At 31.8% G+C, this 72,089-nt stretch overlaps 3 protein-coding genes across 8 annotated transcripts; all 3 read right to left on the bottom strand.

Annotated features, from left to right (window-relative positions):
- Nucleotides 1-9,814: 9,814 nt before the first annotated feature.
- Nucleotides 9,815-11,377, bottom strand: LOC7462924 (dehydration-responsive element-binding protein 3). Its single transcript, XM_002324763.3, has one exon. It carries the CDS (start codon nucleotides 10,835-10,837, stop codon nucleotides 10,085-10,087), a length of 753 nt encoding a protein of 250 aa, XP_002324799.1. The 5' UTR covers nucleotides 10,838-11,377; the 3' UTR covers nucleotides 9,815-10,084.
- Nucleotides 11,378-46,761: 35,384 nt separating this feature from the next.
- LOC7476703 (uncharacterized) lies at nucleotides 46,762-51,776 on the bottom strand. 3 transcript variants are annotated; one of them, XM_052449214.1, is made up of 5 exons: nucleotides 51,404-51,776; nucleotides 50,849-50,965; nucleotides 50,666-50,736; nucleotides 48,794-49,036; nucleotides 46,762-46,948 (listed from the first exon to the last, which is right to left on the bottom strand). In XM_052449214.1, exons 1-5 carry the CDS (start codon nucleotides 51,584-51,586, stop codon nucleotides 46,777-46,779), a joined length of 786 nt encoding a protein of 261 aa, XP_052305174.1. In that variant the 5' UTR covers nucleotides 51,587-51,776; the 3' UTR covers nucleotides 46,762-46,776. The 3 variants fall into 3 exon arrangements, with proteins under 3 accessions (XP_052305174.1, XP_024445413.1, XP_002324800.2); XM_024589645.2 differs by lacking the exon at nucleotides 46,762-46,948 and adding an exon at nucleotides 47,504-48,559 and having other exon boundaries at nucleotides 51,404-51,775; XM_002324764.4 differs by lacking the exon at nucleotides 46,762-46,948 and adding an exon at nucleotides 47,504-48,503 and having other exon boundaries at nucleotides 51,404-51,774.
- A 12,935-nt stretch (nucleotides 51,777-64,711) lies between these two features.
- On the bottom strand, nucleotides 64,712-69,151 carry LOC7476705 (probable glycosyltransferase At5g03795). 4 transcript variants are annotated; one of them, XM_024590531.2, is made up of 6 exons: nucleotides 68,986-69,141; nucleotides 68,679-68,844; nucleotides 66,842-67,867; nucleotides 66,616-66,746; nucleotides 66,078-66,426; nucleotides 64,712-65,690 (listed from the first exon to the last, which is right to left on the bottom strand). In XM_024590531.2, exons 3-6 carry the CDS (start codon nucleotides 67,811-67,813, stop codon nucleotides 65,019-65,021), a joined length of 2,124 nt encoding a protein of 707 aa, XP_024446299.1. In that variant the 5' UTR covers nucleotides 67,814-67,867; nucleotides 68,679-68,844; nucleotides 68,986-69,141; the 3' UTR covers nucleotides 64,712-65,018. The 4 variants fall into 4 exon arrangements, with proteins under 4 accessions (XP_024446299.1, XP_024446300.1, XP_002324801.2 ...); XM_024590532.2 differs by lacking the exon at nucleotides 68,679-68,844 and having other exon boundaries at nucleotides 68,986-69,151; XM_002324765.4 differs by having other exon boundaries at nucleotides 68,679-69,137.
- Nucleotides 69,152-72,089: the final 2,938 nt, after the last annotated feature.

The following is a 72,089-nucleotide window of genomic DNA, read 5'->3' as shown; positions in this document are numbered from 1 at the left end:
TACGAAAAAGGAGATCATATATTATTAGAATTCAAACCATTACCAGAAGTCGGTCCTATATTATTGGAGTTCAAATTGGATCTAAAATTTATCTAACGTCACTAGAATTCAAACCAATACTAAGAAGAGATGGTAAAAAAGAAAAGGAATGTTTGAAAAAGGTTTTGAATATCGGTCTATAAGGACCTTTTGATATGGGCCAAAACCCTAATGGGTCTTACAAATCAATATCAAGATCCAAAATAAATGCTTGGGTGATAATTTTGGATTTTTATTAAAAAAAACCAATAGGGGACATATAGAAACTCTTACTGCTTTGGTAGTTTCACATTTGAAACAAACACAAAATGTTATGATAATGTAAGAATGAAAACAAAACATGTTAAAATACAAGATGAGAGTTGATATGGATCTCAACCCTATGCATAAAAATAAATTAGACAAACAATTTTAAAAGACCAAACATGGAAACAAATATGTATTTTAGAAGAACTATTTTGCTTTGGATTCGAATAAAAAACCTAATTGGAAAACTATGATGCATTCTAGTATGACATAACTACACCAATATAACATTTTGGTTTATAACAAGCATATGATTGAACCATAATAATGCAAACACCATTTGAATATAAACATATTGTGTCAAAAGAAACATGCCATATTGTTCACATTTGAAATGAACAATAACATGATCAAAGTCACATGTTTAACGCCAAATAGATACCATGTGTCCAGTGGAGTTCACAAGTAGTGAACATTAAAACCAAAATATTTTTAAGCAAACTCATTAAAAAAAAATACAAAAGGTATTATTGTAACATTAAACATATAGGACACCAATAATATCTTACAATAAAAATAATCCAAAAGAAACCACAATTCTACGGGGCCATATATATTCAATAACAATCCTATATCAGTTTTAGTAAAACCCTAGGCATTTAACAAACTAATATGGGGTTGCACTTAAAATGACATTGATAAACATCGAAGTTCTAATTATGTATACTAGGATAAAAATAGAACCAAATAAAAAAAAAATTTAATTGGGTCTTTAGTTAAAATCCAATAGACCTTTAAAGCGCTTTGCCTTTTTAAAATGGTTCAAATCTCTTTAAGTAAAGCCAGAATCAGTTACTAAATTAGGAATTTGTTCAATTAAGTCCCTAAATTGGCTCTTAAAATAATTAAAATGTATGTCAAATCCAATTAAAACTTGAGAAAGTTAGAAAATTTGATCGAAAACCTTTTTTTAAACTTTTTTTTTTGCTATTTTTTTAATCATTAGGGTAAAAATATAGGTTTTAATAGTTGTCTTATTTTTACAATGCGTATGATATAAAGTTTTATAGAAGAGGCTTTGAGTAGTAAGCTTTTTAAAAATAATGTATGTGAAAACTTTTGAAAAACTACAAAGGTCTAAAAAACTTTGCTATGAAATTTTAAAAATTTGGTCAAATCAAGGGGTACTAATTTTAAAAAACTCATGACCAAACTCGTGATTTGTTTTTTGAAATTTAATCATTTAAAGGGGTGACCTAACTCGTGGTTTAATAGTTACTTCTCCATCATGATGGTTAGATTGAAATATTCTAATACTAGGGTTGGATCCCTCCTAGTATAGGATGAATTCTAATGCATAGTGAAATTCTTAGTTTTGAGTTGAATTCCATTGACTCAAGGCTTAACTTTTGAAATAGTAAGATTCTCCATACGGGCTAAAGTCCAACACAAGGTTATTTTTCCTAATACAAGTTAAATTTTTATGCATGATTAACTTCTTGGTACTAGTTTTAGGTTTAGTGACTCAAGACAACACTTTTGTTATTGATTTAAAGTCTATTGATGTAGGCTCAACTTTTTGGTATTGGGTTGAAGTCCAGTGCCATAAGATTACACTTTGAAAGGTTTGTTATTCATTCATAATATTTGGGGTAAATAGACTTATAACAAGATATTACATTGGATATTAATGAGCTGGTTTTCAAACGTCAAAATATTTTCCTTTAGATCTAATATTCATCAATAAGTCTCATTCTAATAATGCATGCCAATAATTGTGATAAAAATAGAAACATTTAAATTTGAATGAATTATCTACCTACAATGGTTGAGCATACATGAGTTTTACCAACTAGTGTTTGTGCCCCTATAAAATTATGTGTTAAATTTTATTTAACAATTTAAATTTTTTATATTAGTATTATAGTTTTAATGATTAAATGGTTAGGTATAGGTGTTTGTATCTCACCACTTTTATTTTTTATAATTAAACTAATAAATTTAAGTACAAGATATAGATTAATTTATCTAAGTTTCAAGTTTAAAATTTTTTTATTTAAGAGAGTATATTAAAAATAATATAAAACTATTAATTAATTTTCACTTAATAGTTTATTTTTATTCAGGAGTGGGGATAGTCTAGGTTGCTCCCTTTTGTTTACATTAAAATAAATCAAACAATATTTCGGTAAATCCACGGTGCATTTAATAAATTTACGTGGTTCGTAAATTATGAATCGAAAAAGGGAAGGGAAAATAATAAAAAAAGAGGTTGAGAGGAGACTTGAGATGGGGCCTTCAATTGCTTTGAATGAGGCCTCAATTGGTTAGGTATAGGTGTCTGAGATTTGGTTTCTCGTACAAATAGATCTCTTCTATGGGCATAAAAAACGCGTTTTACAAAGAGATGGGAAGCGCACAGCCAGATTTTGGTGGGATCAAGAAGATGTTAGGAATCATATATGGGAGGCCATGAAAGAATCACCATAGAAAGTTTTTTCTTGAGCTTTCTGATCAATTATTTGGAGTCGAAGGAAGGCATTGTCTTTGGCGAAATGAACAAGACCCCAGTAGACAATGGTGGGGTTTCTCAAGCTGTAAAGGATGAGATATGAACAAAAAAAAAAAAAAAATAGTTTGCGCATACCAGGAAATTGCTAGGATTGATAGTAGTATTCCACTTATGCAAGTTGATAAAATTACATTTTATTTTGTTAAATGTTTTTTATGAGTAAATCCAATATTTTTTATGAGATTGTTTTTCATTAGTATTACATGTAAAGGGTGAAAAGACCAATGGAGCACGAAGATGGATAAGAGATATGGACATGACAAGACATGGATATAATAGATGAGGTTATTTTTTAATATTGATTTTTCTTAATTATTTTTTGTTTTTTTGGATTCGAGGAAACCCCATCTCTTAGAAATCATACTTTGTGGGCACAAGTGAGCGAGTAAAATCCTGGCTGTCCCAGACTCTTACAAGAGATGCACGCCCTGACTCGAACTCGAGACTTGCTGTGCAGATTAACACTAAAATACAAATTTTAGTGTTAACTATTATATTGTAAACATATATATTTTGAAACTAATACAAATTAACACTAATATATATATATATATTCTCTAGAATTATAAATGAATTTGCATGTCTAAAAATTAAATTATCTTAAAAAATGATTATAATGCTTTTGAAAAGATCGATCAAAATTTCATTTTTCTCTTTCAAACCTCATTAGTGCTACACCTTTATTTTAATGTACTATTTATGAAAAAATCAATAATATATTTTTTAATCTAAAAATAATGATGTCTTGTCTTATTTAAAATTTAGATAAAATAATTATGTTGCTCACATTTTACTTCAAATAATTTCTGCGTAAAATATGATTATATCAACAATTATAATATTGCATTAGTTCTCATTATTATAAAAAATATATAAATTAAAAATAATTAGTGAAAAATTGTTGTAAGGTTAAGTTTAATTAAATGATTGATTTTTTCTTAATCATAAAAATTAATAATATATAAACAAAAAGGAATAGGCATGTGTGGCACCCTTTCTGCCGCATGAGAAACGCTCACGCACTTTAAGGGGCGTATGCATCGTCTTCTAGAGGTCAAAAAATACCTTTTTATTGTGTCATTGAAAACATTAACGCATCCACTTTCTATTGGTGCAACAGTGTTAGTGCTCACCTGAATATTATAAATTGATTCTTTTTGTTGTTGGTATTTAAACTTTAGATCTTATTCTTTTGATTTCTAATTTTTCTCCTTGGTGTTTTTAGAAAAAAATTATTCATTTTCAATTTCATCATTCAATCTAAATTTATATTATGATTTTTTTCAATTTGGTCCTTATTGTTTTAATATCTATTTTTTTCTTAGCCCTTTTTTAGAAATTTTATTTGTTTTCAATTTCATTCTTCAATACAAATTTATAATATATTACTTTGACCAATTTTGTCCTCATTATTATTATTTTTTTTGTTAAAGCTTTTTTTTTTCAACTCCACCCTTCAATCAAAATTGTTTTTTATTTTTTATGTCAATTTTGATCATCATTCTTTAATTTGTTTTTTGTCCTTTTGCTAAATTGATTTTTTTTTCAATTTCACCCTTCGATCAAATATAAAATTTATTTGTATTGCAATTGTTTTGAATCTTTTTGTATACTTGAAATTCTTTTTTTCAACTTTATCCTTCAATATTTGATTGATTGAGAATTGACTTTCATGATTTTTCAAGATAGGGTGCTTCTAGTGTAATGACTCAAGTCACGGGTTTCAAAAGTTACATGAGTTTATAATTTTTTTAAAATGGGCTTTATAATTTTCTATCAGGCTATTCCGATTTCATAATTTGGGCCACGGGTTTGACAATATATTTTGGGTTGGCTCGACCGTGATTACTAGTGTTTTAGGATTGTCATGCTAACTTGGGTTGACTAGGGATAATTTTTTAGGTCCTTTTTTTAACCCATTTTGTCTTGTTGTATTTAATGTGTGTGAATTGAGTTACATCGCTTGTCCCTTTTCAAAAAGTTATTTTTTCCTCATGTTATTGTGGTCACTTTTTTTTTATTTGATCCATATGTTGTTGTTGCCTATTTTTATCATCTAATTAAAATAAAACCAATTGCGTGTTAGATAAAAAAACAATAATGTAAAAAAAGATGTCAAGACCACAAAGAATTATTTGACATTGTTATTTAACTCGACTTAATGGGTTAACTTTGAATTATTTCGACCTGACTTCTTGCCTAGCCTAAATTTCAAATTAACCAGCGTATGAGTTGCCCCAACACGATTTAGTTGACTTGACGGATCCAGAGATAACCCAAACGACCAGTAAAAACCATGGTTTAGCTATATATAAAAAATAAAACTGTTTTATATTGATAATACAACATATTAGATCGACACAGGCTTTTCGGCTTAAACTCTCAAACTGTCAACCTAGATCATGAACTTCACTGAGTTTAAAAACTTTGTTTTTTTTTTTAAATATATTTTTTACTTAATGATATGATAACAAAAATAAATGCTTGCAAAATTGAGCACCAACCAAATACTGTGATGTTTATTTGAGATTACAATAACTTCATATAAAGCAAATAAAAATAAATTATGAAGATCAATTCAAAATCAATCAAATGTTGAAGGATGAGATCGATAAAAAAAATGAAAAAATATTCAATCCAAAGAAAAAAAAAATAGAAGAGGGGATTAAAACAAAAGGAAACTATTTGGAATTGTTATAAAACCCGACGCAACGGGTCAACTTTGAAACCTCCCACCCAACTCTTGCCTAACTCATGTTTAAAATTAACTTGTATGAGAGTTGCCTTTACGTGATCTAGTCGACTTGATGGGTCCAAAAATAACTTGAACAACCTATAAAAACGTGGTTTAGCTTTTAAAATGTTTTTCAAGTTAATATTTTATTTTTTTATTATTATTTAAATGATAATATATTAGACTAACTTGGACTTCCTGACTTAATTTGTCTAACCCATAATCTGAATCATAAACTCTAATGAGTTTAAAAAATGTTTTTTATAATTACTTTTTATATAACGATATGATAATAAAAATAGACACTTTCAAAATTTAACACCAATCAAATACCGTAATATTTGTTTGAGACAGCGATAACCTAATAAAACATAAATCGAAGTAATAACCTAATAAAAAATAAATCGAAGTAAATTATGACTATCAATTCAAAATCAATAAAATATTTAAGAATGAAATTTAAATAAAAAAACAAAAAAACATTCAATCGAAAAAGTAAAAAATTGGAAGATAGAATTAAAAGAAATAAAAAGTCAAAGAAAAAAAAGGGCAGAGGGAAACCAAAACTTTGTTAGTAGTCTGGTAAATAGTATTAGGTCTAGCCTGGGTGGACTTCAGATAGTCCTGCTATTATTTTTGAGCGAATCCTGCTATTATTTTCCTGTTCTTACAGAACTTCTGAGTACTGACCATAGGTAAACCTGGGGTTATGACACCATCCTTGTCTGAGGTACAAGTATATATTAAATAGGTATAATTGCATCATTGATCCAATTCAAATCCTATTAATGATTATACAAAAGAATTACCCTCTTTCTTGTTCTTTTTTCCTCCTCCCTCTTCCCAATTATTAAATTGGAATTTCCTGCTACTCATCCAATAAATTACCCTGGCCTCTCTGCACCACAAAATTCAAAGGCTCAGGTCCAGAGGTAGGGGTCAATAGGGAGCAGGAATAACAATGTGGGGCGGTGATGAAGAAAAAGTAAAAGCCTACTTTTTATGAGTTTCTTTTGTAGATTAATGCTTGTTTTCCATGAAAATGAAATGGTTCCACTGTTTATGTCTCATGATAATGCATGCACAAGGGAAAAGAAAAGAAAAAACAACAATTAGGACACAAAATATTTTAAAGTGTGTACGGATCAGAGAAGCCAGGATCTCACAGAGTGACGCAGAAATAGCTAGCCAACACGATGGATTTACTGTTAATTAACATATAATTCAACTATTCAAGCCAACACGATGGATTTACTGTTAATTAACATATAATTCAACTATTCAACTGATATCTGTGCCCTTCTGCAGCGCAAACACACTCAGTCGCCCTGAGTAAATTCGAAGTCTTTTATTTCTTTTACAGAAAGATAAAGAGGATAGAAAAGTCGGATCTCCCGCACATACAATATATTATAGAGAATCGTTCCTGAAATAGAAAATATTTCAAGTCATAATCGGAGAACCTTTTCTCACCAAAAATGTCATGCGCAAGAAAGGGCAGCAATCATCAACCGCTGTGTCGACAGTTATAGCATTAATCACCGGATTAACATATTGTATCAAGCTTTGGACCGAGGATAAGTATTTTTCTAACACTAATATTTCCCTATTGCTTTTTTAATTATGTATATAAAAAACCCTAAATGACATTGTTTTAATAAAAAATATATAGTTTGATATAAAACTCATTCTAAATCGGGCAAATCACTAGATCAACCTCTCGTGTCACCCTCCAAATCATTGACTCGTTTTGTAGCTAAGCAATTGCTGTTATATATATTTTAACAAGAAAATAATAATATATACTCGTATATCTAAACCAAATGCGTACAACAAGAGGTAGTCTTGTCCATTGCTCCTCCACATATTTTGAACACGTGACAAGAGAATCACTTGTGACCTGGCTGGCTCGTCGAGAATGAATGCGTCTTCTGAATTGCCTTGCTTGGTAGTAAAAGCACTGGTCCTTTTCCAGCAGCCGGCCGATGTGGGGTCATTGGACCGCTACTTAATTAAACCATCATATCGGATCGTGCTTGATCGGAATTCTGAACACCATACCCCATCATCCGGTTAGTAAAATCACCGAGTATGACCATCTTCAATCAGCTTTGTCAAAATTATTTGAAATTTTCAGAATTCTCAGGCACAAAAACTTGTGGAACAATCATTGAAAGATGCCAGCATTTGCATCTAGGCCAGGGACACTGTAAAAATTGCGCAAGGTTAAGAGATAATGGCAATTAATTTAGCATTACTTTCTCCCCAACATGCTGAGTTCAATTTCTTGAACATCAATTTGCTAGCTGCGTCATTTTAGCAATCAGACAACGTGAAAAGAGCTGCACTTTTGTAACACAATTCTTTCAAAAGCAAGAATACACAAGCCATGAAAATGAGCTTCAAAAAGGCATGAAAAGAGACCATTCTTTCTAATTATTGTGAGTGACCACTGTTACTGACAAATTTGGCTTCCTGTAGCACCAGAACCGAACAGTTTCTTGCCATGTCAATACACCATGCAAATAATGGTGATCTCTTGTAGTAGGAGTGGGATTGGGTGGGGGTCTGAACTGGCCAATTGCACTAGCTATGTGGGGATCATGATAATGCCATCCCACACAATAAGATACTAAACATGTTTATAAGAGGTCAACCAAGAAATCAAAATATGGACCCCTGGCATATATATATATATATATATATATATATTTTATTCATGTGGGATGTTCGGGTCAATTTACGCGTACCTCGATTAATCCTCACAGATTCTAAAATTAACAACTAGGTAAGCCTCAAGTTGCTATCAATATTAGCAGCTATAAAACTTGAACGTGAGATCACAAGAGAACAAACCCTTTAATTTTAAATATTTACTATTAAATCACCTTCTAGAGGGTTAGGTGGCCTTGGGAATTTTGTTTGAAATGCCAATGAACTTAGCTTTCTATGAGACCACAAGAAAAAAAGTTGTATGTTTTCGATTTTTCGTACACAAGAACGAACGAAAGAAGAGTTGGAGGGAAGGCATGTTTTTTGTCTCGACTCAATCAACCAGACACTGCAGCACGCAGGATAGAGAAAAAATCTGGATGCATCATCTTACATTAACTCAGAAATTTTAATATCTGTGAGTTTTCAACAAAGAATAGATAGAAAGAGATATTGATTGTTTTTTTAATTACTAGATGAATGGTTCGCTTAAATTTCTTTCACAATTAAAGATGCCTTCTCGGCCTAGATGCAAGAGATGTTCAGTGATTTGCCTCATGCCACCAAAAGGAAACAAACAATATCAAGCACACTAGCATAGCAATAATACTTTTTTAATAAAATAATATAGCCCATGAAATATTAAAAAAATAAAATAGTTTAAAGAAGTGTCTTATGTCATTCCTTCAAATTATAAAATAACACTCAATCTACCATAAGAGAAGACATGAGAGAGATAAAAAGAAAGAGATAGATTCTAGGGCATATTGAAATTCTGATTATTATATTATTATTATCGTTAAAAAGATTTCAACGAGATGAATTCAATAATAATAAAGAAGGTCACCAACGGTAAACGAAAGTGAATCATACGAGCCGTTTAAAGGTATCAAGGTTCATTTGCCTTTGAATGACTTGAGTAGCCCACTTTGATCATTATTTGTGACTTTTTTTAGTATCGTTGGATTCGTTTCATTGAAATTTTTTTAATGGTACAAGTGATGTTATTATTGTAGCTTCAATGTGTCTCCAGAATCTTTTTTTCTTTGTTTTTTTTTCTTTGCTCTCCTTTCATTGTAATTTTGTGAAGAGAGATGAAATAATAATAATAAAAAAAATAATGAGATCTTAAAAGCACATCAAAGCTTCAATGATGATATCATCAATATTATTGAAAAGATTTCGACAAGAAAAACCCAACAAAACCAAGAAAGATCATTAACAATAACCGAAGTGGATCACACAAGCCACCTAAAGGCAAGTGAACCTTGATACCTTCGGACAATTCGTATGACCTACTTTATTAACCATTGGTGATTTTTATTAATGTTTTTTTATTTATTTTATCGAGATTATTTTAACAATATTGATGATATTATCATCATTATTTTAAATGATGGCCACCATTCTAGATTCTTTCTTTGCTAAAAAGGATAAAAAAATCCACACACACAAGCTACCAAGTCTTTAATGTGTTTTCAGCAACTAAAACCAAAGGAATTTATCACACATTTTTCCCTCTTTCCAAAAACTGTACAGTTAGATTCATTCAAAGAGGTCATAATGTTACATAACCACATGAGCAGAAAACACAGACACCAAAAAGAAAAAAAAGACAACTTTTAACCCTTCAAAGAAAAACAAGAAGGGCTAAAAAAACCTTCATAAGATATAGATAAAAAAAAAACAAGAGAAAGAAACAGAGAGAAATTAAGAAAGAACTGACACATTCAGATACATGTACAAACTCACATTCATTAAAAGAAAGGAAAAACGAAACACTAATAATCCCATAAAACAGTACTCTCATTCGGCAATGTAAAATCATCACAAGCACACCCGCCGCCGCCGCCACAACAGTGATTTTCCATGCTTTGCATCCATGGCGGAGGATACATCCACTCATCAATCGAGTCGAAGTAAACAAAATCATTGCTCAACTCATCGTAACTCGTTTCAAGACTTGGCAACTCAACAATCTCACACAGCTCTTCCTCTTGAGACGACAAGTCCATCAAAGAAACAAGTGATGTCAAAGAAGATGTCGAAGAAGACGATGGAGATGTTGTGGTTGTTGTTTCAGATTTTTGGTCAAACTGGTCCATTTGAGCAGCTTTAGCAGCGGCTGCTTGAACATCACGAGGAGCAAGTGAAGCTGGTCGAGGTAAGTAATTGGCGAGTTCGGGGAAATTAAGAATAGCTGGGTTTCCTTTGATGCTTAAAGCAGCGACATCATGCGCACGCGCTGCCATTTCTGGAGTAGGAAAAGTACCTAACCAAATGCGAGATTTTTTGCGTGGCTCACGAATTTCTGACACCCATTTGCCCCAGTTCCTCATGCGAACTCCACGATAGACTGGATGCTTGTTGGAGTCTCTTATCCTTTTTATTTTCTTAGAAGGAGAGAAATCTTGGTCTTTTAGAGGTTTCTTTGATTGGGTAGAGTTAGATAAAGGTGAAGAGGGTGAGGCTGGTGACAAGGAGTTTGTTGAGCTACTTTCCGTCTCTGAATTTTGTTGATGATGATCACTCATTTTTTTTTTCAGAAAAAATAAAGTGGGGTGATTTATTCTTTTTATTTATTTTTATTTGAAGGGTAATTATGAGCTAAATGAGGGAATGATGGATATACTTAAGCTACAAGCATGTAGTGAGCAAACTAGTAGAGAAGTGGTGGAGAAATTAGGAGGCACGGTCAGTGTTTTGAGACAAAAGAGAGCACAAACTCCTGAAGATTGTTGTTATGGAGCAAAGACAGAGATAGGATGTGGCACTACGGGGTGGATCAGTTACAGGCAGGGAAGAATCAATAAGAAGCGACGCCTGGTTTTTTCTGCAGAAGAGAATGAAATCTGAGCTCTGAAAGAGGAGAGAAAACGAGGGCACTATCAGAATTACCAAGACAAGGGGGAGCTAAGAGGGAGTATTGCACATTATTTCATGAAAAGCTAGCTACATATACTTGATGAACAAGCGCTTGCCCTTCGTTACATCATTTCCCAATGACTCATACTACACTTAAAAGCATTGAAAGAGAGAGAGAGAGGGAGAGGCATGGACCCATAAAGGAAATGGGACACCCTGCAAGACCCCATGGTACAATGGGGTCCCTTTCTATAGTACCACGCAACCCCTACGATCAATCCTTCTTTTTAACCAGTGTCTCTATTCATTTCCCCCCTTATCTTCTAGCTAGCTTTCCCTGGCTGCCATTACCAACCTCTCAAGAATAGCTTCGGTGTCACCATTTTGCCCCTCTCTGTATGATTAAACATATTCCAGTCACAGCTTCCCCCTAGATTGGTTGGTAGGGATATAATAATCTTATTAGAGATACTATGAGGCAGCAATCCAGGGCTAAACAGTGCCTCTTCGTGTCTCAATCTATTGCATGATCATCTATTGCAATATTATATTGCTGAGCTCTCATAGTCGACATGGTTTTGTTTTTAATATTTTGAGGAACTAAAAATCACAAAGGGTTTTCATTGCTCACTTGTCTAAATCTTAAGGCCCATATTTATCCTGTCCCAATATTTAGCTAAGCCCTATACCTATCTAGTAGCTTAGACTTTAAGGAGACCTTAATTCTTTTTTTTAATAGACCTTAAGGAGACCTTATAATTATCTCTTTTTATTGTATTATTCTCGTGCCTTAACTATTAATAAAATAATGTGTCCGAATAAAGTTAAAAATGCTTCAAAGGGAAGCTCACGTTAATAAAATCATTGTACTTTCCCTTTCTACCATTTTACTTTTCACTTTACCTCTAAATTTTAGCAGCTAATTCTAAATGAAGACTTCTTCCTTAAATTGATGGGGCCAAAAATTGGTTTTCTTGAGTGATATATATATATATATATATGTGTGTGTGTGTGTGTGTGTGTGTGTTGGCCTCCAAGTGTGTGTGTGTGTGGTTTTGGTAGTAGTTGCATTGGCCTCCAACAGTGGCAACCAAACCAAATACGAGTCACTAACTCATTTGGGTCCCAACCCTATTACCATTTTGCTGTGTCCACGAACACACAACGGTAGCTCGATACGTGGTGTGGTTATGTTAACAAGGCAGTCTAATCTTAATAAATGAACTTTACCCCACATGTTAAAAATGACTTCTCCTTGGAGAAAATCCAAGGGCCCTTTCCTTAGATATACTGTTTGACATATCACTGGAATTATTGTTTGTTGAGTATTAATATTAAAAATAATCTAAAAAAATAATTATTTTAACAAATTTTTAATTAAAAATAATAACTATTTTAAACAATTTTGTATTCAATTATTCAAATTTAAATTAGTTTGTCATCCTGAATCTTTAAGGGGCATCATCATGATTGTACCTTTAAAGTTTTTTTATTATTATTATCAAATAGAAATTTAAATAAAATAGTTGATTCTATTTCATAATTATCAATATAAAAAAAACATTTCAAAAAGTTTTAAACATTCATAACAACTATTGCATTTTTAAAACTCTTCTCTTTTACTTTTCTTGTGTCAAAATTTATATATTTCTTAATATGAAACAAGTCAGATCCGAATTTGATCTTAAAATGTTTGTTGATCAATTTTGCGAAATTGAACATATCTCTTAAATCGTACATCGGATCGAACTGTAATTTTACAGGGAGACACTAGACATATGAAATTATATTATGGTAGCGTTCCAGGTCAAATAGAGTTATGGAACATATCATTTCAGAGGGTCAGAATTACTAGATGAATCTTGTTAAATCTGCTAGACTAGACCTTTGTGTACGGTTTGAGACATTTATGAAACTATAGGTAGAATTTTGTTGATATTCAAGCTGGATTGGAAAATAGGCATCTTAAGTTTTCCAACCATATATAGTAGGTTTTGTACATCATCCAGACAAGAGAAAATGATGTATTTAAAATCAGGATTGAAATCTATCAAAAATTGCAAAAATTAGAGATTCAAGCTACATTGAGAAATTAGTATGAAGAATTTGTTTTTATTATTCTATTCTATTTATTTATTTAATGTGAAATAGTTCTTTTTTAATTTGGGTTTGTTCTAGCTCATTAAACATTATTTAAGGGTTTATTTTATTATTGAACTTATGTTAGTTATTTACTAGTTTAGACTCATTAGCTTACAACACAAAGGCGGTCTATTAGGGTTAGTTAGATGAGACTATATTATGTTTTTTTAAGCTGCAAATCTTAGCAGCGAGTTGAAGAATAAACACGAGTTTTTATTTTGTTTGTTTGTGGAAAAACAACCTTTCTTTGACCGTACATTAACTTATCAAATATTAAATGGCTTCGTGGCGTCATTCGTATACTTAGTGTTCTTAGATACAAGGTTATCTCTAGGTCCAAGTCTTTTTCCAATACTTTTGGTTCTTAGGTACAGGGTTACCTCTGGATCAGAGTTCTATCAAACCTGATTTTCAGCTTTCCGGGTTGTTATCTACTTTGTTGGGGTTGCTTGACCATGTGATCAAGAGGTCTGTATCATTGTATCATTCCTTCTTACAGAGAATAATTTTTATAAAATTGGTTTGTTGTTTTTTTGTTTGTGCTATCAAGAATAAGAGATTGGTATTAGAGGTCTGCATCAGTTGGTATTAGAGCTGGGTTCTGAAATCAGGTCATATCCTTTATTTTCTTCTTGTTAATTTTGGCTTCCTTAGCTTTCGATGTCTTTTATTCGGTTTTTTATTATTTCAATTCTAGAGCTTAGTATTTTGCATCTAGGGTTCCTTAAAAAAATATGTCATTTTAGTTTATTGATGTCTCATATTATATCAGTAGCATAAAAAGTCAAAATAAAAAGAGAAAGAACATTTAAAACTCACTTTTGTAATCTGCCACAATATATAAACAATGGAGAATTTGAACCAAAACAATTCAGAAAATTCTCAAATTTTATATATTGGTTCTATGAGTCCTAATCACACCCATATAAAATTTTATCTCATTTGGAGATCATTTTCTATAGTAACCAAGATTGAGATTAAAACCTGCCATAACGGGTCAAATTCGTATTATAAGGGAATTTCTGGTCAAATAAATTCATAGAGTTCTCAAACTTTACATAATAGGTTTTCAGGTGCTAATCGCTCTCCATATAAAATTTGAATTCACTTAGAGTTTGTTTGCTATAGGAACAAAATTCGAGATTGGAACTTGTCGTAATCAGTCTAATTTGTGTTAATAATTCAAACTTGTTTCGCTTCTATTATTTTTCAATTTTGATAGTATAATAAAATCATAATTGATATATTTAGGTGTCATTTAAATTTTTTTATAACCTTTGCATATGTTTTCTTTCGCATCTTTAAAAACACCCATTTTTAATATAAATTTGTTTATTACTCACAAAATTATAATCATAGTTTTGTATTTGCTTGTTTTTATATTTTTATTGCTTCTTGAGTTGTATACATATATTTGGATACACTGCTAAGGTTGTTATATTTGGTGTTGAAATCAATTCTGCAAGAGCCAAAAAAGGTGAGACGAGACGAAAAAGACATAGCAAATGTATTTGAGTGAAAAACCTATATTTGAGTGAAACACGAGAGGAGTGTAAACACGTGAAAGAGTGGGTGGAAAATATATATTTCTTGTCAACTAACCAGTTTTCATATTCAAAGATGTTGGAGGGAAGCAATAACATGGTACCACAGAGAAGATATAATGAAATTGTAAATCAGTTACGCATTATGAATCAACGGATGGATCAGATGGTCAATGATTTTAGAGATAGGTTAGATAAGTTAGAGAGGAAATGTGTTAATGATCATGATGGAGTTCAAAATAGGTCTGAATGAAGAGAGTTTAATATTAGGAGGGCTGTGAGGGGAGTTAACACTAATGTGAATGAGTTTATGGCTAGTAATATGGACATAAGTGATGTTGATTTTGAAGATGTGTTCGTGGGATATGGGGAACATTTTGGACAACAACGAAATTATGAGTTTAGAGGGTAATGATATGGTGATAATTTTGGCCGGAGAAGTAATTATAGGTACCAAGACTATTATCACAGGGCGCGCCACGATGTCGTCGGCGACGACGAGTTTTTATTGTGCCTCTTGATGAGGTGTGTGTGTGTGTGTGTGTGTGTGTGTGTGTGTGTGTGTGTGTGTGTTGGGAATGGTTTTTGGATTTAATCATAAAATTATGATTAAGGTTCAGGAGTTGTCACCTAGTATTGTGATCCCTAGGAACCTATTGTCTACAAGAGTTTGAGTAAAGGACTGGTTGTGCAAGGGAAAGACGCATCACCCCAGTGCACCCTAACTACGGTAAGCTGCATTGTTGTTTAATTGTTTTTTTATGTCGGGTTTCTATTTGTTGGTCTTTTCTAAGGTCTAAAACATATCTCTCTTTGTGAGAGAGTCTCTACCACATCGACTGAAGTCCTAACCATTTTAATGTTTGAATCTTAGCATCGCATTTATTTTATGCCTTGTATCTTTAACACCCGAGGATGTACTTTATCATATAATTTTACACCTCATAGATATTAAAGTCTACAATTGAACCCTAAAAAAATTAGAAAAAGGTTTTTGATATTTTGGTTAAACCCTAGTGGATGATCATAAACTGGTTATGATATCCATATTTTTTAGATTTTCAAATCATGAGAAAGATGCAATTTTATCTTTCTAAGAAAATATGCTCGGAAAATTTTACGATTTAGCCGTATGTATGAAAATAAAACCTTTTTTGTTTTTGAAAAGGGAAATTAATTTAAAAGTTGAGATTTTTTTTAGAACTTTTTCGGAGAAAACCGAGTATTTTAATACTGAATTTGTATCTTACAGTGTAAATATACAACCCGATATTATGCAAAATTGGTAGAAAAACATACGAGAAAATCACAAATTTTTTAAAGTATTTTTGAATGTTTTTTGGATTTTTTTTGTTTTCATTTTTTTAAACTAATATTATAATTAAATATGTACGGGCTGGGCCGGCCCAACTAACTGGGTCGAGCCCAGCCAAGTTAGGTTGGGCCAATCTTGGCCTAACAGATCGTTTTTTTTCTTTAGGCCGAAAACGGGTCCGGCCCAGGACCATATGGTTGTTGGCCTAACCCAGCAACCATGTTAATTAATTTTCCTTTTGCATGCAATAGCAAATTTTGCAGGTGGGGAGTGGGAGGAGAAGAGGAAGGAGAAGGAGAGGAAAACAACCTAGCATGGTGGTCGTCACCGTGGTGAGGAGGTTCGGCGGTTCCAACGGTGGCCGAAGGTGTTGGTGGTTGGGTTACTGTGGTGCAGGAAGAAGAAGTGTACAACGGTGTTACTGTTCATTGCGGTGGGCAATAATGATCGTTGAGGAAGGAGCTAGTGTTCGTGAGGGTTTACAGGCTGGGGTTTTTGGTATTCTCGCCGGAGAAGGCAATTGTGGAAGAGGTGGAGAGAGGGAGAGAAAAGGTGGCAAAAACTGAGGAAGCTAGTTTTTTTTCCGTTTATGAACCCAAATTTCTTCTTTCTCAGGCCATAAAATCGAACTCCATTTATAGGAGTTGGAAGAGGGTAATCTTGTCTTCATTGAGAAAAAATTTTGGCCCTTGATTCAGTTAGGAAGGATCTCAACCATTGGTTCAAAGTAGGCACTATGAACTGTCAAATTTGATAGTTGAAGGTTGTTTGAGTTGGCCACTTTAGCCGGCACTGCGACCTTTGTGGTGTCCATCAAACTGAACGGACCACATAGGGTGCTAGAGCAATGTCAAGTGATCATTTGTGTGCAAGTTTGGTTAAATTTGGTGGAGAAATGAATCATTAAATACACCTTCAAAATAGCCTCCTGAACTGTCATTTCAGAGAAAAAGAAGAAGACAATAAACAGTGAACCAGACGACGCCTCATGTGGTTCTATTTTTTAAGTTCAATTTAGTCATTCACCTTTTGATTCAATGTAATTTAGCCCCTTCTAAACTTCAATTTTAATCTCTAATTTGGGTGCCTTTTTGACTTTGGTCCTTGGTCTCAGATCTATGCAATTTGACCCTCAATTGACTATTAAACTTTCAATTTTCTTCAATTTCACCCCCGGATGTTGTCACTTAAGCCCCTCTAGTTTGGCTCCTTTTGCATATTGGTCCATGGGTGTGAATTGTTTTTTAATTTAACACCTAATTGGCCCCAAAACTTTAATTTTCTTGTGATTTTACTCCTGATTTCAATCAATTAACTTAATAAAAATTAAATTTGGTCTCTTTAAATTTCAACATTCTCAATTAAGCCCCTAATAAAATTAATTTGACCCATTTAAAGTATAATTAAGTCCTTGCACTTAATTGAATCCTTCAATTGGACGCAAATTAATTCTTAAACATAATTAAAATTCAATTTGGACCATGATTAAATCAAATTGGCCTATGAAAAATTTAATAATGTCCTCGGACTTAATTTTTATGAAACTTCGTCCAATAATCATTTATTTTGACCTTGAATTTGTATTTTTTTTCTACATTTTTGTGCATAATGGGGTACAATTAGGTCTCAAATGTTCTTCAAAATTGCAGCTATATTTCTCGGCCTGCTTTCTCCCCGTCGTCAATCTTTATTTTATTTTTTTTTATATAAGAAAGGATTTTTTAGGGAATAACCCAGAATTGGGTTATGACAACTATAATGCTGAGTTTGGTGTAGATTTAGGTATAATTAAGCTGAAAGTATTGGGTTTTCTACAGAATATTGACCTAGAAGTTTATTTAGAATAGGAGAATAAGGTGGAGTGGGTTTTTAGCTTCATAATTATCTAGAGCCCAAGAAAATCAAGCTTGTTGTGATTGTTTTTATTAACTATGCCATTGTATGGTGGGATAATTTAGTGACAAACAACATGAGGAATTATGAGAGAAGAGTTTATACTTGGAAGGAGATGAAATCTCTTATGAATAGGAGATTTATACTTAGCCGTTATTATAAAGAATTGTATCAAATGTTTGTAGAGTATGAGTCAAAGTACAAAGATCGTTGATGAGTAATTCAAGGAGATGGAACTTGCTATGATTCGATTTAATATTGAGAAGGACATGGAGGCTACTATGGCTAGATTTATGAATGGCCTTAATTGTGATATAACTCATATTATGAAGTTGCATCATTAGATGGAGTTGAAGGAGATGGTGCATATGGTTGTGAAGGTAGAGAAGTAGCTTAAATAGAAGGGTACCATTCAGCAAAGCCAAGCATTAGGCCTTTTGACATCTTAGAAACCTAATTGGAAGGCTAACACTTGGGGCAGTCCATCACAGCCGAATAAGAAGGGTAAGGTTGAATACCCTAGAGAGAATACAGACACCTCGATCGTTGTTAAAGGTAATAATATTACTTCCACTTCTCATAACACATGATATTAAATGCTTTCATTTTTTAGGTTTTGGTCACGTTGGTTCATAACTTCCAAATAAAATAGTCATGGTTATGAAAGCTAATAATAAGGTTGAGACTGATGGGGAGGATGAAGAAGAAAGATGCCACCATTAGAGGATGTTGATGATGTTTGTGTTGAATATCTGGTTGAGGGAACACTTGTGGTAAGGAGAGCACTGAATATACATGTCAAGATGACCATGTTTAGAATAAGGTATATAGTTTAATTATAGATGGTGGTAGTTGCATTAATGTAGGTAATACTGAATTGGTGGAAAAACTGAACTTGCACACTACCAAACATCTCATACCTTATAAATTAAAGTTGTTGAATGATAGTGGTGAAGTGAAAAAGAATAATCAAGTTCTGGTTGCTTTTCTTTTAGTAAATATTGTGATGAGGTATTATATGATGTTGTACCAATACAAGCTAGTCATTTATTACTTAATAGAACATGACAATAGGATAAAAGAGCTATGTATGATGGAGTGACAAATATATATTCCTTTAAGATAAATAGAAAACCTATAACTCTGGTATCTTTGACATCTAAGCAACTATATAAAGAGCAACTAAAATTAAAAAAGAGAAAGATGGCTGAAAAAGAGAGCTTGTATATCAGGAGGACGTTCTTTGCTAACAAGGTTCTTCATGGTTTTGATGATAATGTTATTTTTTGGATTGGTACTGATTTGTAGCCTTATAAGATGTTTTCCATGATACAAAATTGAGGTCAAATCTTTTTAAAGAAGGAGAGGATGATACAAACCAAATCAGCTCTAAATATGGCTTTAAAATATTTGTTAAATAGTTTTGTGATATCATACATAACTTTAGAACCATACATCAGATCAAGCTGTAATTATATAGGTAGATAATATACACATGGAAATATATTGTGATACATGTTCAAATAAAATAAATTTCAGGAACATATTATCTTAGAGGGTCGAAGTTACTAGATGAATCTTGTCCAATCTGTCATACTAGACTTTCGTGTACTATTGAGGACATATCCGGAGCTACAAGTGAAATTTCCATGCGATTCAAGTTGGAATGGAAACTATACATCTTAAGATTTCCAACCATTTATAGTAGGCACATTAATTCATTCAAACAAGATAAAACAATGTGTTTGAATTCAGGACTGAAATCTACCAAAAATATGTGAAATTAGAGATTTGGGCTATATGGAAGAATTTTAGCATAAAAACTTTGTTTTTATTATCCTGTTTTATTTTATTTATTTAATGTTAAATAATTATTTTTTAATTTGGGTTTGTTCTAGTTCATTAAACATTGTTTAGGGGTTTATTTTGTTATTAGACTTATGTTAGTTGATTACTAGTTTAGACCATTAGCTTAGAACCCAAAAGGAATTTATAAGGTTTAGTTAGAGAAGACTATTTTATGTTTTTTTGAGATGCAAATTTCAGCAGCAAGTTGAAAAATAAACTTGAGTTATTCTTTTGTTTGTTTGTTGCAAAACAACATTTCTTTGTAGGGACGAAGATTGTACATGTTGCGATGTCGCGGTCGCACAAATTAATTACCATAGCTTAAAACACACAAGATAGTATAGAGCAAGCAAGGGGTCGATCCCACGAGGAAGGTTTAGTTCAGATTTTTATGCTATACATTATGTAATTGGGGGGGGGGTTTGATTTGCAATGATCTTAAACTATGGTAGAAATTAAACTAACAAACAAAATCAATTAAAACTGAAATATATCAAGAAAACAAACCTTGGTTGCAAGCACACATCCACCTACAGAAATCAGAACCGATCCTTGAAACGAAACTCCAGTTTATATTCTGAATTTTTATCTTTTCTTAACATTGGTTAATTAACGGATCCGCCATATAACTAACCCTAACCAACAAATAATCACAGTGTCCGCACTAATGATTTAATCCAATGGCAGCCTTAAGATCTAGATAAATTCATTAATCTTAACAACCAAGTTGTCAGCTTGTGTTGCTTTGATCGAATGTTCTCCCTAAGTTTAATAACGTAGTTCCGCTACAATTACCAAGCTTAGTTGCTTCACAAGTTTATATATCACAACTCCGGTTTTGATATCAAACTTAGCAATAGATTGTTCACAGTAATAACTTAGAGTCCGCTCTAGCAATTAAGATAAACAATCATACGAAATATGCATAGGAAAACAAACATACTCATTCATAATACAAACCGAAAATAAATGGAAGAATAAATCTCACAGTTCTTGAAATCTGAAGGTGTTTGCGTCCTTGCAACCAAGAAAACAAGCTTAGCCTTGCATATCTATTGAACAACTACTCCTAAAGATGAAAGAATACATGATTTCTGGATTGTAGAGGGGAGAGTTTGTGTTTCTTCTCTTATGGCTGCCACCCTTCTTTCTTTGATTCTACTGCACTCTCTCTCCCTCTCTCTTGGCTCTCTTCATAGCATAAACTTAGCTACCTATTTATACACAAATTGTAAGTAAGAAAAATCAAAGTTCAAGTGTGAACATCAAGAGATGGTGGTAGTGTGAAGGCAGCTGGTGGCTGGTGGCTGGCAGCTGGTTTGTGGTTGGTGATTTGAGGTTGGTGGCTTGAGGTTGGTGGCTGCCTTCCTTGACCTTCTGGATTGATTTACTTGAGGAGCTAAATTGCTGAAATTAAAACTTGGATGTCGGTTTTAATGCTTCGGGATGTAATTTGGATTCGTTTCTTCACGAAACCTGTTTGCTGGCAGAATTCAGTTGTCATCTTTGAAAACTCATATCTCCCTCATATGACATCGTTTTTAGCTGAAATTTGGAGCGTTTATAGACCTTTGAGTCAGAAATCCAAAACAATTGAGTTTGCATCAATTGGATATCTACAGCTCCAGATATTGAATTTTGAATGGACAAAGGTCAATACTGGCAGAATGCGAGTTTTGACTTTGAAGGATGTGATTTCCATGCTCTTTGTATTTTTATTTTTCTTGACTTAGATTTACAGAAAGGTATGGATGTTAGCTTTCTAATGCCACTGTAATCACTTCGTTTTGACTTTTAGAGCTCACGCTCTGCACAAAACATCGACTGAGGGTCAAATCTGCCAATTACCTCTAATTTACTCCTTTTTGCATCTTTCATCTAAAGGTGCCTTCAAAACATAAAACAAAGAATATCAAGGCATTTTATACATAAAACATAGGCAAAACACTAGTTAAATATGGGTGAAACTATCAAATAATATGGTTACATCAGTACACTAACTTATCGAAGATTATCTGGCTTCGTGACGTCATTTACATACTTAGGGTTCTTAGATACAAGGTTATTTTTTTGTCTAAGTTTCTTTTCCAATACCTTTGGTTCTTAAGTATAGGGTTACCTTTGGGTTAGGGTTCTATCAAACTTGATTTTCGACTTTCTAAGTTGTTATCTACTTCATTGAGGGTCGCTTGACCATGTGATCAAGAGATCCACATCATTTCTCCTTACAGATAATAATTTTTATAAAATTGGTTTTTTGTTTATTCTTGTTTGTGTTATAAAAATAAGAGATTGATTAGAGTTATGAAATAATACTGCAATTAAACTACAAGCACAAGAAGATAGATAATAATTTGATTTAAAACTAAAGGATTGATCATTATCACAATCTATATCTTGAAGCTTATGCCCTATCAACAAATATTATCAACAAATATTATGAGTAGATTTTCTTTTATATATTTATTTTTATGTGTTTATATGTTTCTTTGTAGAAACCAAATTATTATTGTAAGGGAATAGCAATCCCTTATAAAATTTTAAATAGACATTTAGTAGATATCATTTTTCATTCACTCTAATAATCCCTTGTATTAATAAAAACAAATTATATAAAGAAATATATAAACACATATGAATAAGTATATAAAAGAAAATCAACTCACATGATTTGTCGATAAAGTAAAAATTTCAAGATATAGATTGAGGCAAGGATCAATTCTTTAGCCATCAAATAATTTATTGCCTACCCTTTGGTGTTTGTAATTTGATTACAATAGTGTCCCTTATGTCTACTCATTCTCTTATTCTTACTAGTACAAACGAGAATAAAGAATGAACTAATTTTGTAAAAGTTATTTTTATTTTTTATTAATAGCTAAAATAAATATTCAAATGAATCTTAATAGTTTAAATTAAAGAGGGGAAAATTATTTCTTGAGGCGAAACTCCCATTTCATTATTATTATTTTACAAAAACATGTTTTTTTTTATTAGTAGCATGATTTGTTAAATAAAAAAATATTATAAACTAAAAGGCAAGTTTCAAAAATATAAAATAAAATTACGCCTTCATAATTTTGTATGGTTGTATGAAAAAAAGAAAAGAATAATTAATTCATGAAAACTATACAAAAAATTAACAAAAACAAATATCTATTTTATGCTCATTGAATATTCATGTGTAAGCTTTTTACAATTTGTTGCATGTTACGCTTGTATATTATGAACAAAGTTAATGAAAATATAACCATAAAAAGCTCTAATTTTATTTAAAAATTATAGCATAATTAGAAGATTTTCTTAAATATCATTGAAATTATTAATTTAAAGAGGAACTTCGTTTTTTTTTTTAAAAAAAAAAGTGTTTCTAGGCCTTTAAAGCTAGGCGCTCTAAGCCTAGGTGTGCATGGGCCTAAAGGCCAGGCCCACATTCTTGGCTTTTACATATATAATTGAATGTACGATATGTCATCCACTTAATATGTGTGTGTGTGTGTGTATTACATAATATAATTGCAACAATTTTCCAGTAATTGAAAAATTAAGGGTGAGTTTCTGGGCATTCAAAACCCAATTTTCATCTTGGTTTGACCTTAAAACACCTAAAAACATACTAGAAACCGTAATAACCTCATTTTTAATCCTAAAACATCCTCTAATCATTCTAAAATTCATAACTCAAAACAAATCCAAAAATATTTTACAATTCCTAATATACTTTTTTTAACATGGTTAAAGAGTAAAACCACCATAATTAAACTCTTCTCTCCATCCTGAACCAATTGACACAAAAATTGGTGTTTTTATAGCTAGAATTGACCAGTCAAATTTTTTCTAACAATTTTTCTTTTATTTTTCAAAACATATGGACTAAGAGATGATGAAAAATGTTTTTGAGGACTTATACATAAAAATATAAAACTACATAGACTAAATATGGAAATTTCAAAAAATTAGAGAACTAAAATGCATTTCTTTTCCATACAAAGTAGTAGTAGTAGTAGTAATTAGCCAACTTACTTGTGCTCTACTACGAATCGGATCAAAAGTTTATATTGCAAGGAAAAAAAAGAAGAAATGTGTAAGTGATATTAGAACATTTTTAGCATTCACTTACATGTGCCCTTGGATTTTAGTAAAGAATTGATGAAATATCACTTGCTCTTCATTAATTTTTATAAGCATGTCTACAATCTTTCATGACCATTAAATATGCTTTTAGTTTATAATTTTATTTTATTTATTTTCAAAGTTAAATCAACTTGTTAATGTTTAAATTATTTATCTTTGGACATATTTTAATATTCAAATTATTTACTGAGAAACTTCTTGTATAATCGTTAGAAGTTGGGAAACGAAGAGGATATCTATCAACAATGATGGAATGACTATGCATTTTAAATTGATCGGTAATGAAAACATATAAAAAAATAAGTTCTTCATGAAAAAGTTTTCTTCTTATATAATTGACTGCAAAATCTCATTATATCAATTATAAACCTTAAGACCTAGGAGTCAAAATTTAATCTCTTCTTCATGGAAATGCATCAACTCACTGTCGAAGAACTGTTGGAGATTGAAAATTTGTATCATTGCATGAAAATTTGATTAACTAGTTATTAATAAAACATCGATGTTTGATATGCATTTAAATATAAAAAAAACACAAACATAAAATAACAACATAAACGAGTATCCACCAATTCTATTAATCAATAGTTAACATTCAAAGATATGATGATTGAATAAAAGATGATTGATGCATGTTTACAAAAAAAAAAAATACACAACAACAACCACATAAAAGATATCAACGTTTATCCACTAATTTTATTACCCTGTAGTCAATATCAAAGGATAGAGGCTAATAACATATCATTTGACTTTGAGTTGTGTTCTTGAATAAAATACAATTGATACATATTTTCATTAAAATAAAATGCATAATAATTTAACACATAAAATTGATTGAGAAATCTTTATTTTAGCACAAACATCACAAGGAACAAACACAAATTCATGCAAAAAAAATCAACACCAAATCCAAACCATTAAGCTTTGAATAAACATGTTGCAACCCATTCTTCCAACGTCATCGGAGGTTATTGATTTTAACCTTATGCTATCTTAAAAGGTAAATCCCTAACAACCTCGAACCCTGGGGTTGACATATATTGACCCTATAACATCAAATGTTTTTTTTTTGTGAAAATATGGAAAATATAAAATAGAAAAGGAATGGTTTTTTTTTTTTTACCTTTAGAACATACTTGAAAGTAGCCAAAGCAAATTATACGACACATGGTTTGCACGCGGTGGCGAATTGATATGGTTGTAACATGTGATTCACACTCTAGTAATGGTTGGAGCACGTGACCAACTAGATTATATGCATCTCTTCCTCCTTTTTATTTTGATATTGATGATGAGATCTACCATCATCTAATAAGAGAGATAAGGGGAGGAGGGGCTTTGGTTTTTCATTTCCTTCTTTTCTTTTAAATGGGTTTGTAATGATGTTGTTGTGAGGCTATTGCTAGTTTGATATGTGATGGTAAAGAGGGGTGTTGTGTAACAGTGGATGGTGGTTATATCAACATCTATTGAGGAAGGAAGGAGTGGTGGTTGAAGACAAAAAACAATGAAATGAGGGGGTGATAGTAAAAGATGAATAACAATAAGGAATTGAATAAAAATATTATTTCATTTATCAAAGTTATACTTTACATATCAACTAGAGATTAAACATTATTTAGCTCACTTTTAAAGAATTAAGAGGTATTTGAGATTATGGTGTAAAGTGCTTTTTAAACAGTTTTTTGCTTGAAAATACATTAAAATAAATTCTTTTCAAATTTTTTTCACAACACATTAAAACCATTATAAAACACTAAAAAAAAGCATCAATTTAATGATTTTCCAAGCCAAAAGTACTTTTCAAAAGTATCTAAAACTAGAAATAGAAGTTGTACCAAACATCCATTTAATCATTGTTTATCTATCCCTTTTCGATCCAACCTTTGTTATGTTTTATTTTTTTAATGAATTAATAAATTGTCATTTTTTATTCTCCAGCATACTTGAGAAGATGTTAAACCATTAACTATAAACTAAAAATCATGGGGATTTTCTTGTAACAAAGCATTGTTCACACACACACACACACATAAACATTGTGGATTTATTGTTCATTTTTTTATAATTTATTTTTGGTCCTTAAAGTTTTATTTTGTGTGATTTAATTCTAATTAAAGGCCAATTTCTTATGAATTATTAGTCAATGGTAAAATTGAAAGAATGGGGACCAAAATAAAAACGATGCTAAACATGGGTCGCGTGCTAGAGATTGCATGAAAAATACACTTAGCTCCTCAATCTTTAAAAATAACACAATTTATACAATTCAGGTCCCTTTAAATTTTTAAAAATCAATTTTAGTAAACAAGTTCATTTGTGTAATTTTTCAGTCACTAGTTAGATAGAGAGGAGAGAGAGGGGTTGTCAGATTCCGACAATGAGAGAGAAAGTCATCATTCACTTCATTTTTTGCCACAAAAAAAAGTCTTTTTGGTGTCCACAGGTTCCATGAAATGAGAAGGTCTTCCTAGTGATTATTTAGAGTCTCGATGTTGCTTGGAAAACTAGATCTGAGCTGAGAAAGCCAAAACTAAACCGATTTGATTTTAAATTTGAGGCCATTTTTGGTAATTGGAGTTGATGGAATGGTTTGTAGATGTTATAAAGGTGTTAGGGGAGGGTTTTTTTTTTAATTATTGAAATAGCTTGAAAATTGGATTTTTAGGTCAAAAGACTAGCTGTCTCCTACCACCATTATAGTTGCCGAAATCTGGGCTTGTAGACGACACATCGACTGCCAAAGCGGGCAACATGTCACCAACCTTTTTTGATGTACAGTAGTGAGTGATATGACTGATTTGGAACTTTTAATTTAACAGCCACACAATTTAACTATGAGAATAGCTGTACGACCTCAATGATACGACCTTTGGCTCTCAAAATCTTGAAAAATCTTAAGACCAATGCACGATATTGTCCTTCCAAGACCACATTACTTAGCATACTTGAAATTGTAATAGACTCGTATATGACCACAACAAAATTCATGCAATTAATACAAAATTTCTTGGCAATCAAATAACAAATATAAAGGGTATGGCAGATTTCAATTAATCATAGGCTATCAAGCGAAACAATCAAAGTAGGGATACTTAAGCAAAGGATTTGATATATTGATCACTAATTCTTGAGTTTCTTCTTAAATTAACACATTAAAAAAAATAATACAATCCAAAATATATTTAAAAAATAGCACAATTTGACGAGTCATATGCGATATCTATGATTCAATTAATTTGTTTTGAGATGGGGTGTTTTTACAACCTCTTAACTTCAATTCACAATTCAACATATTTCTCAATTTATAATTTATAATTAAAAACTGACATAACATTTTAATTTAGTTTAAATTAAACTAGATTCACAAGACTCATAACATTAAAATATATCATTTAACTATATCTTAAAATCATCCCAACTCATACACGAGCATGGATTGCTCCTAGATGGGCTTGAAGCTCTCGTGGGCAAGCCTGCACCAAATTCGCCCTAACTCGTCCAACTCCTAACATTCCATAAGCTCTTTACCACCCTTCTGACCATCACATGCACTAAGGTACTAACTGCAATCAAAGAAAATAAATTTGTGTAATATCCCCCTCATGAAAAGTAGCATAAACACAAAGAATCCTAACAAATTTTATCTCTTTCACCATGACAACATGCATGATATCGAGGAAGAAGATGCCTTAAAAAAAGATAGAAAGATTGATTGCTAGAAATTACCTTCAACATAAAAGCAACCTAAACAAAAAGGAAAGGAAGTATGCATATCCTACAATGACTTACCTGAGATAAGATAATCTCCAGATATTGTATCCTCACTCACATGAAAATTATTGAACTTTTCAATAAAAGCAGTAGTGTTTCTCCATTCTATAAAGCAAGTCTCAATGTCTCTAATGAAAGTCTATATGTCTACAATAAAAGTTTCAATGACTACAACTCTTAATGCCTCTCCATATCTATGATAGTCTCAACACCACATCTCCATAGCATTGCTATAGTCACAAAGCTAATTCAATTGCTAGGAGGGGAAATAATGATACAATAAAAAAAAGATCCTCACCGTTTGGCCAAAGTCTAAATAGCTAAGATCTCATATTTCTCCCTCTCACGCTCTCAAACATATAGACAGGCAACAAATTATAACAAAACTTGGGATAAAGGAATGCATAAAATGAGAAGCATAACATGTTTAAATTAACAAATGCAAGCAGATTAAATGGCAGCAATAAAAAAAAGAGGTTCATTGGTAACATATGATAAAAAGAAATAGGATAACATAAACTCTAAAGCAAGAGAAAAGAAAAGGAGAAAGAAATAATACAACACAAGAGTTCACATCAGCACACTCTTAGGACCATTAGAAAGATCTTAATGAGATAAATCCATAGACATAAGAGAACACAATTAATAGTGGTCAGAATGAGCCACAAGCACTATTTAAAGATGATAGGTGGCTCACTTATTGGTCCGTGTACTACACATGTCATTCTTAGAAAGTATTATGTCCATTTAGACCATGCCTAAATGAAGAATTTATGTCCGTGATGGGATATAATTATGTCCATTTTGGAAATGCCCAAACATATAGAATTTTTGTCTGTTTAGGCAAAGCCTAAATAGATAGATTTGCCTCTAAACACCTATTGGGCCTTAATTTCTTCCCTGAAAAAAAAATATATCAAGCACCATGAAGATTCCTAAAAATAACATGCACATATAACAAAGTCTCTACTTTATCAACATATACTCCCCTAGCCTATAATGGCCACTTTTTCATTTCAATAATTGTCTAGACTATAATGACCGCCCTAGGCTTGCTCAATCTAACTCTTATGCCCTGCAATAGCCACCCTTTCATGCCAATAATTATCTCTTAACCTATGTAGCTTTCAAGGCCAATCTTTTCAACCAATGACAAGTATATTATAGTAACCAATGACTTAACTTTTAGGGAAGCAAATATTCTTCATCATTTTTTTCCTTTTTATAGGGTAAGCTTATGTGACCTCAAATATTTATAAATATCTTAGGTCACTAGGTAAAGGAATAAGATCATAGAAGCTAAAAAAAGTCTCACACAAGTCATAAAAAACATGTTAGTGAATATGCCTTATAACCAATTGACTGGTTACATGTATCACTGAATATTCATGTAAAATATATTTATTATTAATAAAAAAATTATATTTAATATTCAATTAATTTGATTAATGAATCTAGAGTAAAGATAAAGTATGTGGAACAAAAATGTTTTGCATAGAAAATTATAAAGTTGTTGTAATTATGAGATTTCTATTACATCAAAGCATTGTTCCTAAATGATCCTGGTCAATGTTTAATTAAGATTGAACATTAATTAGAATTGTTGAGACCGATGCATTTTATGTTCATTCCTTTATGAAAGGAAGAAGTTGCTCTCATAAACTAAGGTGTAAGGGATACCTGAAACTAATATACAGATGCTTGTCAGATGACATGTACACTGAACTGACCTCCTAAAGAATTTCATATGAAGAGATCATATATATTTTATGAAATGACTCACGTGATAATTATGTAAGTGATCCTTTGACATGAGATCACTAAGTTATCTTATATAGGGAGTGTTATGATTTGATATTTAACCATATGTTATCCTAATCAAGGGTAATAAATGAGAAGATATTAGGTAAAACATAAATTATATGAAGGTATTTGAGTAATCAAGTAATCAAGAGATGACTTATCACCCTAGGTGAATCAGGGAAAATATTCTATATGCTGTAAAATATTATTGATCATGAAATACTTGGTTAGGGTAGAATAAGATTTGAAAAATATTTCAAATTTTATTCAAAGAATCAATGATTATAGTGTTAGCAACTAAAATGATTTAACAAATCAGACATACTCTATGCTATAATATATAAATCAAAATATTCTTAATGAAGAGATAATAATTACATTGAAAAACTAGTCACTCAAAGGTTAAGTCAAACCATTTATGACTTTTCTAATATTTGAGGGATCATGACATGTTTCTAAACATTATACTTGATTTTCAAATATAAATCAATCAATTTTTTAATTCATAATAAATTAAATTGTTTAATTTAATTAATCCAATTTTATTTAGGATTATGATTTATATATGGCAAACTTATTAGGGAATCTAATAACTTATATACATAAGAACCACTAATCAAAGTTAAAATGAGATAATTAATTAAGCGTGAGTTGATTGTAAATAAATTTAAAAATTAAAAACTAGAATGTAATTAATAGAGGGGATTCCAATTCTAGACCAAGAAAAAAATCAATTATGGACTTGATTAAATAAGTTTGTAAAATTATCCTAAAATAATATATATGATATTATTTAAGAGGCAAATTGATGTTTTATCATTTATAGGGTTATAAGGTTCTTTTATAAATAAAATGGTATGCCTTTTATTGTATATACATTAGATGATAGTATAATAGTATAATATAGAAATCCCTGAACACAAAAGAAAAGAGCTAGCACTAAAAGGTATAACAATCTCTCTCTCCTAAAAGGGTTTAGGAGATTTCTCGCTAGTAGTTAGTATATATTACCGTTGGAGGCTGAACACTTAGACCATTTGTGGTTTGCGACAACCCAGCTTTAAAGCAATTATTTAAAGTCAGAAAGAACATATGATCTTCAGTTAATCTTAATATAAACCTAAACAACTCTAGATTTGTCTAACATGATCTTTGGGACTCTTGAAAATCTTTAATTTATTGTTATCGCTACCTGTATGCATTTTGGCAAACCCAATAGTGGTATTAGAGCATTCGTTAAATAATTGAGTTATTGATTATATGTTTTAATTGTTATTGGTGTTAATTGCGAATTAAATTTGTGTGCAAATTTATTTTTCCCAAAAGTAATTTTTTCTCATATGATTTTTCAAAAAAAAAAAACTTTTTGGCTACTTTCTGATGTAGACACCTCCCAAATATGCTAAAATCATATTTGAATAGTTTGCAACTTAACCCAACAAGAACCTGCCTTGGAAAACCAAACTTATATGCAATGATCACTCCTATCCCTGCATCTATAAAGAGATGCAAATGAGAAATATAAAATCACAACGAAGTTAATCAGTTAATCAATTATTCAAAGAGTTTGTAAGTTAAATCAAGAATATAATATGGAAATTACTCAACCACATAAAAGATAGCATGGATGTTGATTTCTTAATTAAAAATAATCATTTTTTTTCAAAAAATCTTTATAAAAGAGTATTTATATTAGAAAGAATCAGGCTAATAGGATATTTGTAATGAATATGGATAGACCTAATAAATAATAATAATCTTATGAACCAAAATTTAAATAAAGGTCCTAATATATCTAAAAGATCTAATAATAATTACAAGATAAATAAAATAATAGCCCAACTAATTTAAATAAGACTAAAGTCATTTTTATAATCTGCTGGCAGAATCAAAGCTCAAACTGAAATGAATGGCTCTCTCTCATCGTAATTAATTAAAATATATGCAATATATTACTAGAAAGCTATGAATCTATACTTTCCAATGCAACTATAACCAAATTTAAATTCATTTTATAGCTCTTATTATGAACAAAATAATAGTGAAAGATCAAAACTAATAGATTTGAATATTCTTATTCCAATCTTTTTGTAATGTCTGAATGCCCACCTTAGCATATGCATTTTGAAGAAGTCCATTGAAAGTCTCTTTGAACCTCTTAGATCTAGGTCTTATCATTGGACCAACTAGAACCTTTAATGAATATGTTGGTGTTACTTGGATTGCATCATTCCCTCTCTTCTAAAAAAGATTTATCATTGAATCATCACCTACATCAAATAAAGAGAGATAAAAAAAACATTGAATGTATCATTAACACCATACTTACTCGCTAGATCCACTTTGTATATAATATGATTAACCATCTCTATGATATAAAAATGACCATCTCATTGAGACATCAATTTTGATCTCCTTTGTTCAGGTACCTTTCCTTCCTCATATACACTCAAACTCAATCTCCTAGTTCAAACCTTACTAATTTGCATCCTCTATTAGCTTTAAATGCATATTTCTCATTCTTTTTCTTTATTTGTTGTCGTTTCTTTATATGTAAGTCTTTCATTACCTGTGTTTTTTTATTACCATTAAGACTAATTCTTTCATCAACAGGTAAATGAATCAAATCTAATGATGTTAAAGAATTAAAACTATAAACAATCTCAAATAGTGAATGATCAGTAGTAGAATGCACACTATGATTATATGCAAATTAAATAAATGACAAACAATTTTCTTAATTTTTAAGATTCTTTTGAATGATAGCTCTTAATAATTGAGTTAAAGTCTTGTTTACCACTTCAGTTTAATCATCTATTTGTGGATGACAAGTAGTAAAAAACAAAAGTTTTGTTCCTAACTTACCTAAAAAAACCTTCCAAAAGTAGCTCAAAAACTTAACATCTCGATTAGACACAATACTCCTTATAACACCATGTAACCAAACTACCTCCTTAAAGAATAAATCTATTATATTTATTGCATCATCAGATTTATGGCAAGATATAAAATGTGTCATCATAGAAAATACATATACAACAACAAATATGAAATATTTTTCTTTCCTTGACCTAAGTAAACTTGAAAAAACAATTATAAAAATATCATCCTAAGTTTTCTTAGGAGCAGGTTAAGGTGTATATAACTCATGAGGCATTTAGACTTAACTTGTTTACAAGTTATGCACCTATCAAAAATTCTTTATACATCTCTTTTTATATTAGGCCAATAAAAATATTCATGTAAAACTTCTAAAGTTTTAGTAATCCCAAAATGTCACATTAATTCATCATCATAAGTTTCTCTTACAAGTAATTCATACATTGAACAATTAGGAACACATAATATTTTTTTTCTTTAAACAAAAATCCATTATGCCTAAAAATTCCATTAGTTTCGACAAGTTCACATTGAAAATAAATTTCATAGAAAGCAATATCATCAGGATATAATTATTTCACATACCCAAATCCTAAAAGTCTAGTTTTCAAAGTATTAAGAAGAATATACCTTCGCGGTAATGTATATGCAACTATATTTTTCTTACCTTGCTTGTATTTGATGACATATGAGAATGTCTCAATAAATTCTACTCACTTGACATGTCTACGATTCAACTAAATTTCATAGAAATCAATATCACCAGGATATAATTATTTCACATACGCAAATCCTAAAAGTCTAGTTTTCAAAGTATTAAGAAGAATATACCTTCGCGGTAATGTATATGCAACTATATTTTTCTTACCTTGCTTGTATTTGATGACATATGAGAATGTCTCAATAAATTCCACTCACTTAACATTTCTACAATTCAACTTACCTTGACTTTTTAAGTGTTTTAAAGATTGATGATCGATATGAATCACAAGCTCTTTAGGCCAAAGGTAATGTTGTCAGGTCTCCAAAGTCCTTACTAATACATACAAGGTTTTTATCATATGTTGGGTAGTTTAAAGTTGCACCATTAAGATTTTCACCGGAATAACCTATGAGCCTTTTATCTTATATTAAAATAGTTCTAATATCTATACCTGAAGCATCAAATTCAATCTCAAAAGTTTTTGTAAAGTTAGGTAAAGCAAGTAATGAGGCTGAAATAAGCTTTTCTTTTAACAAATTAAAAGATTTCTCTTGTTTATTTTCTCATTTAAAACCTATTGTCTTCTTTACAATTTCAATTAATGGAGAAGTTATTGTACTAAAATCTTTAACAATTCTTCTATAGAAACTAGTCAATCCATGAAAACGTTTTACCTTACATACCGTCTTAGGTGCAGACCACTCTTTTATAACCTTAACCTTAGTCTCGTCCATCTCTATCCTTTTTGCACTAGCAACATGTCCAAGAAAAACAATCTTTTTCATGCAAAAATCAAACTTCTTTAAATTAGTATACAAACTTTCATTTCTAACCACATCAAGTACTTGTCTTAAATGATCTATATACTCATCTAATCCTTTATTATAAATCAATATATAATAAAAACAAACACCTATGAACCTATTAATGAATGCACACAATATATGGTTCATCAATCTCATAAAAGTACTAGAAGCATTAATAAGTCTAAAATGCATAACTAATCACTCTTACAAACCATATTTAGTTTTAAAATCCATTTTTTATTCATCACCTTTTTTCATTCTAATTTGACGATATCCACTTTTAAGATCAATTTTAGAAAACAAACAAGTTCCATGAAATTCATCAAGCATAGCATTTAATCTAGGGATATGATATTTATACTTTATTGTTATGTTATTGATTGCTTTACAATCAACACATATTCTCCAAGTACCATCTTTTTTAGGTACTGAAAATACAGGAACAACACATGGACTCATGCTCTCTCAAATGTACCTCTTCGACATTAATTCCTCCACTAGCCTTTGAAGCTCCTTTGTTTCCTTAGGTTTACTTCTATAGATTGGTTTATTAGGAATAGTCGAACATGGTACTAGGTCAATTTGATGTTTTATTCCTCTTATAAGTGGCAATCCACTTAGAATTTCATCAACAAATACATCTTCAAATTCCTATAACAAAAAAACACAAACACAAGAATCAAGTTTGTTAGTGTTAAAGTATGTCTCCTTATATAAGAGTAAAATCAGAGGCATATTATAAAAATAAACATGTGTAAGATCACTTTGTTTTTCATAAAAACTAAGGTGTTTCCCCACTTTTTCCAACACACTGTTCTTGTTTCACCTTTCTTTCTTTCTTCTCTCCATATTTGACCTTCCCTTTATTTTATTTGTTTGCCAAAGCCTTTAAATTTGTCTTTAACAGCTAAAATGTTATCATTTGGTGTTTCACACTCTTGGCTCACCTTATTTTCACTCAGCTTCATATCCTCATCATTATTTTTTAACAAGGTTTGTTCGGCTTCTTCTATTTTCTTCAGCATTAATTAATCCTTATCACTTGTCTAGGTGACAATGGTGTAAGCATGTATATTTCCCCATCCTTTTCCAATGTATACCTATTTTTAAAACCATCATGCTTGTTTTCCTATCAAATTGTCAAGGTCTCTCTAATAATAGGTGTGCAACATGTAAAAGAACAACATTACATAAAATCTCATCCTTATAACTCCTACTGAAAATAAGATTAAAACATTTTTAGTCACCCTAACATGTCCATATTCATTCAACCATTGAAGCTTATACGATGTAACATGTTTAGTAGTAGTCAAGTCCAACTTTCTAACCAAAATTGTGCTAGCAACGTTAATACAACTACCATTATCAATAATTATACTACATACCCTATTTTTTATATGGCATCTAGTATGAAGGTTATTCTCCCTTTATTGCTCAATATCTTCTTCACTAACATGAACATTCAAGGATCTCTTTATAACCAAGGATTCATCGTTAACAGCATATTCAATATCACTAGCATCTTCAAGTGCTGACATGCTTTCACATTCAGATTCATCACTAGCTGACTCCACTACTCCATCATCTCTCAAAATCATAATCCTTTTATTTAGACGCTTTGATGCGTAATACTTAAGTCTTTGACATCTAAAACACTTAATCTCTCGCTTATGCTTTTGCTAGACATTATTTTTTTTCCTTTTTCCTCTATTGTCACAACCTATTTTTATTAAATGATGATTCGACAACTTTAGGTACTATTATTGGCTTTGTTTGTGCATTACCCTCTCTTTTCAAATTCAATTTCCAACCTTGAAAGGATCCTAAATAACCACCTAGTCTCGTACTACTTCTTCTTTTCAATTATTTTTCCACCTTTATAGCCATATGCACCATATAATCAATTTCTAAATAATGTTTCAATTTAACTACATTAGCAATATATCTATTTAAACCATTTAGAAATCTAGCCATTGTAGCGTCTCTATCTTAAAAAATATTAGCTCTAATCATAGTTATTTTCATCTCCTTAAAACACTCATCAACACTTTTAGAACCATGAGATAAAGATTGGAATATATTATATATTTCTCTATAGTAATGATTAGGAACAAAACTCTTTCTCATGATTGCTTTTATCTCCTCTCATGTGTTAATAGATCTTTCTCCATTACACCTCATACCTGTAACAAGTTGATCCCAACAAATAATAGCATAATTAATGAATTCAACTACAACTAATTTTACATTCTTTTCATTCAAATATCGATGGAAATCAAATACAAATTTCACCTTATTTGCTCAATCCAAATAAGCCTTTGAATCATTTTTTTCCTTGAAATGCTGGAATTTTAAGTTTTATGATACCCAAATTACAATTTAAATCATCATGATCATCAAAATTTCTCTATTGGCTGAAATACTTATTTGGTTGAAATTTACCAACAAAATCTCTCCTTGCTTGTGTCTCATATAAGGGATTTTGGTGTGTATGAGACTTCCTTCCATGATTAAAAACATTATCCTCCTCATCATAATCAGAGTTTTCAGCTACACTTTTATCTAGAAAGTGCTTGTCTACTAAACCTTTTAATCTCATTTCCTTTACGACTAGGAACATCATGTCTAGTAATCATCTCAGTACTCAATTTATCCATCTTTCTCATCAAAGCCTCTATCATCACCTCCAACTTATCTTGTCTTTCTAAAAGATCCTCCATCTTTGATTGTGTCACACTTTTTTATGACATTAGGAATACCTGTAATAAAGGTTAGTAGCAAAGAAAAATTTCCTCTCAAACTCTCTCACGTGTTTACACTCAATTTAATGTCACTCCACGCGTATTTCACGCAATTCAATCAAGTTTTTCACTCTAATAATCTAATCATGCATTGTACCTTACTATCCCTTTACTTAGGTTCTTAAAGGTAACTTAGCAACTTATCAAATAATCAATCAAAACAACATAATGATTTTATAATAATGAAGACTCAAGAATCAATAAATATATGAAAGTAATCAAAACAAAACTTGAGAAAACTTTTTACAAATAGCAATGTAAAATCGTGCAAAATATAATGAAAAAAAAAAACACACACGAAATGAAAGCAATAGAGTTTATGTTAAAGATTCAAAGAAAACTAACTAATTCAAGAAGTCAAGATTCAACTTCAAGAATTTCATGAAAATAATTAACATAAGGCAAGAAAGATCTATACTACCCAAATTTAAATAAAACAATGCAAGAGAATCCAAGAAAAATAAGAATTTAATTCAGCAATACCATGATTTGATATATACCTAAAATTCAAGGGCTTGTATTTGGTTATGCCTTAACTTGTTAATTAAATCAATTCCATCAATTTTTCCTGCATTTTTTTTAATCCATACAATTCAGGAAGAACAAGATTTCTTCTTCTTTTTTACTCTAAGCTAAAATCAAGAAAGATAGAAGATGAAGATCAAGAACACATTTTTTCTTTGATGTGTTAGACAAAGTTAAGAATCTAAGCAAGATGATTTTTTAATATAGGGTTCGATGCAAACTTTGATATAATAAGAGAATAGTAGAGTTCTTTTCATATAAAAAAACAAGACTCTGGCCGAAACTAAGAAGAAAAAAAATCAAGAAATGACCAAAACTTAAGATACGTTAAAATCAGATTAGAATAGTTTGCAACTTGACCCATTAAGAACTTTTCTTGGAGAACCAAAGTTATACGCCATGATCACTCTCACAACCTCTACCTGTAAAGAGATGTGAAGAAGTGGTATAAAATCATAACAAAGTTGATAAATCCTTCGAAGAGTTTGTAAGTTCAATCAAGAACTTAGTATGAAAATCACTCACCCACACAAAAGATAGCTAGAATTTTGATTTCTTTATTAAAAGTAATATTTTCTTTTCAAAAAGTCTCTTTAAAAGAGTATTTATACTAGAAAGAATCCCAAGTCTAATAGGATATCCATAATGAATTGGATAGACCTAATAAATAATAATAAACCAATGAACCAAAATTTAAATAAATGTCCTAATATATGTAAAAGGCCTAATAATAACTAAAAGATAAATAAAATAATAGTCCAACTAATTTAAATAAGACTAAAGTCATTTTATGTGATTTGCTGGAAGAATCGAAGCACAATTTTAAACGCATGGTTCTCTCTCATATTAACGAATAAGAAGGAATGCCATATATCACTTGAAAGTGATGGGTGTATAATTAGAATTGAAGCATGTAATATTTTTTATTTTGCATTTTAATATGTTATTAAGCATGATAGATGGTTAGAACGACATGCTAGGGTTGTATGTTTATATATAATTGTTATGTATGATATATCACTAATATCATGGAATGAGACTTAATTAAAATAATAAATCTCTTATTTATATATTAAGTATATGTTGAGAACATGATTTATTGCTTTCTGATTTTATATGCATAAAACCAGAGTTTTATTCATAGATAACTTATTGAGTTACTCAAGGTTATCACTAAGTGAATATGTTTAATATTATATAATTAGGTCCTACTTGACTAACATATATGAATCAAATGAGTTACTTATGATCATATAAAATTAGGGGTAGTAGTTAGGCGAAACATAAATGATATGTTTAGACAAAGAGTTGCCACGAAACTAATATAGAAGTCATATAAAGATGTGATTGTTAAACTTTGTTATCTATCTAATTTAATTTATTTTGATTTATTGAGTTACTTAAGATCATATAAATTAAATGAGAACCTAGCGCACTAGAAGATCTAAACAAGATGTCTCAAATTAATATGGAGGGTTATTAATTTGCAAGAAAATAGTGGGAGATAAATTTTAAGATTAAAAACCTTATTTAAATTTGGTTATAAATATTTATGCATGAAATCAATACTCGCTATCTTTACATGAATAGGTTGATAGATTAACATGAGTAAAAATAAATATGTCTCTACATAGCATACATGATGCTAATAAATTGACTAAACCAAACTTCTTATACTAATATTAAAATATGAGAATTGTTCTTAAATAAGAAAGAAAGTTATATATTCTTGAAAATTCAATTCCTCATGTCCTTAATAAGGACGTTGATAACGAATATAGGACTGAATATCAATGTTATATTGATGATAATGAATAGGCTACATATGTGATGTTAGCTAGCATGTCACTTGAATTTTAAACATATTATGAGAATATTGATGCCCATATAATAATTATGCATCTCAAAAAATTATTTGATATGGTTAGATGCACTAAGAGGTATGAGACCTCCAAGCAATTTTTCTTCTGTAAGATGGCAGAAAATTCTTTAGTGAACACCTATGTGATGAGGATGATTGGCTATTTTAAAGAAATTAAGTTAATTGGGCTTTGTCATAGATCATGAGTTCAGTGTTGACTTGGTCTTACATTCTAAGCATAAAAGCTTACTTGGGGTATCAAGAATGACATGTGTACTTGTCATCATTGTGGCAAAGAAAGCTATTATATGAGGAATTGTAAAGATTATCTTGCAACTGTGAAGGTTAAAAAGCTTATTGAAGCTTATATTTCATGTGTGTTATGGTTGAATTATGGTAAAGTGGACCTATGAGTTAGCAATAAAGCAATGGTTGTTGCATTAACTTTGCCAAGTGGGCTGATACTAGAACTTATAATTGTTATTATGTTTTAGCACTTTTTAAAAACATCATATCCATTTATGATTGGATTTAAATTTATTATTAAAGGTAAATGTTGTTCCTTCTATAATAATAATGTATATTATGGACTTGATACTTATACAAATAGTTTGTACATGCCTACCCTTGAAATGCTCAAATTCAATATAAATAGCAAGGAGAACATATTAGATAATCAATATACATATTATTAATAGTATTGTAGACTAGGTCATATCAATGAAACAATAATCACAAAGTTACATAAAGAAAAATATTTGATCCTTTTGATTATGAATCATATGAAACCTATAAAGCTTGTTTATTGATTAAGATGACTAAAACATCATTTACTAAAAGAGTGAAAGATTTAATGAATTGTTAGGTCTAATATATATAGATGTATGTAGATCAATAACGATTCATTCCATAGAAGGATATACATGTTTCATCATTGATGACCATATTGGGCATGGTCATATGTATTTGATGAAAGTATAAATCATTTGAAAGATTCATAGAATTCATAAATAAAGTTGAAATTCAAATTGAAAAATGTATTAAAATACCTCGATCAGATTGAGGTGGTGATGCTCCAGCTAAGATTTTTAAGATTATCTAAAAGAGAATGAGATTCTCTCACAATGAACACCTCCTGGAACACCATAACATAATGGATTTTCTTAAACGAAAAGTCATACCCTATTGGATATAGTGCAATCTATGATGAGGTATGCAAACCTTCCACCTTTGTTTCTGAGACTATGCCCTACAAACTATTACTTACCTTTTAAAAAGGGTTACATCAAAATATATTGATAAGACTTCATATGAAATATTAAGTGTTAGGAGACCAATCTTATCATACTTAAAGATTTGAAAAGTGGTGCTTATATGAAGCATATTGTATTTAAAAAGCTAAGAGCTAAGTCAAATAAATGTAAGTTTATAGGATATCCAAAAGAATCAATTAGATATTATTTCTATCATCCCATTGAGCAAAGGGTGTTTGTCTCAAAATATACTACATTTCTATAAAAAAAAAATATTCTTGAGAGAAGCAGTAAGAGAAAAATAAAACTTAAAGAAGTTCAAAAACCACAAACAAACATTTAAATGGAACCAGAGCCCGAGACTATAACATTTGATGTTCAACATGAAACTATAAAAACATATGAACTCTATAGAATTAGTAGGACAAGTCATGCACCACTGAGATATCAACTTCTTGTGAAAGTTGATGATGACTAGTTGTTCATAGTTGATGAACTTACCAACTATATGGATGTAATATCTAATATTGATTTTGACAAATAGATTGAAACCATGAAATCTGAAATGGATTTCACGTACACCAACCAGATATGAACTTTGGTTGATCCATCTGAAGGGATAAAACCTATTGGATGTAAGTAGGTCTTTAAGAGAAAGACTAATGTTGCTATCTAATTTTGAAAAAATAATTGAAAAAAAAAACAAAAATAGCAAAAAGACAACAAAAAAAACCAAAAAACAAAAATGTTCTTGACATATTTGCACCATTTTCAATGTTTTTTTTCCAAGGAATTTAGAATAAAAAAATTCATTTATTATTTTAGTGACTTAATTTGTAATTGTGGAAGGGAGATGATCAATTCTAAAATTGAAAACCCTCTCACCAAGCAACTCAATTTCTAATCAAATGATCCACAATCAATTCTCTTAATTCAAGGGTCATTGTTTTCTTTGCTTTGCCTTCAAGTTATCAAATGAGTTGTAGAGATTTATTTTTGAAATCCAATGGTTCATCTTGATTTGCTTTGCCTTCAAACCAAAAAAATTACATTTATAAATATTAATGAGAGTGTTAGCAAAAAAAAAATCACCAAAAAACAAACAAAAAGTCACAAAACAGTGACCCCTTTATCTTCGCTAGCTTTTCCCTATTTTTATTTTTTTCAACACCAACCAAGAATTGTCCATCTACCCTTCACCTTCAATGTAAAAAAAAAACACACCATTTCCTTTTTCTCCCCCTCACGGTACAATACTATCAATCCTTACCACCATCTCCATGACAAAACCACCATTGATAGTCGTGCTTACCCTCTCCATCATCAACCTAATGTTGGTTCCTCTTCTTCTCTACCACGCCACATGAGCAACACCTAAGCCTCCACCCATTACAATCCTACTCCTAAACCTTTTGTCTCTAACTAAACACCCAGATTAAAACAGCAACCACAATCCATGCTAGCCAACAACCTTTATTCCAGCCACTCAAATTCCAATTAGCCCTATATCAGCAATGAATCCAATTTATCCTCCCCATGAGAAGACCCAAAACCGACCTATTATCCATTCTTCTCACCAAAACAGTAACACATCCCATTATAGTTTAGCCTCTTCAATCAGCTTTCATCTCCTGTCTAGAGCTTTCAACTTTCCACCTCTCCTACATTCCTTCACCCATAACCCTCTTTGCCAACATATCTCCATCCAACTGAGAATCAAACAAACACCCCCTCGCCAATTGATTCCTTCTCCATCAGTCGTAGCAGTGCCATCCCCGTACCAGCACAACATCCTCTCTCAAATTATCAATACCAGTAGCAGTTATGGATTCTCCCTTATAGCAGCATCCTCTCTCTCTCACACACTCTCTCTCTTCATTACATCATGTCTTTACCCTTGTTGATTGTTGAAATAACTAGAAAAAAGAAAAAAACCGAGAAACAAATCTGTGAATAAAGGGAAAAAATGAACTGCTTATGTGATTTTCTTTGCTTGCAGATCACGGTGACACTCACTATCGACACATGATGAAAGAAAAGAAGAATCTACTTCAAATCCACCTTGTTTTTCATCTCTTCAGCAGTCGTGGCACGTGGTTCCACGTGCCATCAGTGGTAATGGTGCATGGATACACGAGCTACCACTGTTCCTCAAGCCTTAGAATCTTTCAGCACTGTTCTCGAGCTCCAACAACTTCTCCAGATTATTTTTAACATTTGAAAGGTCCATTTTACATTTTGTTTTAAAATTATTGTTAGAAATTTGATTTTTTAGTGTTTTGTAAACATGTATATTTTTTAGTATTTTTATACAAAATTCAAAAAATATATATTTGCATGCATTTTGGATTTAATAACTAGTTTATTGAATCAATAAAAACAGGGCCAATATGTCAATAATCCCTAAAATATTTAAATTCATGACAATTAATTGTTAATATTATAGTATAAATGTTGGACCTACAAGTAGGCTGATATTTAAATATCGAGAGTTGACCAAAAAATTCTCAGAATTATTTTAGATATTCAACAATTTTAATTGGGAGTATTTGTTATCACAAGATACGAGTTGTGGAAAACCCTTTCGTCTTCTAGGATAGGAGAACCCTGTCATGACACCTATATGGATCATTTCTATAAGAATTCATTTGGGCACACAAGCCCATAATAAATTCTAAACGCAAGATTTATTCACGTGAATGAATCTTTATCTTGAGTCATAGATAGACTGTCAGTTAAGAACCCATCAAAATATTTAACCACATTCAGACCACACAATGCATTTTACCTCAGGTAGGATGCGCTAAGGGTGCTAATACCTTCCCTAGCCACAACCAGTTTCTTGCCCTTGAAATTTCTGATAAGACCAATACATTCGGGTTTCCTAACGACCCTGAACCAAACAACTAGGTGGCAAATCCTTGACCCCCTGACGTTGCGCGTCCACGTGCGACAACTGACATTGATGACATTGTATAAATATACGAAGCTAAATTAGTTGCCAAAGGTTATAGACAAAGACAAGGGGTTGACTTTGATGAAACCATCTCACCAGTAGCTATATTAAAATCCATAAGGATTGTGCTTGTTATAGCCACATACTATAATTATGAGATTTGGCAAATGAATGTCAAAACTGCATTCCAGAATATGAATCTTTACAAAGATGTGTATATGACACAACCTAAAAAGAAATTTACCAACAAAGTATGCAAGCTATAAAAATTTATTTATGGACTTAAGCAAGCTTCAAAGAGTTGGAAGATTCATTTTGATGAGATAATCAAACGGTTTGATTTCATAAAAAAATATCGATAAACCTTGTGTTTATAAAAAAGTTAGTGGGAGTGGAGTCATTTTCATAATATTATATATAGATGACATATTATTAATAGGAAATGATATTTCTTTACTCTAGTAAGTAAAGATTTGGATGTCCAAGAATTTTTCTATGAAGGATATGGAAGAAACAACCTATATATTGGGAATAAAGATCTATAAAGATAGATCTAGAAGGTTACTTGGATTATCTCAATCCACATACATAGACAAGATTCTAAAATAGTTTAGCATGGAAGAATCCAATAGAGAATACTTATCTATTTTACAAGGAATACATCTCTCCAAAGATGTGTGTCCTACGACAAAAATTAAAAGAGATAAGATGGAAAGGATTCCCTATGCTTCGGTTATGTGATCCATTATGTATGTGACGCTATGTATAAAATCAAATGTATCTTATGCTTTGAGTATAATGAGTATATACCAATTTATTCCAGGTAAGAGTTATTAAAAGATAGTTAAAGATATTCTTAAAGTACTAAAAAAAGAATAAAGAATGTCTTTTTGGTCTATGGAAAACATGAAATGGAATTTCATGATTACTCAAATGCTAGTTTTCAATCAGTTATTAATGATAGCAAATCTCAGTCAGGATATGTTCTTACTCTAAATGGTGGTGATGTGAGTTAGAAGAGTTCTAAACAAGAGACCACAATAGATTTTTTCAACTAAAGTTGAATACATATCTACATCTAAAGCGATAAAAGATGTTGTTTGGATTAAAAAGTTCATCATTGAACTAGGTGTGGTTCCTAGCATTGTTGATCCAATAGCCCTGCATTGTGATAACAATGGAGTCATTGTACAAGCAAAGAAACCAAGGTCTCATCAAAGATCCAAATATGCACTTAAATGATTCTATTTGATTACAAAAATCATAAAGAGGAAAGATATAAAGATAGAGCGAGTGCCTGCTTAAAAAACTCTTACAGATCCTCTCACTAAGGCACTTTGTCAACAGAAGCATGATCACAATATAGAGGGATATGGTATTAGATACATAAGCGATTGCTTTTAGTGTGAGTGAGAGATGTTTAGTGAATATATCATGTAGCGAATCAGTTGGTTACACATAGCACTGATTTTATTTATGTAAAACATATTTATTATTAATAAAGGCTTTCTTTATTTTTAATATTCAATTATATTTGATTAATGATCTAGAATAAAGATAAAGTTCATGGAAGAAAAATTCTTCGCATATGAAATTATATAGTTGTTATAATTATGAAATTCATATTGAATCAAAGCATTGTTCTTAAATGTTCATAGTTAATGTTCTATTAAGATTGAACATTAATTAGAGTTGTTGATACAAGAGCATATTATGTTCCTTCCTTTATGTCAATGTTTTATTGAAACTATACATTAATTAGAGTTGTTGATATCGAAGCATATTATATTCCTTTCTTTATGTCAATGTTTTATTAAAACTAGACATTAATTAAATATGTTGAGAACAATGCATATTATGTTCTTTTTTATATGAAAAAAAGAAGTTGCACTCATAAACTAAGGTATGCAGGACATATTAGTTCCAAAGCATTTAACAAACACCTACATATTAGTTTCATAGACATAGGTGATCTCTTATTTTATTTTATTTTTTGTACATTAGATAATAGTACAATAGTATAGTACAAAAACACTTAAACAAAAAAAAAGAGCTAAAACTCAAAAGTATAACAATCACTCTTTTCTAAAATGGTTTAGAAGATTTCTTACTGGTGGTTTGTATGAATTACCATTAGAGGTCAGACACTTAGACTGCTTGTACTTTGCGATAACTCAGTCTTGAAGCAATTATTCAAAGTAAAAAAAAAACATTTGATCTATAGATAATTTTCGTATAAACCCTAAACAACTCTAAATCTATCTAATGAGATCCTGGAACTTCCAGAAAATTATAAATTTATCATTTCCGATGCATGTATGCATTTTAGAAAACCTAACAATACATACATTTACTCTCCTTGTTTTGCACATTATTACATTATCTCCCTTGACCTACACTTTCTCTTATCTCTTTCTATCTAACACACACTTCTCTTCTTATATTTACTAACTTAAACATTGCATTTTAGAAAACCTAACAATACATACATTTACTCTCCTTGTTTTGCACATTATTACATTATCTCCCTTGACCTACACTTTCTCTTATCTCTTTCTATCTAACACACACTTCTCTTCTTATATTTACTAACTTAAGCATTGGATGATTTTCTATTCTAATAAGGAACTTGTTTTTGTTTTTTTTTTTTTTAGATGAGTCACTCGTTAGCTCCAGTTCAGTCGCTCTCTAATCCATCATAAAACATAAAAAGCTTAAATGTAATATCAAGTTTTCCAAATATCATCACCATCCTTATAAGAATTTCAACCTAAACCTTACAGTACAAATTATCAAACTTAAATCCTTTTATTTCATGGGAGAGATTGTGTACAGTAAACAAGTTTGTAACCTTGTGTTTAAAATTAATTGACAATTATATACAAGCATGTAACATACAAAGATTTTTGTTTTTTGTTTTAATGACAAGATCAACATCAAATAAAAGATTTCCATCACCACAAATACAACCATGCCAATTTTGAGCCTAGCCACACATGTAATTTTACTATGTACGTGACATATCCCTTAGAGAAATTCAATCATGCCAAGCTTAATGGATTAAAAAAAAAATTGCAAGTGAAATGGCGTTTTCTTTCTTGTTTCTTGAAGCGTCATCTTGTAATTGATTATTGTTTTTTTTTTTTAAATAGTTTTATTGTGTACAAGTTACAAAAATTGCCTGTCAAATTGATAACAAAAGACAAGTTACCAAAATTACCACCCAATTCCATGGGGCATTCAAAGCTGGTGCTGTAAAAGTAAAAAAAAATCTTGCAAAATCTACCATAAAGTCACCGGGGTTTATCCAGAACCCTGAGAAAGATGCACGGGTAGTAAAAGTTTTACTCTTTTTTTTTCTGTCATGCTAGCTAGCGATGGCTGTAAATTTTGGCATCATTATGCCCACTGACAATGATCGCGCTGTGAGTAAGATTGATTTGTACTTGAGCCACTGTATAAGCATTTCCTCATCCCAATAGAGTGCTACGGAACTCTTAACAAACTTCGCAAGTACCGCCAGCCGAATAACAGATTGGCTCTTTGACCAAAAAAAAAAAAAGGGATAAATCAGGCAATTCGTATATAAAATTAAAAAAAAAATAGATGAATTAACATGGTAACAAAAATAAATTGATAAAATATAATTTTAACTGATATTACGATTTTCAACCACGACATTAATGAATGAATTGTTGTATCTCTTATTCGGACGGAGTTTGGTGGAAGCTGCTGGCTTTTATTCAATTTGTACTCGAAAAACTTTATCAATGAAAGCTTCTTTAATGCAGCCACCTGTTGTATCAACAACATCCATAAGAAGTCAAGCTATTTTAATGAAGCCACCTGTTCTATAAAATTTCTTGTGGTCTCCTCAAACACAATTCAAGAGAGAGGAAAGGGAGTCTTAAGAGTCTGTTTGTGTTAAAATTTCACTTTAACTTGTCGTGGGAAGCGTGAGATTTTTTGAAACGTTGTTATCATGCAATTTTTTTTTTAATAACTATGCTAATTTAAAAAAAAAATCCAAAAAAACACCAGGAAGAACAGAATGCCCTGATCCTGAACTCTATCAAGGACTTGAGGTACCGTACTTTTTCTTTGTTTTAAGAGGGTATAGCGAGTGATCTCATCTCAAGAAGAAAGATCGGTCTAAAACTAAATGATTGTGTAAGCTGGTTGTATTATATATATGGAGTGGTGATTGATTGTAGGAATCTATTTTTTCTAGAAATATTGTGTTCATGTTTTTTTGGGCTTTTTTTCATTCTTCTTTGGCGAGGGAAAGGAAGGAACTGATGCATCAGGAAATCGAGAAATTAGCAGTTAATAAGAAGAGAGGGAAGAGAGAAAATCTCTTCTGGTTTGAGTTTTGAAGTGCTCTCCTACCTCTTTTTTTTTCAATTTTGTAAGACTTTATGAAGTAAGATAACTATGACTTTCATCTTGAATGCTGCTAATGAGTTGACATGAAAATAACACTACTTGATTCAAACATGGCCATGAGCAATCACAATTTCAAACCATCTTGTAAGTATTAAATTTTTAGCTTGATGTGAAAGAATCAGAATTCCCATTTTGTGGAAGATATGATACAATTATGTAAGATTACTTATTATTGTTTACTGGAATCAGGAACTATCCCCTGCACATTCAGTAACAATCAGCATGGCTCACTCTCTCATGCACTAAAAACCTGTTTTACCTGATGCAACGCAGTGGCAAATTTGAAAACAGTACACAATGCAGACCATTCTTTCACCAAAGCCACAAGATATTTCCTTTGCAGATCAGATAATCAAACAGTACCAGTTTCCAGAGTCTTTATTGACCAGTGAAACTTTATATTCATCTGATCCAAAATGTATTGTGGCCTGATATGGAAAAACAGTCTGAATCATGCTTATTCACCGCTTGTCTGTCACATGTATTGCCCGTACACGGGCATTTAAATGAGTTGAATTTGCATCTGTTATGACTACCACATTGTTAGAAAAAGAGATAGCTCTGTGCTGTAAATGCTGAGGAAAAAATCTCCATGCTCTACCATTAGTTTCTATACATGGTCTGTGGATGAATGCTTAGCCGTTCAATCTGGAAGGAAAGAGTAGTGATGTAGAACTTTAGGTCTGCATATTACCCCCTCAATGCTGGATCATAAGAAGTTATTGGCATCATCGGAGTTAAAATGGAAAAACAAGGAATGAACAAGAATTGGGAAATTTATCTACACTTGGTGTTTCCAGAAGTTCAAAAATATAAAGAATGTCGCATTGTATCAGTTGTCTAGAAAGCTTGCCTTTCTGAAGTTTAATGCAAAGAAATTTAAATGAAATTATTTCTTGAAACTTGTGACACATACAAATGGAAATTTTATTTCTTACCCTTTCCTTCTTTTCGAACTTAAAATAAAGTCGTCATCGTCACTGTCATTGCTGATTTTCCTCTTGGCTTTAAGGTCTCCATTCTTTGATGACTGCTGCTGCTTTTGAGAACTCTCAGGTTTACTAGTGGATGGTTTGGTAGATTTAATGGGAGTTCCAAATCGTTGCATTTTTTGCTTTCTCTGTTTCTTCTCATGTGCCTTTTTGGCTCTCTCTGGGGATAGTAAGCCATGTTCCATCATCCTGCAGACTGAATTTTGTCACGCCTCTCAAACGAATTGCAGCTGAATTTATTAGTTGTTAGTGAAAATGAAATGAACTTCGCGGTAGCATGAGATATCTAACGCAAGATATCCAGCCGAGGTGGAAAGGAATATCATTTTAGTATAATTGTGTTCTTTAAAGGTACTGACATTTTTTCTTGGTCGTATCTTTCCTCAAAAAAACGAAGTCGAAGAAATCATCACAAAGGAAAGTAAAATACTCATGGAGTAAGACAAAGTCGATACGAGAGAGGATAACATTACCAGAGTCTAAGAAACAAACTATTCCCTTAACAGCAGTTACCACAAGGAAAGAAAGTAGGTTCAAATGCTTTACTCACCGTGTACAGTTGAAATATTGAAAGAAGCAGGCCTAGGTAATTCACCTTTTAGCATTTAGGTTACCAGTCTTTTTCGACATATCTCAGTTTATTTCCAGCAGACTTCCATTCAAAGAGGGGATTACAAGCTCATGGGTGCAGAACTTCCAGCGAGGTATTACAATTCAGTACAGCAATATTGTAGGCTTAAAATGCATCTAAACACTTTATTGCACACATTTATTAACTGTATTGACGTAGAAATGCTTTCTTTGAAGGACATCACCAGCCTTTAATTAGCTGGGAGTCAAAGTTATGAAGATTATTGTAGGAAATCAAAATACCTTGACACAGTACTCCTTTTTATTGATTCAAGACGTTGCACTAACAGTGCACACGCATTTATTTGTTTAAAACCTAAGCTGTAACCCAGCTCATCCACACAAGTATTTTTAAACCACACAGGGAATTAGTGCTCTCTTAATCACTAGACAAACCTAAAACAAGACCAAGCCCCTGTAGTTACAGAAGCTCTAACCAACCAATAACGAGTCCAACATTTACTAGGAAACCAATTTTAACGAGGATTACTAACAAGTACTCCTATGTCAAGTAGGAAACCAACTCCTGCTAGGAGATCAAATCCTGAGGACATAAGGATCGATTTAATTCCAACAATAATGAACTTGCATTACAGCACGAGTGTGCATTTAATCAGACTCCACAGCATACTAGGTTTGCTAAAGGATTCGAAGTAAAACCAGTCAGATTTGGGTATAATATCCAGCCCCAACTCCATGCCTAAAATGTTCCAAGTCTTCTGACATGTGTATTCCTATGGATGGCTAAGAGTTCAGAGCTTCTATATTGTACAATGTAACAAAGAAAAAAGGGACACGGGGCCACACGAATTCCCAAGAACCAAACGTAAAAAAATTTAATCCTTGCAAAGGTTAATGTTATCATTAAAAGGGATTCCTATGTGCTAATATGCATGCCAACTAAATGTTGCGTAATCCCAACAAAGGCTATGAAACAAATTAACTGAACAACCAAGGTCCTATGAACACTTTAACCAAGGACGAGAACTGCTTACTTAAGACGAATAGAGGAACCAGAACGGGATGGTTAAAAATCCCAATGAAACTGAGCAATACAACAATAGATCGCAATGAGCACCAGGGTCAAGCTCAGGCCTCACTCCAACTTCGGGCAAGCACAAAATTAGAACAGCAACGGGATTTTAAGAAATTCATTTAGAATCAAGTGGTTGATGAGGGGAAACTCACCAAAATTCTGCCATTTCACTAGTTGGAATCTGTTTAGACAAAGACTCGTAGAATATCCTAAGTGGTTCTCTCTGTCGAAAGAAATCGGCAGCAAACATAAGAATTAAAGACACTTTCCACATAAAAATTATAATCAGATTATCCAAACCAACAGCTCAAAATTAAAAAATTTCAAAGCCAAACCTCTTCAGGAGGATCATATCTCTGGCCTGGCAAGGAGTATACTTTCTTCTGTCTCACTCTAGTGGTAGTGGTTGTCGTCGTAGTTTTTGACGAACTCGGTGCTGATTTTGATTTTACCTTGGTATTCAAACAAAATAGTAAACAGAACAAAAGATGAGATATCAGAACCAAACCGATCAAGAACCCAGGAAAAACTAATGTCCCAAAAATTAACCAACTCACTGCAGATTAATAAAAAAAACAACACAGAAAACACCATATTCACATAAATCAATCCATTTCAGTTTCTACACAATCAACTAACCAGATCAAGCAATAAACCCATATCATTCAATTAACTGAAAACATCCTTAAGAACCTCAAAACGTACATTCCACATTCCATTACATAAAAAGTAAACCAACGAAAACCCAGATGCAAAAGCTCACCAAATTGTGAAACCAATAATAAAAATAGCCACTTTATGATAACAACATAGAAGAAATGAAAATCTCAATAAACACACAATAAAAGATAAAAATAAAAACAATTCGAGAGATGGGGTAGCTTAATTACCTCAGTTTTAGTTACAACTGAGATAGATTTATCCTTTGAATCAACAACAGATTGTTGTTGTTGTTTGTTTGAGCTCTCAATTTTCTTAGCTTTCATCGAAGATTCAATCTTTCCTTTGGAACCATCAAAATTACTACTGCTTGGCTTCACTTTCACCACGCTTTGCTTGCTTTCTGTTGCCATTTCTATCTATCTGTCAATCAATCACTACTTCTTCTTTATCCTTTTTTTGGTCTTTGATTTCGATCTTAACAATCAAGAACCTTTGAAACTCAGAATTACCATAAAAAAGAAAATTACAAATTAAAGACAAAATTAGGTAGATAAAGAAAAACGTGTGAAGTTTGCCGTTTATTGCCTTTTTATGAAACTGTTTTTTTTTTTTTTTTTTTTTTTGTTTCTTTAAGGTTGTTCTGTAGATAAAATAAACCGAATTTATGCATTTGTCCCTGTTGATTATGACGTGGATGAGATTAACGGATGATTGTGAAGGTTAAAATAGTCATTCGGAAAGTCGCCGGTTTATTGGTAAGGTTATGATACGGGTGATGTCATTGTAAGAGTGAACGGTAATTTGGAATGTTATCAAAACGGTGTCATAATGGGAAGAAGATGTGATCCGACGGTTGTCAGACGGAGAGCTCACAGATTTATTACGAGAGTGTTTGCTTTAGAGTTTTAATGATGTTAGAGGTAAGAATCTTTTTTACACTGATTTTCACGTCAGTATAGTTACAACACGTGCTTCACTTACTTTCAATCGTAGATTCTATTCACATTCTCTAGCTCTTCTTTTCAAGGTTTATTTATTTAATTTTTCTTCAAGGCAGATGTGAATTGAGTTTTCATGCACTGTGATTCAATTTCTACCCAGCAAAATGAAATTTTGAAAATCATTAGCTTTATGAGCAAGCCGTCAAGAATAAATTAAAATCAATTTATGTAAGAAAATTAATGAGTTGAAAATATAATTATAGCTTTTTTATAACTAAAAACTCTAGCTCATACTCTTCAAATGCAATTGCTGCCAAGATTTTTCATATTGGATGATTTTTGGTCAGCATTTAAACCTATAAATTTATTTCTTTTCTTTTCTTTTATCATGGCGTGTCTGCAAGCATTCATTGTTTTCTTGAGACCTGTAAAATATGCAAGAAAAAAGCATGTATTTTATTTTGTTTATTATTGTAGATGAGAAGATTTTCATCACGAGTGTGTTTCTTTGCCACCTCTAACATGCATTCAACCATGATTATGCTGGAAAGCTGTAAGAGATGTTAAGGGACAAATTCATCAGCGTAAAATTGGATGCAAACAGGCTTCAACATGTCTCTTCTTCATCATTTAATTCTCCAAGCTTAGGTATTAATATGAGTGAAAACTGGCTGTAACTGTCCTTGATGATGTTGCTGGGACTACAAATTTGCGTCTATGGAAAGAGATGGCAACACTGTTCCAATCAGAGGAGGGATAAGGCATGGAAGCAGCAAGGTATCGTGTGCAGAAATAGAGATTTTAGGATCCGGCAACCATATGCTTTAATCACCTCAAGCCTAGAATAATGAGCCGAAACGATTGAAGTTCGTCGATATTTACAATCACAGTCTGTCTAAAGGTATTTTACTGACGGGATTACAGATAGAAATAGTCCATCAAAAAAACTCTCGTCTATAATTTTTGTTATGTCGGTGAGTCCATCAAAAATAAATTTACTGATGGATTTAAAAACGGATAAAGTGCGCCAAAAAAAACTTGCATGCTTCATTCCATCGGTATTTCCCTCGGGAAGTTTGTCTTATAACCGACGAAATACCGTATGCAATTATGTTGGTGTTTTTATTTGTCTGTCGATAAATATAAAATATCACCGGCAGAATATCATCTGTAATTTCGTCAGAGAGTTAACAATAACAGTGACATTTGCAGTACATTTTTTTCCAACTCTCTGAAATATATCGATGGATGTGGTCCATCGGTAACCCCGTCATTAATATATATATATATATATATATATATATATATATATATATATATATTGAACAGAAGTAAAAAAAAAATCAAGTATTTTTGACAAATTTAAACATTTATACGTTCAAATACAATAAATCTAAAATAAAGGTGACACTGGAGGAGGAGAAAACTGGTCGCCGCCAGGACCGTGGGGCCAATAAGGAGGAGCATATGAACCACCCATGTGTGATCTCATCTCCATTACAACTTGATGGAGTTTTTCGTAATCCGCATTGGGTCATTTATATTTTTCAATAAGATTGGTCATCTGATATTGTACTCGTTGGTCTAACATCACCTCAAAATCAGGAGTTTGAGTGCTCGGAATCGATTGAGAGTATTCAACGGTCAAAACTCTATGAGTCGTCCGTAAGTTCCCGGCCGTAGTGCTACAGAATTTGTACACCTAATTTTTATCGGGCTCACCGAATGGGTCGAAGAATAGTCCTTGTATCTCTCATTCAAGCAGTTGTTATATGTATCCTAGAAAGAAAAAATAAATTTATTAAATTGAAGAAAATTATAACTTAATAAAAAAATAGTTGAAAACCAACATACCACAAAGTGCTGAGCTCGGCTATCCACAAACTGATGCACCCCTTTTTGGTAGTCATCGCACATGCGTTTCAATAAAAAGCTGCTTCAGGCTTGGCTCGCGTCCAAGAACCGTAGCCTGCAAGATAAAGATATTATCAGTTAATTATATTTATAAAAAATAAGAAATAAAATGAAAGAAATAAAAAAATCTTATCATCCGCTTCGCATACGAAACGAATGGAACGGAGTCGTCGGTGTGCTTGGTAAAGGAACGGTGAACACGCTAGTGTCAGTTCTCCCCACCAGACTGTGATCGTCAAGTGAAACGCGGGGACGTCACGTGCTGAATGTAGTCCACCCATACAACCTCCGAGATATATGGCGGTCTGAAATTCTTCCAAATTGCCACATCATTCCAAGCTGGAAGCTTGCTTTCTCTCGCATATTTTTATACTTTCTTTTGCACCTCTTACCAAAAAATCACGCAACCTATATGTTACCAATAAATTATATGTTAGTAAATAAAAAATAAAATTTTAATATTTGGAATAAAAAAATTATCCTGATTTTGATCTTATCTAGTTGCAGCGTGATTCTTCCAAACTCTCCTTACAACATTATTATTAGGTCTCTCTCATTCAAATTTTTCCTTGCAGTAAAAAACATTTCAAGTAATTTCAATAAACTAACCAAATTAACATAATAAAAAAATATTTAATTTAATACTAACCTTAAACCTTGAAACCATGCATCGACCGACCTGCGGTTTCCATTCAGCATGTTTGGAAATCTAACTTCATTGAAACAATGAAATTTACATCAACGATTTAAAGGTCGATGTTATTATTTTTGCAACCTCAATGTTTGTAAGCTTGAAAGTGCAATTTGTTAAATAAAATTATTTAAAAAACAATTATTAAACATGTCGTTATGAAAGCAAATCAAACTTACATTGAAAGGTCATCCTACCATTGGGCCTTATACTTACGGGTAAATGAATCTCGTTGTGAAGGGACCCCCCCTCAATATTGTGGCATGGCACTCCACGACCCCTCGTCGTAAGTCGATGCCTATGCCTCAAGTGCATGTTCTTGGTCGGCACCTAATGACTTGTGATAATCAACATCCCTGATAGAAAAATTCATCTAAATTAATTTAGATGAAATTTAGAAAAATTCATCTAAATTAACAAAAATTCAAAATAATAATTAAAATTAATCCTACACATTTGATTGAAATTGAATAGCAAAATTGGAAAAAAAAATAACTAAAATTCTTCAAAATAATGAAAAATTTATTTAAATAACAACTAAAATTTCAACAAAATAATGACAAAAAAAACACAATTAAAGAATAAAAAGAAATGAAAAATTCTTACATTTATGGCGTGCTTAGTGTCGGTTAAGAATTAAAAAATACAAAAAACAAAAACAAAAACAAAATAAATGAAAAGGGATTGTTAAAAAACCTGAAAAATAGAAAAATAAGGAGAAAAATAAAGAAAGACAACATACCTTAGGATGAGAAGAGAAGATGATGCTTGATTTCGGCTCAGGTCATGAACAAAAATAAGAGAATGAGGAAGAAGAGGAAAAAAAAAGGATGAAAGAAGAAGAATGAAGAAGATGAAGCCTCGTCTACTATGCCCATAGTCTTTTATATTAGGTTTTACCGATAGAATATTAAATATTAATATCTTTAAAATTTCTATAGGTGATTCCACTTGTGAAGTCAAGTTGAAATTTTCAATTCGCACGAAAAAATTTCAGAAACCCCTCCAAATATTACTTGTGGCTTTTCATTCCATCGGTAAAAGAGTAAACAGTTAACAGCCAAGAAGAACATTAATTACTAGCACCTTGAAATTCTCATTTCATCGGTGATATTGTTGGTAAAAAAAACATTAATTATCAACGTCTTGAGAAGTGAACAGCGCCTTGAGAAGTGAAAAGTTCTCATCACCACTAGAATATACCGACATAAATATTGTGTCGGTATATTCATGTGTAATTAACACCATGAGCAGTGCCAGAGAGAAGAGAAACAATTCTCATCGCCACTGAAATATATCGACGGACACATTATATCGGTATTTCCATCGATGTAAAACAGTGTCTGATGCCAGATTATATCTATCCATATCTATAATATATAACATTATAGTTTATGGCATTACAAATTCGTGTTGTGCAAATTAATCAGAATTGTCTTCTTCTTCGTCAATTGACTCGTCCTCATCTTTATCGCAATCTTCTTTATCGACTTGTATATGTTCATTGAAGCTCAATACATCATTCAATTCCTCAGCATTAACATCAACAAAAATATTAACGATAATGTGAAAATTTGAACCTTCTTCCAAGTTATTAGATGGAGCAATTCGATATGGATCAACTAACTCAAGTTGAAAGACATCATCTTCCATAGTTAATTCATTATCCCTATCTTGAACAACATCGACACAACCTTTATATTTGGTTTTCACTATGGATAGCCAATTAACTCTTGAACGATCCTTTTTATAGGAATGAATGTATGTGTAATAAACTTGTTGACATTGCTTGGCGAAAACAAAGACATTGTCAACATTGCAGACTCTAGCCTTTGAATTAATTTTGACCAAACCATGATAGGGATCTACTCTGATTCCTCTATCAGTGATGTCATACCAATAGAATTTGAATTAAAAAAAAACTATTTTTTGTTCATTGTGATATTGCAATTCAATTGTCTCTTCTAACTTCTCATAATAGTCATTCCAAACTCATATCCCTTAACACAAACCTCATTATTATATATCTTTCTACCTTGCTTATATTCTTCAGTATGAAACACATGTTCATTGATAAATACTCATTGTAGTACTTCACCTTTCTTTCAGGACTCAGACTTAGTAAAGACAAAATAACACTAGCATTCCTTTCTAATTGATAAACCTAGTACATAAAGTACAACCATGAAAAAATAACAAGAAATGTGTAATGAAATTAAGTATCTTGAGAGATAAGAATAATTAAACAATACTTACATGTGTTTAATCTTATTATAATTTTAATCAAAAATTAAGTACGAGATAAGATAACTATGTGTTTATCTGAATTCTATTTTAGACAAATATCTTCCTCTCATAATATTTTTTGATATGGTCGTCCAAGATAAGAGAATACTGACAAGTTCTCACTTGAATGCACTTCCTCATCATCATCATGCCTTGGAACGTGGTGGATTTTATTTTCAATTGAAACTCAAAATAATACGAGATAAATGTTTACATATCTCCAACAATATAGGCCTCGCATATCAAAATCTTAACATGCGCCTTGTTTTTTACTTTTCTCTTAAGGTTGAACAAATACATAAATGGAATTAAAAAGATGTTTTGAATTATGCAAAGAAAGACAAAAAATTATAATTATGAGGCATGTGTAAACCCTAACCTCTTGAACGGGCCTTTATCTTTTGCCTTAAATAGTAAATGTATAGGTAGATTCTCCATCGAGTCGAAAAACAATAGACGGTATATTATCTTAAGTTTGCATATTGTTTGGTCGATATTTTTTTGAGACCTCTCCTTGTGTTATGTCTGCAACTTGTTGAAGCATATATCTCTAAAAAAATGACTGATCTTCATAAGTGCATCACATATCCCATTTGGAAATAAATCCTGGTAAGCTAATGGAATGAGTGTTTGCATAAACACGTGGCAATCATAACTCTTCATTCCATACAATATGTAATCCACCAAATTCACTATCCTTGGTATGTTTAAAGCACGTCCATGAGAAAAACACAGACTCTTAAGCCATTGGTAGACAAGTAATTGGTTATTCTTGTCTAAGACGAAGCTAGCTTTGGGTTTTGCGACCCGTGACCCAACATAAACCACCTCTATACTTTTACGGTGATAAAACAAAGTTATATACATTCTAGCCTTGATGTTGTCTTTTGTCTTCCCTTTTATGTCCATAACCATGTTAAAAATATTCTAAAACACATTATTTTTTATGTGCATAACATCAAGGTTATGGCGGAGGAGATTGGTCTTTCAATAAGGAAGCTCCCAAAAAATATTTCACTTAACCCAATTGTGGGTCAAACCAAAACTAGAAAACTTCTACTTATTGGATTGAAAACCAAACACAATGTCACCATACTCCAACATTATATCATACAATTCCTCATCTTAAAGAAGTGGTAGTGCAGCATTCCTTTCAACTCTGCCAATAAAGAAATCCTTCTTGTTCTTTCTGTACTTGTGATCTGTTGGCAAGAACTGCTAGTGGCAATAAAAAAAAAGGTTTCACCGTCATTTATTAACGTAAATATCTTGTTATTTTCCATACAATATGGACATGCTAGTTTTACATGCGTGCTCCAACCAGAAACCATTTCATAAGAAGAAAAATTATTGATAGTCCACATCAAAGTTGTTTTCGTCAAAAAATTATATTTCCTTGATACATCATAAACCGAAGTCTTGGATGACCACAAATACTTCAACTCATCAATCAATGGCCAAAGACAAACATCTATATTCTGACCTAGACTATTAGAACCGAGTATGATCGTAGATAAAAAAAAAAAGAATTTTTGCCTCATACACATCTTTGGTGGCAAGTTGTAAATCGTGAGTATCACCAGCCAACAGGAATAAGGAGCAGCAAATGACCCGAATGGATTAAATCTGTCTATATATAACCTAAGACACATGTTTCTTAATTCCACTTAAAACTAATGATGCACATTGTTAAAGTGTTTTGAGGCTTCACAATCAGAAGGGTGCATCATCACTTCATCCACCGCATCATGTGATTGGTGTCATGTCATGTGCTTAGTAGTCTTTGGTGACATAAATAACCTCTACAATCTAAGTGTGATTAGAAAGTATCTAAGTTTTCTGTATGCAAAAAGAGTCATTCCCCTGTCAGTTCTGAGTTTATAACAAAAATGTCCACATGTTCTACATTCGGTCGACTTTGTATTTTTAAGGTAATACAACATGTAGAAGTTTGGACACTTGTCAATTTTCTAGTATCCTAGACTGAGGGGTTTAATTATGGACTTAGCAGCATAGAAGTTATCTTTCAACATGTTCCCTTCAAGTAAAATGTTTCTCTTCCATTCTATAATTTTTTCATAACCGGCCTCACTTAACCTATAATCTGACTTGATGATGAACACATGTGCAACGACTGATAATTTATAGTGATTTATGCAAACAACCCATAATGGTTCATCAAAACCTTTCAAAAGATAAAAAAATCCTGGTAGTGTCTGCATTAGGTTCTTCATCTATGATTGGATATTGATCGGCATGACCTTAATTCATTCTCATCGCATCCATAACCATATTTCTATAAGGATTATTATTGTCATTTACAACTCTATGCACGTTGCTAGCACTACAAGCTGACTCAACCATCCTCTCTAATATGGTATCGTGAGGAGTATATGGTTCTTTGTGTGCATACCAATACAGGTATTTATTTATAAACCTTTTTTGTAGAAGATGCATCGTTACAACATCTGGATTGATAATTTTTTTTATTCTTACATCTCTTGCATGGACATCTAATACCGTCTCCACTAATATTTCTTAAATTAGATAGTGTGTAATTAATAAAACCTTGAACCCCATTACAATAATACATCCTCCGCAACTCTTAGGGTGAATATCGATATATCCATGAACAATCATCCATTACTTATATCAAACCTATTTAAATAATTGGGATTTATAGCTTTTGTAGTTATTGACCAAACAAAATGAAAAAAAAATATTTCAGACTTTTGGATCAAACCTAGATCTTTGTTTAATGATTAAAAATGACTTTTCAATCAATCTTTAATCAAATGGGGTTTGCCCATTTTGATTAAAGATTGAGGTAAATTCAAAATTGTTCAAATTGTATAATCATCAATTACTGACATTGGTAAACGACCTAAAGCAATTTGGTTATAATTCAATTCGTGACGCTTATAGGTAGAAAGTTTATATTCTTCAATCATTGATAAACAATTAGTTGGACAATACTCAACACAGTTGCCACGAAATATACAGATTCCAAAATCTCATAATCTTGTATATCACTAATTACATGATTGTTGGCGGGTCTCTTTGTATGTGTTGTCCAGAAAGAGGAGGACTCCATGATTATTCGTTCGCTGGAACCAGAAGTAAAAATTTTGGTAGATAGGGATCCCATCAAAACTTCTTTCAAGGAATAGGCTAGACCCAGTCATTTCTCAAGAACAATAACTAAAGGACCTGATACTACCACTTGGATCTGGAACCTACATGCTGATTCTCTAGATTTTGATAGTCATACCAGTGATTTGGAAGAGATCTCTTGAAAAGTCTTTAGTGCTCATTTCGACCAATTGAAAGGTCTAAGACGTCCCAACAAGCACTTGGTTATGATCACCCTTGTAGGCCTACTTGGATAGTGAGCATTTATTTGTAAGAATTGAATTCTTTGCGATGGATGATTTCAACTTTTGAAATTTGAAAAAAAAAAAAAGAATCCAGACAATTTTTTACTGTATCAAATCATTCATATACGTGTAGATATGGATAAGATCTAGATTTTATAACATATAGAGATATAGATTTTTTTTATATGGATCCATTTGGTTCGTTTGATTTTTGCTCGAGCCGGATGATGAAAAATTATCATGTCCGGTTTCTTCGGATGATGGATTTTTAAGAATTCACCTATCTCAATAACAAAAAAAAACCTGCCTTGAATGATCCTGTATTAAGAGCTAAATTGGCTAAAGAAATTGGTCATAATTATTACGGAGAACCCGCATGGCCAAATGATCTTTTATATATTTTTCCAGTAGTAATTCTAGGTACTATTGCATGTAATGTAGGATTAGCGGTTCTAGAACCATCAATGATTGGTGAACCTGCAGATCCATTTGCAACTCCTTTAATTGGAAATATTGCCTGAATGGTATTTCTTTCGCGTATTTCAAATACTTCGTACAGTACCCAACCAAAACTAAAGATACAACTAATTTTGATCAAACAAGCAAAGTGGCTTTGATACGTTATTCACAACAATCGGACTTTCATCGAGATATAATAAAGGGCTCAATACGAACACAAAGGCGCAAAATAACTATTTTGAAACTGTTTCAAGCAAATTTGCATTCTTTTCCTTCTAGCTCTTTTTCTATGTTTATTTTGATCAAAGGATAAACCTTTCTTTGGATTTTTAGTCATTATATTTATTCAAAGTGATGACCCAATAGCGAACGATTTGAACCAATTTTTCTAGATGGATGGGGTACGGTATTAGTCCATCTAACAGATAATTTAAATGTGGGAATTTGCCCTCTAAAAAAGGAAATATTGAATGAATTGATCGTAAATTATGAGATTTTACTATTTCTGATCTTTAAACTTTTTTAAATGATATTCAAGAAAAGAATATTCTAGAAAAATTAATAGAATTTGAGGAACTCTTCCTGTTGGATGAAATGATAAAGGAATACCCCGAAACACATCTACAAAAGTTTCGTATCGGAATCCACAAAGAAACGATCCAATTGATCAAGATGCACAATGCAAATAATGATGACAACATATATTAATTAGCTATGTTAAATAAATAAATTTATAAAAATATTGGTTTAGCTCAATCTTATTCAATCTATTTTAATAGTTCTCTTAATTCATTATCAATTATATATCTACATAAACTCAAATTTCTACACATTTATCAAAAATTACAATTTGGCAAAAAAATTAACAAAATATAAAACGAACTCATTAAATAAGCAATTATTTATTTTATCACAAAACACCAAAGTAAAAAATTCAACATAAGTTTCATCAATTTACAAACAAATACAATTTTACAAAATCTAAAACAAACCATAACATGTATAAATCATAAATCCATACAAAAAAATTGTATTAGAAAAAAACTACAAAACAAGTAAACACCCAAACAAAATACATATACTACAAAAATATGCAAAAAAAATTAACATTTAAAAATTGTGTTCAAATAAAAAAAAGATGTGGATTTGCTTACTTAAGGTGCAAAATCCTCAATAAAATTTGAATTAAAACATGGATGCTGACAAACTGAGTGTTGTGGTAGTCAAATTTATTGTGGGAGGTTGAATTGTGTTGAGATTGAGGGGGGAAAGGTGGTTGTTTGTTGCAGGAAAAAAATGCATAAGGAAGAAGAAGAAATAAGGGAGGGGAGAGGAGGGTCAATCGTCAGGTCATAAATTAAATATCACTGATGGATTTACCGATAGAATTATTTTATCGGGCATTCCATTAGTCATTCTATCAGTAAAACGTGCCACATCACCGTATGATTTTCTTTTTTGAATCTCATTGTAATATCATCCGTAATTTCATCGGTATATACCAATAGATTATTTCTGTCAGTATATTTACAGATAAACTTTATTATCCGGTTAATTCCATCGGTAAAGTTGTCGGTAAATGTTACATGTCATTGACTTTTCTGGCTTTTTTATTCCTTCTTTTCCTACTACAATTCCCTCGGTATATACCGAAAAAATATTTTCATCGGTGTTTATATTTATATTTGCCAAATTTCTAATAATGAACACACTCATAGAATATAGCTTCCATGATTTGTGGGGCTGTTTACTTCATGACGTCTTGGACAAATGCACAACTTGCTTCTCTTCATGTGTTGAATGTAGTGTTGAAAGTAAAGCAAGTGTGGTATAAGATCAACACAACAATGCAAGGTCAAGAACTCAAGAATAAAAAGAAGATTAAGAGGAAGGTATACTTTTATTAAGTGTTTCTCTCTAAACTCTCTTAGTTATTCTTTCTCTTTTGTACTTATTAATAATGCTGAATTACAAGCCTTTTATAGGCATAAAGTCCTAGACAATCAAGGAATTAAACTAACGCAAGGAAATTCTCATCTAAACATGAATTGTATTCTGTCAACTAAACTGGTCAACTATTTCTGAATTTTTTAGAAATTAAAATTTGGTTTACTTTCAACATCTCCCCTTAAACTTGATTTTTTCATAACTCCCAACACATCTCTCATTTTGATTAAAAAAAAAATCATATTTGAGTGGCTTTGTAAATATATTTGTGATTTGGTCTTGTGTCTTTACATACTTGACTTCAACTTTCTTGTTTGCAATGCAATCTCATAACTAATGAAATCTTGTGTCAATATGCTTACTTCTATCATGAAATACTGGATTCTTTGTTAATGCAATGGCTAATAAGTTGTCCACATTTATTTCAGTAGACTTCTCTTATAGTATTCACAATTCCTTCAATAATCTCCTTAGCCATATGAAATGAAAAACACATGATGTAGTAGCTATATATTCAGCTTTATATGTTGACAAAGTGACTATAGATTGCTTCTTTGAACTCCATGTGAATGTTGTGTCTCCCATATAGAAAATAAAACTCGTGGTGCTCTTTCTATCATCTATATCTATAGCCCAATCACTATCACTATAACCCACAAATTTAAAACTATTAGAATAATCATAGAATAAGCCAAAATCAACAGTACCTTTGATATATTGAAGAATTTGCTTCAAAACTTTGAAGTTCGTCATAATAGGTGTCTCTATAAACCTACTCACAAGTCTCACTCCAAAAAGAATATCTGAACAAATGCATGTCAAATATCTCAAACTTGTAAAAGAAACCTATTTTCAACCCAAAACACCTAGGAAACACTCTAATAACCTTTTTAAATCAATCATTAACCTTCAAAAGAAAACCAATTTCTTCCCAAAATTAACTTGGAAACCAATTTCTTCTTGATCTCATATCTGGTTTTTTTATGCACTTTCAAGGTAAAAAAAAAAAAAACACTCAAATCAAACTCTCTTCATCAAATGAAATCATTTAAAACAAAATGCTAATGTTTTGGTGCCAGAATCAAAGAAATGATATTTTTTTTCTTTCTAGGTCGAATCCCTGTCATTTTCTCTCTCATCTCACCCACTAAGAACAGAAAAATAATAAAAATAAAGTTTAGTATCAACATAAATTTTTTTAAAAAAATGCAAAGGATCGTCCACCTTACAGCAAACGCATACAAGGGGCAAAAATATACTTCACGAATAAATTTGAACGCGCCACCCATATTACCCTTGTTTTGCACTTCAATCCTCTATCTTTTAAACCCTCATCCAAAAAAAAAATAAGCTCTAATTTGAGCTCAATTGTGCTAAAATAAAGTTTGAAGACCAAATTGAAAATTTACAAAAATTACATTATTATAATTCACAGTAAAATATAAGAGGATAAACAAAAATTAATGTATAGTAAAAATATCACATCATTTAGCTTTATATATATAATATAAAATAGGAGATGTTTGAAATATTTTTTATGCATGAATATACCGATAAGGCCGAAACCGATGAATTAACCAATGCTTGTCCATAATTAATTATAATGTTGTCTATAACGCACATAGTAATTACAAGTTACTTTCAAGTTTGAAGTATGATTTATTAATCATGCAAAACTAATTGCTATTGCTACCGTCATTAACCATTTACATGTGACGAGTTAATTATAAATATCATTTCCTAGTTTATTTACATCTGTGTTTAGCTTTAGTAGGGTTTTTTTATTTATTTTCTATCATGCTGCCACTCTGAGGAATTTCATTTACTGATAGGTAAGAGGAAAATAAATATCCTATCCTTTTCCATGTTTTAGACAGGCATTGCTAGAAATAAAAGTTTCAAAAGTGGAACACAGCACACTGAGGCGAAGACTCAGATTGTGATATCATCCGTAAATTTCAACAAGATCAGATGCATGTTCAAGTGAGTGAATATGAAGAACCCTTTACAACAAGGGAAAGGAGAGGCATATTCAGCATGGTAACTTTATTTTGCCAAAATCTATCTACAGAAAAATACAAATGTAATAACTATGTAAGATCAGAATTCATCTATTTCCACCTGTCCATGTAACCTGTTCTGTGTTTTCACTTCCCCACAAGGGGGTTCTTTCAGGCTACCTCCAATGAAATGAACATCTATATCAGCAAATTTTTTTTTTTTTTGGTTATCTTGGGTGCACTTGGAAAACTCTGTTGTACCAGACAGAGTGGAGAATCATATGAAATATATCGTATTTCACAGGTCTAGCATGCCAAAGAAAATGCTGTTGTACCTTTTTGACCCTCATCTGCATCTCACGATATTTGTTCTCCGGGATTGAAAGGAGTATATTCTTCAAGTTCGGAATGTCCTTCTCCAGAACAAAAACAGCAAAGGATTCCCAGTTCAAAACCTCAAAAAATGGAGGCACGAAATTGTCAGATATGATCACGGGAACACATTCATAGAAAATGGCCTCTACAACTCGTGGACTATTGACTTCGAAACCTTTTGCACAGATGCAGTACTTGCTGCTCTTCATGTACTGTGGGTAGTTCATTTTGCCTCGGCCCTTGACCTTAGGCAATTTACCAAATACTTTTACATCGGGATCTTTATTTCCCCAGTGCTGTAACAGAATTGGCCGTAGATAGCCATGCATGCTACCTGCAAAGAAAGCCAAGATTGATCTCTTGGAAGCAGGTTTGCCTCCAAGATCTCTTAGAAGGTTCTGAGGTGTTCGCACGGTCGTCTCTGGGAGAGCTGCATCTTTGCCAAAAACAAAACCACCTTTAGCATCAGAATTGCAGAGGGCTCTAATGCAATTGGCCATATGTTGTCTTGTTTCAGTTGGCGCCTGAGAAAAACATGGTTATTAGGCAACAGAATTGATGTGATTACGATGCCCTAAAAACTGAAAATCATTCCAGCTGGCTATGTGCGGATTTTCAACTTACACATCCAGCCTTTAGGACAAAAATACACTGCAATATCGTAAACTCAAGAAGTAATAGGTAAAAAGTCCAAGAAAGAAAATTTTACTGGTCATCACCCAATAATCTTATGTGAACCATGACATGCAACAAATAGTTTTCACACAAGAAAATACTTCAAGAAACCAAAAAAGATTACTAGATATTACATAAAAGGAGATGGCATTACTTTAAATGCTGCATGACTTGAAAAGATTCAAGATTCATTCAAATGGAAAATTGTAAATCTAAAGGAAGCATGAAGAGCCTACCCAGTCATGACAAGCAACAAGAAAATGATCAGCACCTCGAGTTCTGTTCCAAAAAGGATATTTTGCCGAGATCATATCCAAGTAGTTCTTCAAATATTGTATGAGGTTCTTATGACTGTGTGAATTAGGAACATACAAATTTACCTCCAAGTTTCGAGAACTGAAAGGTAAGTAAAACAGGTGGGATTTTTTGGGGTCTTTTGTAACAAATTTTTTGTTAGTCTCTAGCAGTTTCATGAACCATCCCTCAGAAGCATATATACCCTTGAGCGGGGCCTGATGTAATATAGGCCTTTCTCCTTCCTTGTAGATATATACTTTCAGGATGTCCTCCATTAATTCATAGCTCCTGCAATAAACGTTGCAAAATTTTACTATCTAATCCTCTTCGCTTGAATGTTTTTGCTTGAGCTACTCTAATTGCTATGTTCATGGGCAAACTGCTAGCATGAAAAGTGTGTATCTTTAAGAATAGAACAAATTATGTGTGCATGCGCACTTAAAGCAGAAGGGAGGCTTTCAATTTTAATGAGCTTACTTTTTGAACATGGAGATATTCCGATAAAGAGGAGCATAAAGCATGGAATCACTCTCCACAAGAGGTGCCTTCTGAATCTGTGATTTTGCATTTAGCAGCTCTTGGTCTACTGCTGAAGGCCATCGTGGTCTCTACAAACAAATTGGCAGCAAGAAGAGAAAAGTTTATGTAACTAACTCAAAAAAGTTAATCCCTTACATAATTCAGAGCAGAATTTTATACATACTCTTGAAATAGGAGAAGACCAACTTTGAAGCTGCAAATTGTTCATCTCAGAAATTGAAATCACTGCTGGGGAAGGCGTATGAGGTTCTTTCTTCACCTCACGAACAGAAGTCACAGAAGTATTATTCTGCAATGAAGTAGAATTATTCAACTGTTCCCCTGCTTTCCCATCATTTTCTAAACCATGTGATGCATCTTTATCCGTCTTAGATGTATTCGACTCAACAGGAACAACAGGAGCTAAAGTGCTAGGCTCTGCATTCCTTGGGATTGCTATATTAGTTGGAGAATCCACTGGTGGTAATGCTGGCGCAATGGGTGTAATTCCAGCTTGTGAGGTTCCTGTATTTTCTGATGTGGAAGTGATGTTTTCTCGAAAAAGGCTTCTGTCAGTTTCTATTGAAGCAGATCCATTACCAGAATGGTTGAGTTCCAGTGTGGAATTTTCATTTTGATCTAGCAACTGCTCAGGTGAAGATTCCCTTCCATGGTTGTCTATTCCCAAGGACTTGTTCAAGCCTTTGATTCCTTCTGATCCAACATCATTATTTACATAGAGTGTGGAATTTGTATTTGTATCTACCAACTCATCCAGTGAAGACTCCTCTCCCCGGCTGTCCACCAGAGAAGACTCATTCATGCCTCTGCTTCCTTCTGATACTACACCATTATTTACATTTGCTGGGGTTTCAGTTCCATGATTATCACCAGTCTCTTGACCACCAGCAGCGTAGTTCAAACCATTTGATTGAGTCACATTGCTAAGCATTTCATGTGTTGACGAGGCACCATGAGGTAACAAGCTACCATTTCCTGCTCCTAGATCCTTTTGAGCAGAAGACAAAGATGATATAATGTTTCCATATGGCAATTCAAAATGTTGGAATGTTAACACCACAGCTACTATCACTCCTATAAACCATAGCAATTTCCCAATTTCTGTTGTACAGGGATATCGAAATTCTTGGCCCATTGGAAAACAACTCGATTAAACACGCTAGCTGACTTTCAATGCTCAATATCATCCCTGCACATCGTTTCCAATCCTTCACTTAAATAAAGATGAAGTACATTTCATAAACATAGATGAACTTAGTACCCAAAGCACTAAATCTTTAAATACAACCAGTAATCAAATCTATTGTAGAAAACGTGATTGAAATGCAGCTGCATTGTTAACAGAAATTGAAGATAGTTCAACTATGTTATTGTACAATGAAAAAAGCAGATCAAATGGAATAAATTCTTCGATCTATACACTGAAGCAGCAAGCAGTTCACAGTACAGGTTTATCAACATTGAGCGGAGACTCAAAAATTAAAACATTAATGGAAAATAAAAATAAAAACTGCATAGTCTTACATTCAACGCAATGAATGTTCTTGAGAAACAACAGAATTAAAAAGATTGAAAGCATTTTACAAACGACAAAGGCTGTAGAGACAAACAAAACAAGAAGTTATAAAATATACAAAAAGAAGGAATTCCCACTTGCAGGAAAAAAGAAGAAAAAACAAAATCCTTTAATAAAGAAACAGAGATAAAATCATACACTAATGATTAACTGTTTACTTACTTTCCAAACAAGTATGAACCAACACTCTTTAATTTCACACAGATCCCACTAAGAAAGAAAGAAGAATGCCCGAATGAAACATCATAATTGCCAAAACCAACATGCAATATACTAAAAAGAAATCAACTTAATCGCCAATCACGACCACACAAATCTCTTTCTTTGCCAACAAGAAGCAACCGACACCATATTCACACAAACCCCACATAAAAAATTCTACCATAACAGCCAAAAGAAACAAATCAAAGTCCCAGAAGATTACCAGAGACAGGGGCAGAGGTGTGGTTGCTTTTTTCAGTAATACACGCTAGCTCTCTACATAAAAAGGGAAAGAAAACGCAGCAAAGGAAAGGAGGAGTGCCCTTTTGTTGAAGGGTCAATAGCGCCAGTTGTTAAAACAACGAACCAGATCCCAAGTTCTTATAGTCCTTTTAATTAACATTTTTATCGTGTTTAGCCACCAAACAGTAATAATTAAGGTTAGATTAGTGAAACTTATTGACCGCTAATTAAAATAAGATTAGAATAGAAAGTGAAAGTGAAGTTCTTTCATTTGTGTGTTAACTCACCCTGCTTCTTCGTCTTCCTCAACTTCTTTAGAATAGTCGCATCTTTGCCAGAACGAAAGATTCATTTGTTATTCCAGCTTTTGCAGTACTCCACGGGCGTTTCGGCACGCTACAGGTTTACGTGTGTGGGGACGTTTCAGCAAATCAGTGGATTATGTCAGAATTTTTGTTTTTTTAGGAGGGGGACGTTTCAATAGCCATCAAGGCTTTGCTTTTTTTTTCTTTTTTTCTTTTATAATATTAAAGACGCATCACTCATATTAATTTGATGTATTTAATTAGTGGAATGTAATAAATCCTCATGACTACTGATATTGAGTTTAAAATATTAAAAGAGAATAGTGCAAACCACTGGACTAATCCCTTAGAGTTAAAAATTATTTTAATATATTTTTAAATAAAAAATATTTTAAAAAAAAAATATTAATACTATAGTTTTTACATCCGGTCCAATCTAAGACCTGGATTCCGAGTTTTGACCGGGTCATCCGGGTTAATTTTTTTTAAATCAAAACGATATCGTTTTAGTAAAAAAAAAAAAGCAACGGATTGCAACCAGGTTTTTGACTGAGTCTTACCGGATCATGCCAGATTTTTTTTTTCTTATTTTTTTTTCAACCTGGCCCGGTTCCAGTCCTGTATCGACCCGTCAGGCCGGGTCAGGTTTCAAAACTATCTTTAATCCAACTTTAAACATCCCCTCAATCTTTTAATTTTGACAAGATTGATGTTATTTTGAAGAGACTAACGAAACAGAACAGTTTTATTGGTATATAAAGTGTGTTTGGTATTGCGGTAGCTGTTGTGGTTGTGGTTTTAAAAAAATTGTTTTATAAAAAGTACTTTTAATTGAGGTTGGTTTGAAAAAATAGATGTTTGGTTAAAACTGTGGTTGAAATTGAGGTTGAAAAAAAATAGTTTAATGTGTTTGAACCGGAACCGGTTTGGTCGGAAACCGGTTAATTTATGTAGTGTCATTAAATAAAGTTAAATACTAGTTTTTCGAATAAAAAATAATTAAAAAATTAAAAATAATTTTTATTTTACTGGATTGGACCTGGTTCAATGTATTTTAAGCTTTGAACCGGAATCGGTTTGGCCGGAACCGGTCCGACCGGAACTGTATGCATGTTACACTGTTCATGCTAATTAATTAGCATGCAGTGCATAAATATGTTGCCCATTGTTTATTGTTGAAACAAAAGCAGCTGGATGCTGCTTCGCGATTACTGAGTTTGCAACGCAGTAAAAGGTGGGACTCATGAACAGTTAACAATGTTTTTTTCTATAATCAAACATATGTTTACTGCGTTTTATTTTAACCGTAGCCACAGCCGCGTAGACAAACGGAGCCAAAATAAAATATTGGCCTGAAAATAATAATTATAAATCTAAACAAAAGCAAAATACTCTACTTATGGTTTTAATTAAGAGAAAACCCTTATGATAAGAATTACCTTAATTGTTTAATTTTAGGAGAATAAAGACTTTAATATAAAAATAAAGGCCCACGAAGAGTGCTCTTAAATTAAATTGAGATTCGGTACCACCAACGCATTAAACAGATTAATTTCTATTCATAAATAACCCTATAGCGTTGACTTGAATCTTTCAACGCTGAGGCAAGGGCGAAACGAAGAACATCATCAATAAAAAGAATAGTGCCACGAAAGGTTCAAGACAGTAGCAGCCCTTGCAAATGGCCTTGCCCGCCACGCTGATGGGACAGTTGCTGCCACAAAAGCAAAATATTCTACTTCTCCAGAGAGTGAACCCAAACGGACGTTACGCCGCAGAAGTCGCGAGAGAGTTTTTTTTTTTAAAAAAAATAAAAATCTAATGATACGGTTACTAGCTAATTAGCAATGAAAAACATACCCAAAACCAATTAAATTTTGTTATTTAAAAAAAAAACAATATCAATTTTTATAATTTATAAAACTAAAAATAAATTAACTCGAGTTAATTCTAATCAACCAACATAACTTGGGGCTCAGGACTTGCTACGAGTTGATACCCGAGTTTGGCATTACAAGCATGTAATAGATAACTTTTAAAACTCAAGACATAGGGCATTAGAATAGAAGCACCATACATGAAAAAAAATATTCAATCCTCAATAAATCAAATGTTAAATGATGAAATTAGAGAAAAAAATTAATTATATTAAAATGATCTAAAATTAAAAAAATAAAAGAATAAGGGTGAAAATCAAAATTAAATTAAATTAAAGGTTGAGAACAATTATTTGATCAGAGGATTAAATTGAAAATAAAAAAAATTAACAAAAGGACCACGAAAAAAGAATGAACACCAAATTATAGCCTTGAACGAGTTGAATAAGCCGGTTTTATTTTAATGAGATGATAATTTTTTTTGACAAAGATGTAAATAGGTTTTTTTAAGAAAAAAATAACAATAACCTCGGAAAAAAAAAACCTTGGGAAGCATGTAATTGAAAAAAAATGATAAAAAACCAACTAGAGCAAACTCGAGGCTGCGTGATAAACATGTAAATTAGATAATAAGAGATAACCAAACTCAGGTTAACCCTCAAAATCTAAGGTTCTAGTGATCATAGTTATTAAATCTGGACCGGCCTGACAGATCGACCCGAGATCCAGTCAACCCGATGATTGGACTAGCTAATAAAATAAGATAAGAGTTAAGTGGATATAAATAGATATTCTAGTTAACAAAATAAAAGTGATGTCTCCTATAATATCATATTTCTATTGTCATAATTTTGTACAAATTTAAGATTTGACATATATGGACTTTATTAAAAAAAAATGTATTTAGGAAATAAATTGAAGTTATTGTAAAATATGAGGACAAAAAATTCAACTAATGACTTATTTTAAGAAAACTAAAATCAAATGCAATGATAAAGTAGAATTTTTAAGAAATTCAGGTAAAACATTTACATGTATAAAACATTTCATACTATAAATAGCTGACACATATCATCATTTAACATTATTGGTGACAATAAAACATTTCATACTATAATTCTAGAGATTTTTCTAGAGTATAATTTTTATTTGATGATTGAATCGAGTTAAAATCTTAATAATAATTTTTAAAAACATTTTTTTATGATA

The sequence above is a fragment of the Populus trichocarpa genome, chromosome 18 (assembly GCF_000002775.5).
Source record: "Populus trichocarpa isolate Nisqually-1 chromosome 18, P.trichocarpa_v4.1, whole genome shotgun sequence".
In the NCBI taxonomy this organism is placed as follows: Eukaryota; Viridiplantae; Streptophyta; class Magnoliopsida; order Malpighiales; family Salicaceae; genus Populus; species Populus trichocarpa.
Note: the sequence above shows the minus strand (reverse complement) of the source record. Positions and strands in the feature narration are given on the sequence as shown.

Coding starts and splice junctions, on each gene's coding strand:
- LOC7476705 (XM_024590532.2), bottom strand. CDS start 67,813: ATGGGCCAAGAATTTCGATATCCCTGTACAACAGAAATTGGGAAATTG. Junction 66,747..66,841: donor GGTCTTCTCCTATTTCAAGA/GTATGTATAAAA, acceptor ATTTGTTTGTAG/AGACCACGATGGCCTTCAGC. Junction 66,427..66,615: donor AATATCTCCATGTTCAAAAA/GTAAGCTCATTA, acceptor CGTTTATTGCAG/GAGCTATGAATTAATGGAGG.
- LOC7476703 (XM_052449214.1), bottom strand. CDS start 51,586: ATGGCAACAGAAAGCAAGCAAAGCGTGGTGAAAGTGAAGCCAAGCAGT. Junction 50,966..51,403: donor CAGTTGTAACTAAAACTGAG/GTAATTAAGCTA, acceptor TTGAATACCAAG/GTAAAATCAAAATCAGCACC. Junction 50,737..50,848: donor GATATGATCCTCCTGAAGAG/GTTTGGCTTTGA, acceptor TTCTTTCGACAG/AGAGAACCACTTAGGATATT.
- LOC7462924 (XM_002324763.3), bottom strand. CDS start 10,837: ATGAGTGATCATCATCAACAAAATTCAGAGACGGAAAGTAGCTCAACA.